At 45.6% G+C, this 72,089-nt stretch overlaps 2 protein-coding genes across 2 annotated transcripts; one reads left to right on the top strand and one right to left on the bottom strand.

Annotated features, from left to right (window-relative positions):
- Positions 1 to 11,677: 11,677 nt before the first annotated feature.
- trib3 (tribbles pseudokinase 3) lies at positions 11,678 to 22,168 on the top strand. The gene is made up of 4 exons (XM_068048622.1): positions 11,678 to 12,406; positions 15,704 to 16,000; positions 17,212 to 17,504; positions 19,705 to 22,168. The coding sequence occupies exons 2-4, from the start codon at positions 15,710 to 15,712 to the stop codon at positions 20,159 to 20,161; spliced, it is 1,041 nt and encodes a 346-aa protein (XP_067904723.1). The 5' UTR covers positions 11,678 to 12,406; positions 15,704 to 15,709; the 3' UTR covers positions 20,162 to 22,168.
- A 14,576-nt stretch (positions 22,169 to 36,744) lies between these two features.
- Positions 36,745 to 65,827, bottom strand: maf1a (MAF1 homolog, negative regulator of RNA polymerase III a; the record flags this gene model as incomplete). Its single annotated transcript, XM_068048582.1, has 8 exons — positions 36,745 to 38,244; positions 38,785 to 38,887; positions 39,751 to 39,785; positions 41,713 to 41,832; positions 45,260 to 45,381; positions 46,532 to 46,700; positions 55,263 to 55,391; positions 65,739 to 65,827. Coding segments are annotated over 8 exons (819 nt in total), but the record flags the coding sequence as incomplete, so codon positions are not given.
- Between the last annotated feature and the right edge of the window lie 6,262 nt (positions 65,828 to 72,089).

Below are 72,089 nucleotides of genomic sequence, written 5' to 3'. Positions count from 1 at the left end.
CAACCCAGTCCTGGCAACCTCCCTTTGACCGTTGACAAACCCCACACCAGAGACTTGAGCACAACAACTTAGGCTGATGTTCTCGTGAAGTGGTGTCTTTTGGATAAGATGTTAAACCAAGACCCCGTCTGCCCTCTCAGGTGGACGTAAAAGATTCCACAATCACTATTCGAAGAAGAGCAGGAGAGTTCTCCACAGCATATTTATCAATCGACCATAATCACTAAAGCAGATTATCTGGTCACTATCACACTGTTGTTTGTGGGAGCTTTCAGCGTAAGAACATAAGAACACAGGAAACAGGAGCAGGAGTAGGCCATTCGGCCCCTTGAGCCTGCTCACCCATTCAATGAAGATCGCGGCTGATCTTCTACCTCAACTCCATTTTCCTGCCCACTCCCCATATCCCTGGATTCCCTGAGAGATCGAAAATATGTCTGTCCTAGCCTTAAATATACTCAACAATGGAGAATCTACAGCCCTCTGGGGTAGAGAATTAGAGAATTCCAAAGATTCACGACCCTCTGAGTGAAGAAATTTCACCTCATGTCAGTCATAAATAATTGACTCCTTATCCTGAGGCTGTGCCCCCATATTCTCGCATATCCCTGCAATATTTTCTCCTTCAAGTATTTATCAGATTCCCTTTTGAAGGCTACGATTGAATCTGCATCCAACACCCTACCAGGCAGTGCATCCCAAATCCCAACTACTCATAGCATAAGGAAGTTCTTCCTCATGATGCCTCTGGTTATTTTGCCAATTACCCTCTATCTGTGTGCTCTGGTTATCGACCCTTCAGCCATTGAAAACAGTTTCTCTTTATTTACTCTATCTAAACCCTTCATGATTTTAAACACCTCTATCAAATCTCCTCTTAGCCTGCTGTGCTCGAAGGAGAACAACCACAGCTTCTCCTGTAACTGCAATTTGCCATGCGTGGAACCATTCTAGTAAATCTCTTCTCCACCCTCTCCAAAGCCTTTACATTCTTCCTAAAGTGTGGTGCCCAGTAGTGGAGACAATAAACCAGCTGGGCTGAACTAGTTTTATAAAGGTTTAGCATAACTTCCTGGCTTTTGAGCACTATGCCTCTATTTATGAAGCCCTTTTAGCTGCTTGGAGGTCATTTCATTTCTGAATCTGGGCATGATTTTTTTCCACACAGTGTAGACACTGGATGCTGCCATTCTCTGATGTGGTTAAACACAGTAACAGATGTTGAGATAGATTCGTTAAGAATTGAAGCATACTGGCCTTATGGACTGAGTTCTATTAGTTGGGGATAGAGGCCTAGCTCCCCTGGTGGTTACTGAGTCATAGGGGGCAATCAAAACCATTTACAATTGACCTCAGCACCTCTGGGTCGGGTAGAGGATCAATCAGCTGTCACTCACACGCCCGGTCACTCAGTCACGGGCCCCTTGCTTGTACAGTACATGTACCTAGATGCTCGGCAAAGGGCAACAGCAGGGCTAAGCCGTGACACCTTCCAGAGTTGAATATCTTGCCTGCGTGTGGGGAGCCTACATGAGAAAAAAGGATGAGATAGCAGATGCACCTCAAGCACTGTAGAACTGCTGCTTTTAGGGAAGGGAAGCTCAAAAGAAATTTGGAAGGGATATAAAAAGAAAGACTTGCATTTCGATAGCACCTTTCACAACCTCAGGTCGTCCCCAAAGTTCTTTACAACCAATAAGTACTTCTGAAGTGTAGTCACTGTTGTACTGTAGGGAAGGTGTGCCATGTGATTGACTCTGGGATAGAAACTTAATGCAAGGCTCTTGATTCAGATGCCCACAGCAAGGGTCTGCGAGTGGGACGAAGCCCCACCTCTCCAGTTTATAATTAGCGACCGACGCAGCTTCTAAATAAAGGCTTCAACCGCAGGGCCAAAGCCAGCATTTGCTTTTTTAAAAAATGCTAATAAATTAGCCACCGCATCATTCAAACATTGCCTTTTAAGTTCATTCCCTTCATGTTTGCCATGGCAACAGTGTTATTTATGATGGGAGCTTCCCAGGCTCCGCCTGTTTTGCCCTGGCCATTGTAGAGTATGTGCAATCTTTGTGCAATGTTGCAATGTTATCACTCAGCAGCTTTCAGTAAGCTAGAGATGGTGCAATAGCTCAGTGCCTATGCAAAGCCAGCCTGAAAACATTAATTTCTTGTTTGTTGGGCCCTCCCTCCACTCCACTGCACACTTTTCCCCGTCATTTCTTTTGTACTTTTGCAACTGTTTTGCAGATAAAAAGGACAGACTATTTCTTTCGCATTTCAGTATAAGACGTCACGGGGGAGGAATACATTGCAGAAAATCAGCAGGGTGGATAAAAGAAAAACCTGCATTTATATGGCGCCTTTCACATCCTCAATATGTTCCAAAGTGTTGTACAGCCTATGGTGTACTTTTCAAAGTGTAGTCACTGTTGTAATGCAGGAAAAACGGCTGCCAATTTGTGCACAGCAAGCTCCCACAGACAGCAATTTGATAATGATCAGATAATCTGTTTTAGTGATGTTGACTGAGGAATAAATATCATCCCCAGGACAGCGGGGTTAACTCCCCTGCTCTTCTTCGAAAAAGTGCTGCGGGATCTTTTATGCCCCAACCCCCATCCACCGAGAGAGCAAAAATGGGGCCTCAGTTTAACATCTCATCCAAAAGAAGGCACCGCCAGTAGTGTAGCACTCCCTCAGTACTTCACTGTACTGTCAGCCTGCATTTTGCATTCATTTCTAGAGTGGGACTTGAACCCACAACCACGTAACTCTGGTGCAAGAATACTACCCACTGAGCACAGCTGATTCCATAATGGCCCATGCCTGGAGTAAATATAGGAGAATCTGGGAAGGGAGAGGTGAGTCTGGAGTATGATCCCATGGGTACGAATCAGTAACACACACACACATACATACCCGCCTTCCCAAATCTACCAACATGTATCCCCGCCATGAGATGTCACTGCTAAAGAAGGAAATCCACCGGGTGGTTTGCTAATATGGTGACTCTTTGGGGGAGACACTTGAACAGGGTGCTGCTAATTCCTCTGCTCCCCCCAACAAACCCCACAGCCCACCCATCCCAAGCCTGATCCAGTTTCCTAGATGCACACCATCCAGAGGGACCCAGCCAATGCCAGCCAGGAAACTCCAGGGGTGGTGCATTGGGACAGCAACATGACATCTAATGAGGGTCTTAAAGGAGCAAAAGTCAACATGAAGGTCTCCAGCCTCCAGTAGGTATGTCTCTGGCCTGGACTTGAAAGGAGAGGAGGCAGCTACAAGGCAGCAACTACAGGACCTACCGTCACCTCCGCATGGAGGCCTTACCCCGGGATGCAGCAAGAGGGGTGGGGTGGGGAGTGAAATTCATCACTTCAATACTCCATTGTGCACTTTGAGGTGGGATTGCAGATGAAAGTTCCCCCTTTCCAAATTCATCAGTTCTGGATGTCAGTGCTACTCGTTTTATTGTCTTTATTAATGGAAGTCTGATAAGTAGATCAAAAAGTGGTTTATGCTGCTGTTCAATGCATTAACTGAGAGTATTATTTTTTGTATGATAAGAATATCAAAGGACATGAAGCAAAGGTGGGCAAATGGAGTTGAGGTACAGTATGGCCATGATGTAATCAAAGGTTTGAGGGGCTGAATGGCCTGCCCCTGCTCCTAATGTTTCCGGATATTGTGCGCCTATTCGTTTCTGTATTGTGCAACATTTCAGGCTTGTGATTATAGGCAGTTTATAAGCTGAGAGTCCACACGACCAGAGGAGATGTGAACAAGCCAGCAGCAGAAACAATTAACGCAAATAAAACTTTTAAACATACCCACTTCTATTCCCCTTTCTCCCAGCACTTTCAAAACTTTCCGGAGACATGTCTAAAACCAAAACTGCTGCAAGGAATAGAATGAAGAATCAACTGCTCCTCATCCTATAACATTCAGTCTGGCAAGGCCTCTATTTTAAAATCATAATCCTTGTTTTCAAATCCCTCCATGGCTTCACCCCTCCCTATCTCTGTAACCTCCTTCATCCCTACAACCCTCTGAGGTCACTGCGCTCCTCCAATTTCTGGCATGCACGTGCCCGAAGGCAGCGGTTCCTTCAGCTGCCAATGTCCTAAGCTCTGGAATTTCCTCCCTAAACCTCTTCGCCGTTACACATCCCCTCCTTTAAGACTCTCCTTAAAACTTACCTCTTTGTTGAAGCTTTCGATCACCTGTCCCTAATATCTCCTTATGTGGCTCGGTGTCAAATTTTGATAACACTCCAGTGAAGTGCTGTGAGACACTTTGCCGTGTAAAAAGGGCTATATAAATGCCAGTTGTTGTATTAAGTTCATCACCTCAGAACTGGAGAATTTTGTGCAATCGAGCTGATTGTGCAATCGTTCATTGAAAAGACGCAAATCACAGGCTCAAATTCCAAACAACTCCATTCCTGTACTCAGGCTGTTCATTTTTGTTTTTGAACTGTTGTTTCCCACTATTTCTTCCTTTCAGTACCCGTGCAGCTCCACACCCCTCAACACTCCCATTTTCTTCAGACTATCCCATTGTTGAAGCACATGAGATTCCCAAGCCACTGGTAAAATCAGCTGGTTCGCTAGATCTACAGATAGCCGTACACCTAACCCAAGTGTCAGCTTGAATTCCAACCTTTAATCACATTGCAGGTCGATGGGTCTGACGCAGATCTCCCCACAATAACTAACCTGTGACCAATGGATGGGTGTTTTTGAGACAGAGTGGAAACTAACAAATTTACAAGGAAGACTGAGGCCGTAAACTTCGCTCACCATATCTCCACTGCCCGTATCCTAGCTCGCACCAAGTCCCACTCATCCATCATACCTGTGCTCACTGACCTACATTGGCTCCCGGTCTAGCAACCCTTCGATTTAAAAATTTTCATCCTTGTGTTCAAATCCCACCTTGGCCTCTCCTCTCCTCCCTTTCTCTGTAACCTCCTCCATCCCTACAACTCTCCGAGATCTCGTCACTCCTCCAATTCTGGCACCTTGCACATCCTCAACTTTAAGGGGAGGCGGTGGCGTCGTGGTATTATCACTGGACTAGTAATCCAGAGACCCAGGGTATTAATCTGGAGACATGGGTTCGAATCCCACCACAGCAGAAGGTGGAATTTGAGTTTAATTAATAAATCTGGAGCTAAAAGTTAGTCTAATGATGGCCATGAAACCATTGTTGATTGTTGTAAAACCCATCTGGTTCACGAATGTCCTTCAGTGAAGGAAATCTGCTGTGCTTACCTGGTCTGGCCTACATGTGACTCCAGACCCACAGCAATGTGGTTAACTCTTACATGCCCTCTGAAATAGCCTAGCAAGCCACTCAGTTGTATCTAACCGCTACGAAGTCAATGGAAAGGAATGAAACCGGACGGACCACCCGGCATCGACCGAGGCACCAGAAACGACGACAGCAAACCCAGCCCTGTCGACCCTGCAAAGTCCTCCTTACTAACATCTGGGGGCTTGTGCCAAAGTTGGGAGAGCTGTCCCACAGACTAGTCAAGCAACAGCCTGACATAGTCATACTCACGGAATCATACCTTACAGACAATGTCCCAGACACTGCAATCACTATCCCTTGGTATGTCCTGTTCCACCGGCAGGACAGACCCAGCACAGGTAGCGGGACAGTGGCCTACAGTAGGGAGGGAGTTGCCCTGGGAGTCCTCAACATCGACTCTGGACCCCATGAAGTCTCATGGCATCAGGTCAAACATGGGCAAGGTAACCTCCTACTCTTTACCACCTACCGCCCTCCCTCAGCTGATGAATCAGTACTCCTCCATGTTGAACACCATTTGGAAGAAGCACTGAGGGTGGCAAAGGCACAAACTGTACTCTGGGTGAGGGACTTCAATGTCCATCACCAAGAGTGGCTCGGTGGCACCACTACTGACCGAGCTAGCCGAGTGCTAAAGGACATAGCTGCTAGACTGGGTCTGCGACAGGTGGTGGGGGAACCAGCACGAGGGAAAAACATACTTGACCTTGGCGTCACCAATCTGCCTGCCGCAGATGCTTCTGTCCATGACAGTATTGGTAGGAGTGACCACAGCACAGTCTTTGTGGAGACGAAGTCCCTCCTTCACATTGAGGATACCGTCCATCGTGTTGTGTGGCACTATCACCGTGCTGAATGGGATAGATTTCGAACGGATCTAGCAATGCAAAACTGGACATCCATGAGCCGCTGTGGGCCATCAGCAGCAACAGAATTGTACTCAACTACAATCTGTAACCTCATGGCCCGGCATATTCCCCACTCTACGATAACCATCAAGCCAGGAGACCAACCCTGGTTCAATGAAGGGTGCAGTAGGGCATGCAAGGAGCAGCACCAGGCATACCTCAAAATGAAGTGTCAACCTGGTGAAGCTACAACCCAGGACTACTTGCATGCCAAACTGCATAAGCAGCATGCAATAGACAGAGCTAAGCAATCCCATAACCAACGGATCAGATCTAAGCTCTGCAGTCCTGCCACATCCAGTCGTGAATGGTGGTGGACAATAAAACAACGAACTGGAGGAGGTGGCTCCACAAATATCCCCATCCTCAATAATGGGGGAGCCCAGCACATCAGTGCGAAAGATAAGGCAGAAGCATTTGCAACAATCTTCAGCCAGAAGTGCCGAGTTGATGATCCATCTCAGCCCCCTCTTGAAGTCCCCAGCATTACAGATGCCAGACATCAGCCAATTCGATTCACTCCGCGTGATATCAAGTAACGACTGAAGGCACTGGATACTGCAAAAGCTATGGGTCCTGACAATATTCCGGCAATAGTATTGAATACCTGTGCTCCAGAACTTGCCGCATCCCTAGCCAAGCTGTTCCAGTATAGCTACAACACTGGCATCTACCCGGCAATGTGGAAAATTGCCCAGGTATGTCCTGTACACAAAAAGCACGACAAATCCAACCCGGCCAATTACCGCCCCATCAATCTACTGTCAATTATCAGTAAAGTGATGGAAGGTGTCATCAACAGTGCCATCAAGCAGCACTTGCTTAGCAATAACCTGCTCTGTGATGCTCAGTTTGGGTTCCGCCAGGGCCACTCAGCTCCTGGCCTCATTACAGCCTTGGTTCAAACATGGACAAAAGAGCTGAACTCAAGAGGTGAGGTGAGGTGAGAGTGACTGCCCTTGACATCAAGGCAGCATTTGACCCAGTATGGCATCAAGGAGCCCTAGCAAAATTGGAGTCAATGGGATTCGGGGGAAAACTCTCCGCTGGTTGGAGTCATACCTAGTGCAAAGGAAGATGGCTGTGGTTGTTGGAGGTCAATCATCTGAGCTCCAGGACATCACTGCAGGAGTTCCTCAGGATATTGTCCTCGGCCCAACCATCTTCAGCTGCTTCATCAATGACCTTCCTTCAATCATAAGGTCAGAAGTGGGGATGTTCGCTGATGATTGTACAATGTTCAGCACCATTCGCAACTCCTCAGATACTGAAGCAGTCTGTGTAGAAATGCAGCAAGACCTGGACAATATCCAGACTTGGGCTGATAAGTGGCACGTAACATTTGCGCCACACAAGTGCCAGGCAATAAACATCTCCAACAAGAGAGAATCTAACCATCTCCCCATGACATTCAATGGCATTACCATCGATGAATCCCCCACTATCAACATCCTAGGGGCTACCATTGACCAGAAACTGAATTGGAGTAGTCATATAAATACCATGGCTACAAGAGCAGGTCTGAGGCTCGGAATCCTGCGGTGAGTAACTCACCTCCTGACTCCCCAAAGCCTGTCCACCATCTACAAGGCACAAGTCAGGAGTCTGATGGAATACTCTCCACTTGCCTGGATGGGTGCAGCTCCAACAACACTCAAGTAGCTCGACACCATCCAGAACAAAGCAGCCTGCTTGATTGGCACACCATCCACAAATATTCACTCCCTTCACCACCAATGCACAGTGGCAGCAGTGTGTACCATCTACAAGATGCACTGCAGCAATGCACCAAGGCTCCTTAGACAGCACCTTCCAAACCCGCGACCTCTACCACTTCGAAGGACAAGAGCAGCAGATGCATAGGAACATCACCACCTGCAAGTTCCCCTCCAAGTCACACACCATTCTGACTTGGAACTATATCGCCGTTCCTTCACTGTCACTGGGTCAAAATCCTGGAACTTTCTTCCTAACAGCACTGTGGGTGTACCTACCTCACATGGACTGCAGCGGTTCAAGAAGGCAGCTTCTCAAGGGCAATTAGGGATGGGCAATAAATGCTGGCATAGCCAGTGATGCCCACATCCCATGAATGAATAAAATAATTGCTACACCATTGACTGCTTTGCCTTTCGCTGCCGTGGCCCTAAGCTCTGGAATACCCTCTCTAAACATCTCTTCAACTCTCTCCTCCTTTAACACGCTCATTAGAAGCCTACCTTTTTGTAACCTAACCATAGCCCTAACCCTACCTTTTGTCACCTCTCCTATTATCACTTTATGTGGCACAGTGTCAACTTTTGTCTGATAACACTCCTTTGAAGCACCTTCGGATGTTTTACCACATTAAAGGCATCATATAAATGCAAGCTGTTGTTGCTCTTCGAGCCATAGTCATAGAGTCATTCACAGCTAGAAGGAGACCATTTGGCCCATCGAGTCCATACTGTCCCTCCACGGAGCATTCCAGTCAGTCCCACTCCCCTGCTCAATCCCCATAGCCCTGCAAGTCTATTACCTTCAAGTGGCCATCTAGTTTCCTTTTGAAATCAGTGATTGTCTCCGCTTCCACCACCCTTGTCGGCAAAGACTTCCAGGTCATTACCACCCACTGCATAAAAAAGTTCTTCCTCGTATTCCCCCTGCATCTCTTGCCCAAAGCCTTCAATCTGTGTTCCCAGTCCTTGCACCATCAGTTAATGGGAAGTTTTTTATTGTCTAATTTATCTTGTAACAGCTTCAAAATCTTTATTTTATAACTACCTAAACAGCCAGAAGTGATAGATGGGTCCTCAGTTTAATGGCTCATCCAAAAGATGGCACCTCCAACAGTGCAGCACTCCCTCAGTACAGCACTGGAATGTAAGCCTAGATTTTGTTCTAAAATCTCTGGAGTGTGACTGTGAATTCACAACCTTCTGAACCAGAGGTAAGAGGCTGATGTATTGCTACATTATGTCAGTACTGCACTGAAGTGTCAGCTGAGATGACATGGTCAAATCTTGGGGTGGGGGCTTGACATCATGACTGTCTGAATCAGAGGCAAAAACTGTGAGCAGCCGTTAGTATGGGGCAGGATGACAACCGAGCTGCTGTTGATGTGTTGGAGTCTGTGTAGGGTGGAGCTGGAGAAGTTGTTTAATAAATGACCAATTAATATACAGTCTTAAATTTCAGCAACATACATCTATTATGAGTTATGTTATTTGTCCATCTACTGTAGGGGGCAATTCTTATAGTGAATCATTAATTTATAATGCAGACTGATTAGATTGCAAACTGAAGATTTCTCAATAAATTGCAGATGTAATCATTAATCCAGCATACATGTAAACACATCAATAACATGGGGCACATGCGCTGTCTGTATTTACACTGTTCTCTTTACAAAGAAACGTGAGACACAAACAGAATGAAACTATTCTAGTGATGATCTGCGCTGGTGGGCCAGTGCCTGTGAGGTTCTGGGATAATGGATTTGAAGCCAATCCTGAGTGATGGGAACTTTAAAACAAATGCAACATAATGCGGGAAACCCGAAATGAAAAAAATGCTGGGAACTCTCAGCAGGTTAGGTAGTGCCTGTAGAGGGGTTAGCACTGCTGGCTGACATACACTTGCTCTCAGTTAAGCAATGCCTCGAACTTGAATTCCTCATCCTCGTTTTCAAATCCCTCCATGGCCTCGCCCCTCCCTATCTCTGCAATCTCTGCCAGCCCTACAACCTTGCGTGAACTCCAGGACAAAGCAGCATACACCCCCATCCACCACCTTGAACATTCACTCCCTCCACCACCAGTGCACAGTGGCAGCAGTGTGTATCATCGACAAGATGCATTGCAAAAACTCATCAAGGCGCCTTTCAAACCCGCAACCTCGACCATCTAGAAGGACAAGGGAGCAGACACATGGGAACACCATCACCTGCAAGTTCCTCTCCAAGCCATCCTGGCCTGGAACTATATCGCCATTCCTTCACCATCACTGGGTTCATAGAAGGGACAAAGCAGACCCGTCATCCTCTCTTCCAGAAAGAGCCAATAGCAAAGAGGCTCAAGTTGTGGAGCAGCTTCTTACACACTGTCCAGCCCCTAGATTGTAACCCTCACAGCTGCCGCCTTGCTGATTTTTAGTTTAGTTTAGTTTAGTTTAGAGATACAGCACTGAAACAGGCCGTTCGGCCCACCGAGTCTGTGCCGACCATCAACCACCCATTTATACTAATCCTACACGAATTCCATATTCCTACCACATCCCCACCTGTCCCTATATATTTCCCTACCATCTACCTATACTAGGGGCAATTTATAATGGCCAATTTACCTGCCAACCTGCAAGTCTTTGGCATGTGGGAGGAAACCGGAGCACCCAGTGGAAACCCACGCGGACACAGGGAGAACTTGCAAACTCCACACAGGCAGTACCCAGAATTGAACCCGGGTCGCTGGAGCTGTGAGGCTGCGATGCTAACCACTGCGCCACTGTGCCGCCCTGCGCCACACGAGTTGTCTAATGACCCATCAGCAGCCAATGAAACATGGCCTATCTGGCTGAGTCTCAATCGTCTCATGACTGGGTTTAGCTGCTGCAAAGCCCTTATGCAGAGGTGGGGATATAGTCAAACGAATTCTGTCGACTGTGACTGCCGACAGGCATCCCAAATGGTGAAACATCTCCTGCAATGCCCTCTACTACCAGAGCCGCACATCCTTAAAGCTCCGAAGGTCTTCAGCTCCCGAACCAGACCCTGCGTGGCACAGTGGCAAGGGAAGGTTTAGCAACATGACGATGGCTGGGTCAAAATCCTGGAACTCCCTTTCTAACAGCACTGTGGGTGTCCCTACACCACATGGACTGCAGCGGTTCAAGAAGACAGCTCACCACCAAGGGCAATTAGGGATGGGCAATAAATGCTAACATTGCCAGCGATCCTCACATCCCATGAACAAATAAAAAAAACTCTGCATTCCTCGAATTCTGGCCTCTGGAGCATCCCTAATTTTAATTGTTCCACCACTGGCGGCCTTGCCTTCAGCTGCCTGGGTCTTAAGCTCTGGAATTCCGTGCCTAAATCTCTCCACCTCTCTCTCCACCTTTAAGACACTTTTCATAATACAAGCTTTTGGTCATCTGCCCTAATATTTCCTTATTTGACTCAGTGACAAATTTTCTTTTATAATCTTCCTGTGAAGTGCCTTGGGCCGTTTTATTACATTTAAAGGTTTATATAAATGCAAGTTATTTGCAGGGCACAATCAATAATATCAATGCGAATGGGCTGGGGAATGGGTTTGTTGAGACTGTACGTTTGATTTGGTGAGCCTTGTGTATGGGACGAGTCTCCTAATAATATCTGGCCTGCCCGCCCACCTCCTGGTATCTGGTTGAACCTGTCTCTGAAACAAGGTGCTATTTTTCCCTTATGTTCTCTCGCCAATAGTTCTGTGTTGCATCGAGAAGAGGGAGGATGTTGCAATAGGCAGCCCAGTCATCGACAGCCAGCTCAGAGTGAGAGTGAAAGCGTAAAGCGGTGTAATAATTCAGCAGGATTACAGCAGAGTCACATCATACTCCTGTCTGCTCGCTGGACAGAGAGACACTCACTCACACAGAAAGGACCTCACCGAGATCTCAGCCTCTAAAACCAGGGAAAGCAGCAAAGAGAGAGAGAGAAACATTTCATCAGCCTCAAACTCTATGGGAGAGAGCTGGAGAAAGATACTGCTGAATACGCTTAGTTCGAGAGTTTAATGATTCTGGGTTACAAGGGTTCGAATTTTGTAAATAAGTTATTTTTCGAGGAATTACAAGTAATTATTTTTTCCCCACCTCTCTGAAAAGCACCTGGAACTTTATATTATAGATCACAACGTTGGCGGATGATGGGAGATAAGGCGCTTTGTTGCTAAGATCCGATTGTAGCCAGCGTTCGGTTTCAGGTCACTTTCGGGGCTCCTAAGAAACCACACGTGGGGAATTCTGAGCTGTTAACGGAGAGAAGGAAGGAAAGAAAGCGACATCAATATCTGCCGAGCCCGCGATCGTTAACCTTCCTGAAAGAGAACGGAAACGTCTCAGATCCTTGGAGATTCCTTTGTTGCTGGGAATTTCTAATCGAAACCACTCGGGTGAATTCCCCCCCCCCCCCACCCTTTTGTAACGAAACAAAACCTTAGGTAAGTTTTTTCATAATTAAAAAAGTGTTGTGAAACTCATAAGTTTAATGGTTATGATTCAACCGTGTTTTTTTTTATAATCGAGGTGTTTACTATTTTCTTTGTCTTGTTCGACTTTCCTCTCCCCACTTTTTTGGGTGTTGAGAAATTGTGGTGATTAAACTTACAAATACTTGACACAACTCTCCCCCCCCCCCTCCCCGAGTTTGTGTTTTAAAGTTTATGACAGAAAAGTAGCCCTTTGTCTAGAGTTTTAACGTCACAAACTTTTTCCTTCCTTTCTCTAACGGTTTTCATTTTTTGGAGTTCTGGATGAGCATTTGTTAACTTTTATATTCTATTCTATTTTATATTCGCGTGTGCTTTTAATCGGCCGCTTCGATGTTTTATTTGACTCAATTGTGGGTGTTTTTTTTTTCTTTGAGTTATTGCGTGTCCTGGGGCTCCCCTCCCTCCGGAGCGAAGTTGAGCGCTGTGTTCATGTAGAGTTCCGACGATACCTGAAATTTCTGTGCGTTACACTGCGCTCTTCAGAAACACAGCCCCCAGCCATATGGAGACTCATCACTGCCCCGCCACAACCCACCCTCCTATGTGTTCAGGGATGGTTGAGAATAGTTTAACGGAAATCAAGACTTTTGAGATGTTTCAGGATGATTGAAGTAAGGTAGCGAGAGAGAAACTATTTTCTCTGGTGGGGGTGTCCAGAACAAAGGGGACACAACCTTAAAATTAGAGCCAGGCCGTTCAAGGGTGATGTCAGGAAGCACTTCTTCACACAAAGGGTAGTGGAAATCTGGAACACTGTGCCCTAAAAAGCTGTTGACGCTGGGGATCAGTTGAAACTTTCAAGACACAATGTCATTAATTTCAGTTACAGGTCACAAGTTTTCACATATAGGTGGCCCCATGTAGATTAACAGGCAATGATGGAGGGGTGGAGAAATACCAGAGAAAACCCATTCTTCCCTTAGAACATAGGAACAGGAGGCCATTCAGCCCCTCAAGCCTGTTGGGCCATTCAATTAGATCATGACTGATTTGTATCTTCACTCCATCTACCCGCTTTGGTTTCATCACCCTCGATACCTTTGACCTAACCAAATTCTGGGTTTTCTCTAGCTTTGAGTTTTCAGTGCAGGCTTGGTGTGATCCTTAAACCAAGCTGCCCCCTCCTTTTACCTACATGCCCGTTTTCCTTTCCCACCCTCTTTGGGAATAAAACATCCCTCATAGGAGCATTATCAGACAGATGTTTGACACCGAGATATATAAGGAGATATTGGACAGGTGGCCAAAGGCTTGGTCACAGTTGAAGTTTAAGGAGTGACTTAAAGAAGCAGAGAGAGGTAGAGAGGTTAGTGCCGAGGCAACTGAAGGCATGGCCCCCCGTAGTGGAGCAATTAAAATCAGGATGCTCGAGGCCAGAATTGGAGGAGCCGAGAGATCTCGTGGAGTCTTGGGGTCAAGCAGGTTTCAGAGATAGGGAGGGTTAAGGGCATGGAGGACATCGGTCTAAACCCCTTTCCAGCTCACAGTTCATCTTGCAGGAAAAAACAAGTCACTGCCATTAGGTGTGTGACATGTTTCTGCGATAATGAAATAATTTCTTTTTCCATGCTCTGAATAGTGTTGAGCTTATTAAATATTAATGGAAGTGCTGTGCATAAGCACAAACAGTGATACAGTCAGTGCCATTCAAAGATGAGGTGTGTACTTGAGCTCCTAGCACTGGCAATCTGATTGGCAGGTCAGTGATTTGTTCCCTGACCTTGACTGTTTGATTCATCCTGAATGTGATTGATCCGTTGCCGCCTGTTTCATGAGGCTGCCGAGAGCCAGAGTTGCGTTTACCGGTTTGTACTACAGGGGGGTTGATGAAGCGGTGAATCTGGATGGATGTATGTGTGTTTGTTTTTTTGTGGGATTGGGGAAGAGCAGAGTTTGACCTGTGTGTGTGGTGTTGGTAGGGTTTGAAGAGGTGTCCCTTCAATGGAGGGGGTGGTTACTGGATGAAGTTCTGGAGTTGTGAGCATCACTCCTGATCAGTCTGTTACAGCGTATGCCTTCACTTTACCCCAGCACCATCTACTGTATTAATGTGGCATTTTCACTCCACACACCGTATTCAATGGCATCTAAACAGTACTCTGGTTAGTTTTGTGTCGTGGACCCATACCTGCTAGAATCTAGATTTTAGGCTCATTTCACAATGGGCCCTCTTGACTTAAGACTCCACACACTCCCTCACCTTAAGGGATGCAGAATTGCAATTTCCAAACCAGGTGATTGTGAACCTAACAATTGTGGAGGCTCCAGCTGTTCTCCAGTCTTTGTCTTTCACAACCCTTATCAACTAAAATGGTGGTGGTTACATGGGAACTCCCTTAAGTATATAAAATATTAATTTAAAAAGATACAAAATACAAGTTGAAATGTGATGCAGGGTGGAGTTGGGCTCGCTCTTCGATTAACTGTCAGGATTGGATGATTGTTACACAAACTAGGAATGTATTGCCTAGAATTTAGGTTATGGGGTGATTTGATCCATGTTTCACAAGATATTAAGGAGAAGTGATAGGGTAGTTACAAATTATTTCTGCTATTTGGGGAGTTTAGGACTAGGGGGCCTAGTCTAAAATTTAGAGCCAGGCTTTTCAGGAGTGAAATTGGGAAACACTTCTACACAAAGGATGGTAGAAGCTTGGAACTCTTCTCTACTAATGGCAATTGATGCTAGTTCGATTGCTAATTTTAAATCTGAGATTGGTAGATTTTTCTTAAGCAAAGGTATTAAGAGATGTGGGGAAAGACAGGTATATGGAGTTAGGTCACAAATCAGCCCTGATCTCATTGATGGTGGAACAGGCTTGAGATGATCAGAGGAGTTGATAGGGTAGACGGAGAGAAACTATTTCCTCTGCTGGGGAGAGTCCAAAACAAGGAGGCATAATCTTGGAATTAGGGCCAGGCCGTTCAGGGATGATGTCAGGAAGCACTTCTTCACATAAAGGGTTGTGGAAATCTGGAACTCTCGCCCCCAAAAAGCTGTTGAAGCTGGAGGGTCATTTGAAAATTCCATAACTGAAGATTGATAGATTTTTATTGTCAAGGGTATTAAGGTATATGGAACCAAGGTGGGTAGATGGGAGTTGTGATATAGGTCAGTCATGATCTAATTAAATAGCAGCACAGGCAGGAGGGCTGAATGGCCTCCTCCTGTTCCTGTGAAAGTAACTATCGGACCATTTTATATAAGAAGCCATTTTGTAAAGCCTGTCCATTTTCTTCCCCCAGATCCTTATGAGTGTGAACGCCCAGAGATCGTTGCCCTCGCTCCCCACCAGGCTGAAGAGGTTAGACTTCGATGATGCTGATGACCCCGACCTTCCCAAGTGTAAGCGGGCCCGTTTGAGCCAGCTCTCCATACCAGCCTTATCTCCGTGCCTCGGCTCACCGTCCCCCACACCCTCCTCCTCCAATGACGACAACAGTGTGTCCCGTATCGGACCTTATCTCCTGCTCAATCCCACAGAGGCGAATAATTGCTACAGAGCCATCCACACCCACACGGAACAGGAATACATTTGCAAGGTACGATTATTAATGTTAGCAGGAGGGGGCTGTTGCTCACTGGGTAGTTGACCCATGTTTTACACACTGTCCTGTGGAGCAGACAGGGACCCGGTTCCATTCCTGGCCTCAGGACCCCAGACCATGGAGGGGAAGGGGGATGGACAATGGCCTCAGGACCCCAGACCATGGAGGGGAAGGGGGATGGACAATGGCCTCAGGACCCCAGACATTAGGAGTGGATGAAAATTGGCCTCGGGGGGAGGGCCCAGGCCATACGAGGGGAGAGTTTTCAGGAGAGGACATGAAAGTCTCTGCACTAGGTGTTCACTTCTGCCTGTTGACTCCAGCTCAACCTTTCAGCACAGCTTCCAACTACAAACCACAGCTTAATTACTGATGCGAATATTTCTTGTAAATGGTCATTTCCTGTGACCTGTGGTGTAACAGATTAAACAAATCCTGCGCTGCCACTTGGCTTTTCATATCTTTTTTTTAAATTCTCCCCCTTTCAATAAATGTAGCTTTCCCACACAAGTTTACTTTCCTCTTGCTGCTTTCCCTCTCCAGTCACCCACTTCCAAATCTCTCCATCTGGGAGAACAGAGAGATTATTCTTCTCCAATCTCTCTGGTGTTCTCATGTGAACCTCTGGGAAGCGCATGAGAATGGGAACCAGCCTCTGCTCCCTTACCTTGTCTCCTTCCTTTACCTGGCAGTGAAAACCACAATTGTTTGTGTGTGTGTGTGTATTGGCACCATGGGGCTATGACCTCACCAAGCAGCGAGTTCAGGAGCTGATGCCAGGGGTTTTGCAAACTGTTTCCAAAAGAAACTGGATAGTCATTTACCTGCCTGGCTTTTTCTGTGTAACTTGTCAGTCTGTAGTTTTTCCCACTTTGGCTTGAAGCAGGATATAACCTAATCACATAGAGCAGACGGTGTGCATGTGCTAAAGCCTATTTTTAGGAACAGATGAGTGGGGTAGCATCATTGTCTTCAGTTGCCTGGGCCCTAAGCTGTATAATTCCCTCCCCAAACCTCTCTCCCTTTAAGACACTCCTTTAAAACTGACCTGTTTGACCAAGCTTTTGGTCACCTGTCCTGTTATCTCCTGACACGGCTCGGTGTCAGAGTTTTATCTGATTTATGTTACTGCAAAGAGCTTTGAGAATGTTAAGTGCAACTTGTTGCTGTGGTCTTCACCGGCTTTCCTCCTCTGTGTGTTGCAGGTGTTTGCGATGAAACGCTATAGCGAGGTGATTGCACCCTATGCCCGCCTGCTGCCTCACCCGCACGTGGGACAGATGGCCGAAGTGATTGCGGGAGACCGCAAGGCCTACGTGCTTTTCCAGCGCGGCCACGGCGACATGCACTCGTACGTGCGGACATGCAAGAGGCTCCGTGAGGAAGAGGCTGCCACCCTCTTCAGGCAGATGGCACAGGCAGTGGCACACTGTCACGACCACGGGATTGTACTCCGAGACCTCAAGCTGAGGAAATTCGTCTTTGCCAACAGAGAGAGGTGAGTTTTGAGAGTGGGGGAGCAGGCTCGGAACCATGTAAGAAACATCGCTGAACAAAACTTTGTGCTTCAGGTGTGGCGGGGGAGGGTGTGTGTGTGTGCGCCCTTTCAACTCTTAAGACCTCTACTTGCACCCAAGGTGGACGTAAAAGATCCCATGGGACTATTTTTGAAGGTGAGCAGAGGGGAGTTCTCCCTCGTGTCCCGGCCACTATGCATCCCTTGACCAATACCACTTTTTTAAAAAATGATCTTTTTATCTCACTGCTGTTTCTGGGATATTGAGGTGCGCAATTTTGATAGTCACTGTTGTAATGTAGGGAAATGTGGCAATCAGCCAATGAATAGTGCTTAATTGGCTGTAAAGTGCCTTGGGATGCTCCGAGGTTGGGTACGGCACTATATAAATTCAAGTCTTTTTATTTTGAGCTCGGACAAGTTAGGGTGGAGACCTTTTTCCTACTGATTAACAGCCTAGACCTCAAGCTGGCATCTTGGTGGGCCTATTGCCTCAGTGGAGGGACGACACAAAGGATCGAGGAGAGGGAGAGAGGCGGGGGGAGATGGAGAGAGGGTGAGCGAGCGAGCAGAAAGGGGTCAAAAGTAGAATAAAATTGCACAAAAAGAACGGAGTGATAAAGACTGCTTCATGAGCTTGTGTGTAACGGAATCTACTGATAGCGCTCAGTGTTGAGGGGTGATTCTGTGATGTGATGCTCCCAGCAGAAAGACTGTTGAAAATCTTGGGTCAGTGACCCATGATTGAGAATCGGGGTAAGTTCTGCAAAGATGCACTCCCTGTCAGTGCCCTCCCTCTTCTCGCAGTGCCACATCGCACAATCACCCGCTTTGGTGTATTGTGGCAATCTGAACCACTTCTTTTTCCTCCACATTCTCCACCCCCTTTAATTTGCTTTTGATTAAATCGTTCCAGAAGTTGTTGGCATTAAAGTTAGTAAACTTGCTGTTGGTTGAACATCTTGTTTTCACCCACAACCTTGAGCTGATGGATCTATATTAAAATTTATTTTTCGAAAACACGTTGATCAGCCAGATAGTTTTGAGTTGAAGTTGTCAGCATTGAAATGTAATGTAATTGGACTTCTTACTTCAGTCACTTTGTGAGTAGTGCAGTATAGCCGCAGAACTGTAATGAAATGTCTAACATCTTTACATTGCCACCGCATGTTCAATATCAAAAGAAAATACTGATTACTGGAACTCGCCTTGAACATCTGAAAATGCTCCCAGCTGAGGAATTATTTTTAAAGTGCAGTCACTGTTGTTAAGTAGGCAAACGCAGCAGTTAATTTGTGCACAGGAAGATCCACAAACACCAATGAAATAAACAACTTGTTTTCGTGGCACTGGTTGAGGGATAAATGTTGTCCTGGACACTGGAGAAGAACTCCCCTGCTGTTCTTCGAATAATGCCTTGGGATCTTTTACATCTACCTACGACAGTTGGGGCCTCGGTTTAATGTCTCATCTGAAAGATGGCACCTCCGACAGTGCAGCGCTCCCTCAGTACTGCACGGGCAGTGCCAGCCTAGATGTGCTCGAGTCTCTCGGGTAGGGCTTGAACCCAGAAATTTCTGATTCACGGGCAAGAGAATGTTACCCACTCAGCCAGGGCAAATCATTTGTTTCAGATGGAAAGTTAAAAGGAAACGGACCATTCATCCCAGCCAGCTCACATTGATGTTTACCTTCTAGACCAGAAAACTGTCTGATTCACATTTAGTCATCTTCTTCCCTCATCCATCTATCCAGTCTAATCTGAAATATTGACCTTGACTCTGCCTCAGTCAATAACTCTGGAAGTGAATTCCACAGCTTCTCAGTAAAGAGGTATCACTTGTTCTCTTAAATTTAACCTTGTATCTATGTACAAGGTCACAGGAGCAGCCTGCACAGCAGCACTGCTCTCTGAGGTGTATAGATCTTTTAAGAAGCATTCTGGCAATTATTGCAACTTTTAACATGCCTTTCTGTAATTTTCAATAAAATTTAAACAGGGTAATTTGCTTGCAACAAGAGAAAAGTAAGTACTGAAAAATATCACTGCCCTAATGCTTCAGTTATAAAAATCACTGTGTAGCTCAAATGGAGTTCTTTTTAAAAGGTTTTATTTTTTTTATAGAGGTCTAAACTAATGTTTAAAAGCACATCGTCTAAATAGTGTCTTTTTGTCTTTCAGAAACAAACTGAGGCTTGAAAATCTGGATGATGCCTGTGTCCTGAAGGGAGAGGACGATTCCTTGATGGATAAGCATGGCTGTCCTGCTTACGTGGGGCCAGAAATCCTTAACACCAAACAGTCGTATTCGGGGAAAGCTGCAGATGTCTGGAGCCTGGGAGTGGTCCTTTATACCATGCTGGTGGGACGCTACCCTTTCCAGGATACAGAGCCCGCTGCCCTCTTCAGCAAGATCCGGCGAGGTTTCTACACCGTCCCGGACAACATTTCCCCCAAAGCCAAGTGCCTTATCCGGTGCCTCCTGCGGCGGAACCCATCTGATAGATTAACAGCCAACGAAATCTTGGATCATCCCTGGTTCAGCTCCAATTTCAATGTACCATTCAATTGCAGCTCAGGACCATTAACCGACCAGTTGGTCCCAGATTGTTACAAAGAGGACACAGACCATTTGTAGGAATTTTTACAATTTACAAAAAAAATGTATTTTGAAAAGGTAAAGGTTAACGTTGTGTGCCTTATCTGTGAATTGGACAGTGTCTTTAAACTTCTGCATCCTTCCTCATTGAGGTGGTCTGAAGTGAAAGCCTGCGAGATTGGGGTGGCAGATTGTGCCCAGTAACCAGGGGTCTGGGGTTTCCTGACTGAAGATGGCACCTCATGCTTTAATGGTTTTGGGGGGGGGGGGGGGGGGCGGTTGGGAGGTGTATTCCTCATCAGTCAGTCAGTGTTTGCGATGTGACGTGATGGTGTGTCTTTGGACAGTGGGATGGTCAACCCAGTCTGGGGACTCCTACCCCCACCACAATCAGCCTTCCAAACCTCTCGGAAGTCCACTCTAGACTCTTCCCCATAGAGAATGGAAGAGAACCTCTAGTTGGCTTATTTGTAGCTGGAGGTTGTTGACAGCAATAACAGCAAAACCAGGATTACCTCGAAACTGAGAGACTATGATGGAGATTAGCTATCGTGAGGGAAGAGGCGTGGGAAGCAATGCCTGACTATATCTGCGGACGCCTGATCGATTCTTCCGCTATCTGCCCTATGATGGGATGTAATCATTATTCTGTACTGATAGCTGGTTGATTTTTATGGCCCCTTGCCCATGACTTACTCTTCCTTAAATCTGGGGACCAAAGGGCTTAATAATGTTGCCTTTTGACGGTGGGGGGTGAGAGAAAAAGTAATGTACTTGACAAGAATTTTGTGGTGATTTGCTCTAAATTGGGTAGTGCAGCTCATCCAATATTGCCTCTGTACAATAACTCTCTCATCTTCACCTAAATCTGTAGGAACACTAGAATTTGGTGGATTCTGCTACTTAAACCAAAAGCTCCTAGCCTAGCCCCATTGTACAAAACTGAAGGATTGTTTCTTTTCTTAATGGTGCTTTTGAGGAATGCATAAAGGTCAGCAACGCAGAGTCTGGTCTGAACTGTATCTTTCCTTATCACCTACTTCCTTTCACTCTCTCCCCCCCACCCCCCCACCCTCCCCCAAACCCTGGGAGAGTACTGATCTAGAACTGACTAATACAGTGTAAATTCAGGCTGTGCAGTGTGACAGCTTTCTCTTAACAAGAGATTGCTGTTCCAAGAAGCTGATGTGCACCTCTTGATACTTGATTACATTTAATGCCTCTTCAGTGTTTACAGACTGTGGAACAAATGGATTTCATGGTTCCTGATTGACTTGTAGCATGGGATAGCCTGATACTTGGCACTGAAAGGACTGGATTCAAACTCAACAGTTAAATACAATGTATATATTTTGTCCAAAAACTCAGTGCATGTTTTTGCCTGACAGTGTTAGACTGCATCCCCTTGGTGATCTAAAACCATTTAAAATAGCAGGGGGGGGAGGGATGGTGTGCTGTCCACATGCCCCTTGTACACGTGGACAACATAGGGGCCACGTCTGGATGGCACATGTCTGTCTCTTATGTGGAAGCAGTGAGACCACACAGTTGGTGCCTTGTGTGGCCTCTCTTTAGTCAAACGTGTCCTATGCTCTGCTAAACGCAAGACCAACCTTTCTCCAAGGGATCAATGCATTACTTCTATGTTTCCAAATAAAAGGTGGGCAATTCTTGTTGCGTTGATGCTTTGCCAGGATCTGCGGCTAATGATTCCGCCAGTAATGACTTACCGCAGCTAACATGCCAATTCAATAGCCCATCAGTTACTGTGCCTTTAGTATCTGTTAGCGAATCCTATTCCCCACTAACTCTGTACCGTAACGCGGCTAAAATCCACGAAAGTAAAGTTCTTTGTCTCTTCGGCAGGTGCTAGTTCTCTTGTGCTTTTGTACAGGATTGTACAGGACTGTATCTAAGATACTGAATGACAAGTTGATGTAAATATGTTTGATAACCCATGCAGCAGCACGAACACTACATTTGAGTTATTGCATGTATGTATTGATTGTATATTTGTCAATTTCAATTAAAAGCAATTGTATTTTTTGTTTAGTGTTAATTTTTGAATCACACAACTCCTATTTCACATTATTGCAGTGCTTGGTCATGTAATAAGTGAATGCTATATCATTTTTTTAAAAAGTCAAACAAGGCACACAACACCAACAGATAGATCTTTGAAATTCCGCAAGTTAAAATGGGAAGTGGAAAATTGCTGAGGTATGCCCGGTCTTCAGAGCAGTACAAATCCAATCCAGCCAATTAACGCTCCATCAGTCCACACTCAGTCATTAACGCAGTGATGGAAGGTGTCAGCGACAGTGTTATCAAGTGGCACTTACCAATAACCGATTCACCGATGCTCATTTTGACTTCCGCCAGGGCCACTCGCCTCTAGAACTCATTATAGTCTGGGTCCGCACATGGACTAAAGAGCTGAATTCCTGAGGTGAGAGTAACTGCCCTTGACATAATGGCAGCATTTGACTGAGTGAAGCTTCATGGAAGCCTAGTAAAATTGAAGTTAATATGGGGGAGGGGGGAGCTCTCCAGTGCTTAAGAGTTACAGCTAAGAAAAAGGAAGATGGTTGTGGTTGTTGGAGACCATTCCTCTTAGCCCCAGGATATCACTGTAGGAGCTCCTCAAGGTAGTGTCCGAGGCCCAACCATCTTCAGCTGCTTCACCAATGACCTTCCATCATAAAGTCAGAAGTGGGAATGTTTGCTGATGAGTGCACTGTTCAGTATGATTCACAATTCCCAATGAAAGGAGTCCGTGCTCACATTCAACAAGGCGTGGACGACATTCAGGCTGGAGCTGATAAGTGGCAAGTAACATTTGTGCCCCACAAGTGCCTAGCAAAGACCATCTCCAAGAGAGAGTATAACTGCCTCCCCTTGATATTCAATGGCATTACCATCACTGAAACCCCACTATCAACATACTGGGGCTCACTATTGACCAAAACTTAACTGAAGCAGCCACATAAATACTGTGGTTACAGTAGCAGGTCAGAGGCTGGAAATTCTACAGTGAGTAGCTCACCAGCTGACTCCCCAAAGCTGTTCCACCATCTACAAGGCACAAGTTAGGAGTGTGATGGGAAACTCTCCACTTGCCTGGTTGGGTGCAGCTCCAACAACACTCAAGAAGCTGCACACCATCCAGGACAAAGCAGCCCACTTGATTGGCACCCCATCCACCACCAGCGAATGTGTATCATCTACAAGATGAACTGTAGCAACTTGTCAATTCTCCTTCAACAACATCTTCCAAACCTGTGAACCTCTACCGCCTCTAATAAGGGCAGCACACTTGGGAACACCACCACCTGGAAGTTCCCCTCCAAGCCACACACCATACTGACTTGGAACTTGACTGTCATTCCTTCACTATCGTCGGGTCAAAGTCCTGCAACTTCCTCCCTAACAGCACTGTGGGTGTACCTACATCACACAGACTGCAGCAGTTCAAGAAGGCAGCTCACCACCACCTTCTCAAGGGAAATTACGGATTGGCAATAAATGCTGGCCTTGCCAGCAATGCCCACATCCAAAGACTGAATATTGGAAAGGGTGACAGTGAGTTGACAGCACGTCTTACATCTCTCCCAGTTTTGTATTTCTATTGCTGTCAACGGGAGAGATGTAAACACATGCTGCCGATTAGCTTTACATTATCGCACTCAAAGATCCACCACACCCTACCACCCCCAAGACTGATAATGATAGAACAGAAGATGCATGTGAGCAATCGTATCTGGTGCAGTTGACAAGTATTAAAATCAGGAGATTCAAACTTTCCCGACTCCAGGAAGCTTTGGTGTTTGACTGGGTGACTCCCTAAAATACAGGATCTGCTGATTTTAACTGCAAACGTGGGTCAAGGTGACCACCACTGGTATGCTGTGGCTCCCATGGTCTCATCTCCAACACCCTTCCTGCAGAAGTCCTTGAGTGTGGTATTTCCTCCCGGACTGGTGGACATCCAACCTGAAACTTCCTTTTTGAATCCCTCCAGTCTGATTTCTCCCCCTGCCCTGAAACATTGGTGCTTTGTGACACCCCTTAGTCTCTAAGAACGCAAGTCTGTGACACAATCTCCAACGGACATCAAAAAGGATTTTAAATAAACCATTTGCAAGAGATAAAGGGCTTACCTAACGGCCGGAATTTTACGGTTCCCCAACCAGTGGGCTGGTGGTGGGTGGGTGTGAAGATGAGTGGGAGGTGGTTGGGGGGGCCGTTCCTGACCCCCTCAAGCCCCGCTGCAATTTTACATGGGGCGATGGCAGCGAGAAACGGTCCGCCCTCCCCAAGTCAATCAAGGCCCTTAAGTGGCCAATTAACTGCCACTTAAGGGCCTCCTCACACCGCCGCGGGTATTTTACCCACCAAGAGTAGCGGCAAAGCCCCCAACAATACTGCCAGGTAAAACCTGGCGACCTTCTTGCGGGCTGGGGGGAGCCCTCCTGATCGGGCACCCTGTACCCCACGGAGCGCCGCCCCCGACTGCCTCCACCGCACAATACTGCCTCAAGGAGGTGGAACTCCTGCCCAAGACCAACTAAGGGCCTGGGGAGCGAAAAATCCGGTCTGGCTCCGCAGGCCCGGTGGAGGCAGGCCCGTTCCCAACTTTTCGGCCGCTGGGCGGGGCCTCCCACCCAATGTTAAATTCCGGCCAACAAGTCAGCTTCATTTGCATAAAGGCTTTATTACAGGGTTAAAAGACACCTTTCCAAATCTCTCAAAATGAACAGGAGTAGGCCATTCAGTCCCTTGAGTTTGTCCCACCATTCAAGCCCAATTCATTCGCCAAAACAGAACAGTACTCCAAATGGAGTGCCTAGAAGGACAAGGGGAGCAGAATCACGGGAACACCACCACCTGCAAGTGGTGGCACGACTGACACATTCCAAGGTCCAGGACCAAGTGCTGAGGGCGCACTAAAGCTTGGGGCAGCCACTACAAAGGCTCAATGGGGAAAGACCACTGTGTAAGGTCCTCCCACCAAAGTGAACTGAGGGGCGGAACTGAGGGGCTGGACCCATGGGAAACCCCTCGGGCTGTATTCACCAGATATGGGTTTGCTGTAAAATGTACATGGCATGTAAAATGGAATGGAAGGGTTGTGAGACAACTCTCTCCTGTATTGAAGAAAACTGATTTCCTTTGCACTTTTTGGACTGTCAACTTGGTGCTGTTTTGAACTGTTTTAGAGAGAGAGAGATACAGCACTGAAACAGGCCCTTCAGCCCACCGAGTCTGTGCCAACCAATAACCACCCATTAATACAATCCTACATTAATCCCATATTCCCTACCACCTACCTACACTAGGGGCAATTTTACAATGGCCAATTTACCTAGCAACCTACAAGTCTTTGGCTGTGGGAGGAAACCGGAGCACCTGGCGGAAACCCACGCAGTCACAGGGAGAACTTGCCAAATCTGCACAGGCAGCACCCAGAACTGAACCCAGGTCGCTAGAGCTGTGAGGCTGCGGTGCTAACCACTGCGCCACTATGAATTTTATAATGTATTGTTTTACAGATTTTTATGAATAAAGTATAAAGAAAAAAAAAACACCTGCAAGTTCCCCTTCAAGCCACACACCATCCTGACTTGGAACTATATTGCCATTCCTTCGCTGTTGCTGAGGCAAAATCCTGGAACTCCCTTCCTAACAGCACTGTGGGTGTACCGACAGCCCAAGGACTGCAGCGGTTCACGAAGGCAGCTCACCACCAACTTCTCAAGCGCAATTAGCCAGCAACGCCCCATGAATGAATAAAAAGAAGTGTTTGGCACATATCCCTGAGCAAGAGAAGGCAGAATGGGGGACAATATAACCTACTTGCTCGAGCATCCTATCTGTTGCTGATTGTCTTCCTACCTTCTTACTTACCTCTTTGACTATGCTTTTGGTCACCTGTCCTAATATCTCATGTGGCTCAACATAAGATTTTGTTTGATAATATCCCAGTGAAGTGCCTTGAGATGTTTTACTATGTTAAAGATGCTATATACCATGCAAACCCTTTAGAAAATCACAGCATCTTAAAGCACAGGAGGCGGCAATTGGTCCCACTGAGCCTCTGCCAGCTCTTTGTCTTCGCATAAACGGCGTCATGCTCTTAGCCTCCTTGCTATTTTTAGGAACTCACTGGATTTGCACATTAATTCCCCATCAAACTCACTGCAGAAAGTTAAATCTGGTAATTAAGAGCTTAAGTACCTTTATACTGACGTGCTAATTGTTATTGCAATGCCCATCAACCTTTCCCGCTCAGATTGGAAATAAGTTAGAGTCCAAACTCATTCTTGCATGCAGTCAATTGGTGTCGAGAGATTTTAATAATCTATAATTTTTTTTCTTACTTTTCCTGTCTTTTTCCCTCTCTCAATCTAATCTTGCTTTCCTTCTCTGTCGTTCCTCTGTTTCTTTCTTGATCCCCAAATCTCATGGGTTAATGTGACAGACTGTCGTTCACTCAGGTCCCAGATGCCCCATTGCCCTCACGGTACAATTAAAGCAAGTTATGGTGCAAAATCCGTGGCAAGCAATGGCGCAGTGATGTACTGCAATACCACCACCTGGTGGTTGAACGCAACTCAGATGTCAGGATTTATTACAGCAAAATTAGCATCACACAGAAATTAAAATTTTAAACACTTTCCTTCGCTCACTTTGCCACTTTTGTTCGTATTTTCTTTTGCCTATTTTTTCCCTCCTTTCTGCTTCTTCACGAGGTGAAGGTTTTAAAAGTTCGAGGTCAACCCACCGCCTCCCCACGTGCCCTGGTATTTATTGTTCACTTAAGCCTCAACAGTGACGGTCACTGACCTATTAAACTACAGCAGGCATCAAAAGCAAGCCCAATCCCGTTCTTATCCAATGTCTACACTCAGTAGGGAGGGTAATCAGGAGTGGGAAATTGAAATTATTTGCACAGTGCAACTGCTGCCCCAGCTTAATTAGTTAATAGCATCGGACCTGTGACCATTCAAGACACCATTTTTAAGGGCTGCGTTTGCTGACAACGCAATCACTAGGTGGTGCTGTATTCGCAAATGTAGCCTCCTGCACTGAAATGTCATTGTCTGCAATGTTTTTGGCAGCTACCAGTGGTAAAGATGGCGCTGCTCAATTTATCACAAAAACAAATGAAATCCAAATGCACACAGTGGTTGTGAATGCTGCCTCCATCCCAGCCACACCAGTACCCCACTCCCTCCTGTCATCGTGCTTCTCTTCATCGCTGCCTCCCACGCCCATCTGCTCTCCGCTTGCTCCATGCCTTGCCACCCCCCCCCCCCCCCCACCTTGGCCACTCGCCCCCCACCTAAGGGCTACTCGCTCCCAACCTCGCTGCTTCATCCCCTCTGCTCTGCCTCTGCTCCCCGCTCCGTCCTGCTAGCAGTCTTCCTCCCCTCTCCTGCTTTTCTTGTCACTGTCTCTCACCCCCACTTCCTCTGTGCGGGAAAGAAACGCGGCGCTCGCAGGAGGGAGCAGGGACCAGAAGCAGGAGGGAGCGAGGAAGCAGAGGCAGAGGAAGTGGCGAGGCCAGGAGCGAGTGGCCCACAGGTAGATGGGCGGGTGAAGCAGGGAGCGAGCGGCAGAGGGGGAAGAAGTGGCAAGGCAAGGAGCGACTGGCCTACAGGCAGATGGGGAGGGGAGGGGGGGTGGCGGGTGAAGCGGGGCGCGAGCAGTGGAGAGGGAAGAAGTGGCAAGGCTGGGAGCAACTGACTATAGGCAGATTTGTGGGGGGGGGGGGGGGGGGGTGGGCGTGAAGCGGGGAATGAGCAGCCGAGGGGGAGAAGTGGTGAGACGTGGAGCAAGCAGCCAGCAGACGTTGCAGTATGTGATGACGTTTCCGCGAATATGCGCCAGCTAATCCTGGCAAGCCGGGTGTTGATGGTAGGCTGTGCAACACCATACAGATAGCAAGGATCCGTTTTGCACATGTGCGAAGCTGGGAGCACTCTGATGACATCTGCGCTGGGCTGTGCTGTCAGGAGTCACTTTGACTTTTAAGGGAAAAACTGAATTAGGAAAGCAGAGTAAGCCAATGGATCCATCTCACGGACAGCATGATTGTGCCAGAGATAGCTCAACTACAGTGCACTTGTGGTTAAGTCATTAACCACAGAACTGCTCAGAGAATGGACAGCTGGCTGTGATTTAGCAGAGCAGATTTAAACAATATTAAACCACAACAGCAAACTCTGGTCAGCTTATGCCCACTGCCTTATTGATGCCATTATCTATGAACCTGTCCTGCCATTCTGGTTTTTGCATAGACCCAACAACTCTACATTTTATGTCAGCTTCATTCCTCTCACCCAACCAAGTACAGGGATGACACCACAACTTGAAATTATATAGCATCTTTAATTTAGTAAAAAGTCCCAAGGCACTTCACAGCTGCGTTAACAAACAAAATTTGACACCTGAGCCACATAAGAAAATATTAAGCAAGGTGACCAAAAGGTTGGTCAAAAAGGCAGGATGTAAGGAGTGTCTTAAAGGAGAAAGAGCTGGAGGGATTTAGGGAGGGTATTCCAGAGCTTAGGGCCTAGGCAATGATGGACCAATTAAAATAGAGGACACAGTGGGGCATGAGGCTACCGATATAGGGAGGGAAGAGGCCATGGAGGAATTTGAAAACAAGGATGAGAATGCTAAAAGTTAAGGGGTCACTGGATCAGGATCTGATATAGGTCAGCGATCACAAGGGTGATGGGTAAATGGGTCTTGTTGTGAGCAAGGACATGGGCAGCAGCGTTTTGGATAAGCTCAAGTTTATGGAGGGTGGATGATGGGAAGCCGCCCAGGAGAGCATTGGAATAAGTATAGAGGTAAAGCTGGCATGGATGAGGGTTTCAACAACAGATGAGTTGAGGCAGGGGTGGAGTCGGACGATGTTACAGAGGTGGAAATAGGCAGTCTTGGTGATAGCGCAGACATGTGGTCAGAAGCTCATCTCAGAGTTATATATGACACCAAGGTTCAGAATGATCTGGTCCTGCATCAGATAGTTGCCAGGAAGAATGGCTCGTGATCGATTGCCAACACTGCAGCTTTTATAACTGGGATTCCTTGTAGCAGAATTATATATATTATACAAAAGCAAAATACTGCAGATGCTGAAAACCTGAAATTCAAACAGAAAATGCTGGAAATATTCAGCAGGTCTGGCAGCATCTGTGGAGAGAGAAACAGAGTTAATGTTTCAGGTCTGTGACCTTTCATCAGAACTGATTTGTTCCAAAACGGCACTGCTCACGGAGTATTCACCAAATTGCTTAGTAAGTCATCACCCTGCATTCTATTTTTGTGCAAAGCGTTCACAGGCAGATAGGGTGTCTAATTAGGGAAAGTAACATTAACAGCAGTAACAAACATATTTATTTTTCATGCTAACGCGGAGCTCAGAGAATTGGTTTGCGGAATAAGATGACAGAGCAAGGTCTAGAAAATGTTCCTTAAAAAATGAGTTGAAGCAAACTGTAAAAGTAGACAATTTAGGGGGAAAAAAACTTTTCTTTTTGTGAGGGGAGTGGGGGGGGGGGGGGGGGGGGTGGTGAGTGGGGAGTGGAAAGTTAATGTTTCAGGTCTGTTACTTTTCATCAGAACCGATGAAAGGTAACAGACCTGAAATGTTAACTGTTTTTCTCTCTCCACAGATGCTGCCAAACCTGCTATAATATTTTAGAACAAAGTATTACATTTTACAGCCACAATTCAAGCACATTTTTAAAATCCTGATAATTACAGGCCAGTGGTACTCAGTTCTTTGAGGAGGTAACAGACATAGATGGAAGAAATGCAGTGAATGTAGTTAGGAAAGCCTTGGACAAGGCACCACATGGGGAATTATTACAGAAAACTGAGCCTGGAATTAGGGCAAGAATAGCAAAGTGGATTATGGGGTGATATGGTAGAAGTGTTTAAAATCAATTATGAGACAGGATTGATAGAAAAAAGGTATTTCCAGTAGGTGAGGGTCATAGAAACAAGATTAAATGCCAAAGACTTGGAACGGAGGGCAAGGGACACTTCTGTATACAGAGAGTTGTGAATCTGTGGAATTCACTTCCAGGATCAGTGATAGAGGCAGAAACTATGTCAACATCCAAGATTAGATTGGATAAATGAACAAAAATGGGAGATGAAGAGTTACAGGAACAGGGTGGATAAATGTGATACAATTTACATGTGTGAAGGGTTAAAAAAAACAATTTGGACTGGTTGGGCCAAATGGCCTATTTCAGTGTCATAATTTCAATATTTGACTCAAGAGTTGTACATTTTCTAACTAGGATTCAAGTACCAAACATGCATATTTTATAGTATTGAGTTCAACATTTTATAACTAAGGTCCCTATACTAGTTAGAGGCTTTATAATTAGGAATTGCGTTTCAGAGTTTTGCCTTTTGTAGTTAATAAGATAACTAAAGATTTGTGTACCAGAGTTGTATACCCCATAACCAGGGCACTGCCGAAAACGGCCATGTGCAAGGTGAGGAACTGGTTACCATCAGCTGTCTCCACTGTAGCTGCTTAAATATGTAGCATTTCTACACAAGTACAAACTGCAGCAGAGGAAGGTCACAGCCTTTCAATGCATCAATAAGTCAGATGAAGTTAGGTTGCTTAAATTGCTTTAAACTTATTATACCCCATTAATAAATGAGTCAGAGAAGCTCCATAAACATCATGCTTAACAATGACGAAGCCCAGTAGACTATGTTTATTCATTTCAAGGGATGTGGGCATCGCTGGCAAGGCCAGCATTGGTTGCCCATCCCCAATTGCTCGAGAAGGTGGTGGTGAGCTGCCTTCAACTGCTGCAGTCCATCTGGTGTGGGCACACCCATAGTGCTGTTAGGGAGGGTGTTCCAGGATATTGACCCAGCGATAGTGAAGGAACAGTGTTGTATTTCCAAGTTAGGATGGTGCGTGGCTTGGAAGTGAACTTGCAGATGGTGGTGTTCCCATGTGTCTGCTGCCCTTGTCCTTCTAGGTGGAAGAGGTTGTGGGTTTGAAAGGTGCTGTTGAAAGAGGCATGGTGAGTTGCTGCAGTGCATCTGGTATACGGTACACACTGCTGCCACTGTGAGTCAGTGGTGGAGGGAGTGAATATTTAAGGTGGTGGATGGGGTGCCTATCAAGCAGGCTGCTTTCTCCCGGATGGTGTCGAGCTTCCTGAGTGTTGGAGCCGCACTCAGTCAAGTTGGAGAGTATTCCATCATACTCCTGACTTGTCTTGTAGATGGTGGACAGGCTTTGGGGAGTCAAGGGGTGGGTTACTCGCCGCAGGATTCCCAGCATCTGACCTGCTCTTGTAGTCACAGCATTATATGGCTGGTCCAGTTCAGTTTCTGGTCAATGGTAACCCTCCAGGATGTTGCCAGTGGGGGATTCAGCAATGGTAATGCCATTAAATGTCAAGGGGAGATGGTTAGATTCTCTTTTGTTGGAGAAGGTCTTTGCCTGGCACTTGAGCGGCGCGAATGTTACTTGCCACTTATCAGCCCAAGCCTGAATGTTGTCCAGGTCTTGCTGCATTTCTACACGGACTGCACCAGTATCTGAGGAGTTGTGAATGGTGCTGAACATCGTATAATCAGCAGCAAATGTCCCCACTTCTGACCTTATGATGGAGGGAACGTTATTGATGAAACAGCCGAAGATGGTTGGGCCTAGGACACTACCCTGAGAAACTCCTACAGCAATGCCCTGGGTCTAAGATGATTGGCCTCTAACAACCACAACCATTATCCTTTGTGCTAGGTATGACTCAAACCAGTGGAGAGTTTTCCCCGATTCCCATTGACTTCAATATTGCTCGGGCTCCTTGATGCCACACTCGGTCAAATGCTGCTTCAAGGACAATCACTCTCACTCTTGAGTTCAGTCCTTCTATCCATGTTTGGACCAAGGCTGCAATGAAGAGCTGAGTAGCTCTGGCAGAACCCAAAGTGTACAAGACAAGGCTGCAACCATCTTTAGCCAGAAGTTCCAAGTGGATGATCCTTCACGGCCTCCTCCTGACCATCATAGATGCCAGTCTTCAGCCAATTCGATTCACTCTGTGTGACATCAAGAAATGGCACGGCAAAGATTACGGGCCCTGAAAACATCCTGGCTGTAGTGCTGAAGACTTGTATCCTAGAACTAGCCATGTCCCTAGCTAAGTTGTTCCAGCACAGCTGCCAACACTAGCATCCACCGAACAACATGGAAAATTGCCCAGGGTATTCTGTTCACAGAACAAATCCACCCCAAGTAATTATCACCCCATCAGTCTACTTCCAAACGTCAGGAAAGTGACAGAAGGAGTCAACAACAGTGCTATCAAGAGACACTTTCTCATCAATGCAATTTGACTTCCACCACGGCCACTCAGCCCCCGACTTTGTCCAACCAGGGGCACAAGAGCTGAATTCCAGAGCTGAGATGAGAGGAAAGCGATTGCCCTTGACATCAAGCCAGCACCCACCCAAGTGTGACACCAGGAAGGCCAAGTAGAAATGGGAATCAGGGGAAAAACTCTCCAATGTTTGCAAAGCAGTCCACTTGATCGGCATCGCACTAGCTTTAACATTCACTCCCTTCAGCACTAGGTATACCATGCTGCAGTCTGCACTGCAGCAACTCACAAAGGCTTCTTTGGCAGTACCACTCAAACCTGCAAGCTCCACCATCTAGAAGGGGAACAGATGCAAGAGAACACCACTACCTCCCAGTCACACACCACCTTCTCAAAGGCAACTAGGGTTAGGCAATAAATGATGGCCATGCCAGCAACACCAATATCCAAAAGAAAGATTTAAAAGGGAAGTTAATCTGACAACAAACCTTAGAGTTCAATTTGACAGAATGGAAATTCAAAACTATAGCAACATTAACAATGTTGTGTCCTTTAATGAGGTCTGATTAGTTTACTAACAAGTTAGAATAGGGAGGCTTCTATGTAAATTAAGGGAAACAAAACTGCTACCAAGTTAATTCAATCCAAAGATACAGATGGTATTCTGTTGTGAATGTGCTGTGCATACAAAGAATCATGATAGCCTTATAGAATTAGGAGCCAAAGTTCATGATCCAAACTACTTTCATGCACCAAGTTTATTTTATGGCTCACAAAAATTAACAGATTACAAGCAGGCTGCAATAAAACATAACATAGCTCATAGCACATTTTAATTCATTATGATGCTTTGTTGCATAGCATTGAATCAGTAATACAATACTGATTTAACACTGTTGTTGTGTTGAACTTTATAACCAGGAATTGGGTTTTATTTTCTTGCAAGGGTAAGGAGGAAGTATTTATCCAAGATGTTGCCTTCATTCTTTCAGTAATTCTTTTCTTGAACCTACTCACTTTTCTACATTTCTTCCCAGCTTCAAATTTCTTTAGAAGGCCACATCTTGGAGAGTGTGCTTTCTGTCATCTCTCCCAATACCTGCTTCGACACCTTAAGTGCTTTGTGAAGCTTTGCTATCTAACGGAAGAACTTTCATTTATATAGTGCCTTTTACAACCTCAGAATATCCCAAAATGCTTCACAGCCAATGAAGTACTTTTAAAGTCTGGTCACTATTGTAATGTAAAAGATTGTACATGATTGATAATGTATGATTACAAGCTGCCACAACCAAGAGAATCTGTGCAACCTTACTAAGACAAAGTGCCTCAAATTCAAAATTAAAGCTGGTTATATACACATATTCTACCTATTCAATTCATCCCAGTGCGATTGCTGTATGGACATTTTTTCAAGGCAGCAAGTGAAATTGCCCTGAACATAGCAGAAATCTAGATTTGTATCAATCTCAATGATCTTAATCCACCATTACTTGCTGATACCATGCTTATTTCAATACATTCAAAAAACGCACACTCGCCATATGCAAAACGTGCGGTGGGTCTGCACTACTCGAGACATTTGATGTGTTGAAGAAGTTTAATTATAAAAGGAAATTAACATAACTGCTGAGGTAACATTAGCAATCAAAATGACAACATTGGATCCTGCATCAGAGGAACAAACTTGCCAGGAAAGTTTTTTTTTATTCAAAAAAAATTCCTCTCCTTCTAAATGATCTGCCTCCCCGCCCACTCCCAATCGGGTTCAGCTTATACGATGCGCTAAAATGAAAGAAGCAAATGGGTAATCCAATTCATCATGCCAATGCTATTCTGAAGCCTTCTCTTCCTAGACAGTATTTCAAAACACAACTACTCTTCCCTCAGATTTTCTATAAAACAGTTAAACCCCTCTCAGCTTGCTCTTCCCCACAACTACATGGCTGATTCAGAAACTCATCTTCTGCAGGATTGTGGATCCCATATCCCCCCCAGTCAGTGGGGCCATATGCTGGTTTTGTAATCACACTTCACATCACACAGCACCACTTTAAATTGTGCAGACATCGACTTTAAAAGAAAACTGTCAGGAGTTAAACAACCAACTGTAAATAACTCAGAGATCCTTTATCAGGTGGAACTATACATGAACTATCCATAAGCATTCTGATTTCCATTTACAGTAATAGCACACGTGCAAAGACACAACACTTTTGCAGGAAACACTCAAGATGTTTGCATGCTTGCCAGTCTAGGTTATCCTTTTGAGGACCAAAGATACAAACATACCTCAAGCAAGAACATAAAAGGGCATTTCTGTTTTCTGCCAGAAAGAGCTATAATAAACTGTCTAGTAAAAGAATAGTCTTTTGGATCTCTGCAACCTCCTCCAGCCTTACAAACCTCCAAAGTTTCTGTGCTCCTCCAATTCTAGATTCTTGCATACCCCCAATTTCCTTTGCACCATCGTTAGCAGCCGTGCATTTGACTATCGAGGTCCTAAGCTCGGGAATTCGCTCCCTAAAATGGGCAGGTGAGAATCTTTCAATCCCACAAAGTAGTAAGGATACCATGTTTGATTTCCTCTAAAAGAACTACTGAAGAAAATCTTCAGCTTGTGTTTTAGATGCTAATACACAACAGACAATCAGAGAAGGAACCTTAGCATCACCCAAGCTAGAACTAAGAACAGGAATAGCCCTGTCGAGTTTGTTCCGTGTTCCGTTATTCAATTAAAATCCTAACTCTAACCTTCTCCAGCCCTACAAACTTCCAAGACCTCTGCGCTCCTCCAATTCTGGCCTCTTTTGTATCCTGATTTTCATCGCCCCCGCCATTAGCAGCTGCGCCTCTTTAGGACAAGAGGGAAGAAAATTGAGAAACAGCCCAAATTATTGGAAGACATGTTCCATTGCACATTGGAAGTGGCATAAAGCAAAGACATTGAACAAGAAATAAAATGCTGAGAAATCTAAATCTCATACAATTAATTAAATAAATAATAGAAATACGCCAGGTTCCTTGTGGAAAACAGTCCAATGAAGAACAAAGCACACAGTGGACTATGCTCTATTGTCCTTCTTTCACAGATGTACTGTTCCATTACAAAAAGCCAAAGCATTTGGATAACGACATTGTATTTCAACGGAACAAGTAGAAAAGACAATTAAATACATTGAGTGTAGGCATGAGGATTACCTTAATCACCAAATGAACCAGTGTGAGATCACTTGAAACCCCTGTGCCAGGCTGAAGTAATGGAACAAATAAATGCTAATTTGTGCTGTAGACCTGTGCCCACTTGGATTGGTGCTAGCCAAACTAATTCCACAAGGACCATTATGGTCATTGAAAGGAGAAAACTATCATCTGTCTAGTCTGAGATGGGCTTTGAATCGCCCAGAGATGTTCTCAGTGATTGAACAAAATCAGACAGACCAATCTTTCTGAAATAGGGTAAGATGGGGAAGGAGTCTAGTTTAAGAAAATAAATACTATCTCAATGTTGTTCAACCTTTTACCTGTACACATATATTAAACATGGAATGCTTGCTGCCCCCTGGAATTGTGCAGGCCCAGGGAGCAGAATCCTGCAGCAATTTAAAACAAGTTATCTGTACATTACAGCCTCTCTCCTATCTAAAAAAAGGGCAGTGTGCAATACATTTGCAAGATAGTACAAATGTAGACAGCATCTATGCTCTCAACAACCAGATCTATATTTGGTGCCAGAAAAAAATATTCGCTCAACGAGTGCTGTTCTAATTTAAAGTTAGTGAAGTCAGCACCAAATCAGGTTTTCTGTGTGTTTTCTGTGATTTGCAGGTATGGAAACATATTTTGCAGCACAGTGGGATTCCAGGAACTCTGTTGTTGTTTAATTCAACTACAGCTGTAGGAAGGATGGACAGAAATACTTTGGGATGTGTAGTTGCTGGCTACTTATGACTCTTTGTTTAAATCTGGCTTCTGGTTTGTAGCAATAAATGCCCACAGTCCTGCTCACAACACAGGAGTCTTTAGCATTACTGGAAAAACAGGCAATATCCCTTTGTTCAACATTATAATCTTAAGGAGCATTTTAGTTTTGCACACCCTCTGCCAACTAAGATAAGATGTAAATGCAGTCTTATAAAGATAAGCAGAAGTTGGAAACGTCTGTCTCAAGATGTGGAAAAACAAAGAATTTTCAGTCTAACTGGGCTCCAGCTTCAAGTGCATATGGCTTTGTACCTGTAAAGTAAAACAGACGCCCTTTACTTCGGATTGACTTCTCAATGACTACACAAGGGTGTTAACTGCAGAAGGGAGGTATAATCAACTGAATATTTGCCAATCATTTAAGAAACAGGAAATGCCAAAAAAAATTCAAGAAGCATATTTAAGGACCTTTAAAGTCAGTTTTTACTGCCAAGTTTAAAAACCCTGGTTTTTCTGAGACGTTTTTCAATGTTAACATTAAAAACCAGGAAAAAAACTGGGGTTGAGGGTGCAGGGGAAACTAAAGCCCAAAAAAAGTTAATTTGGGGAAAATCAGTTTTTATTTTCAACACAACTAAACCTTAAGAAAACAAGGCAGAGACTACTGCGTAGCTTAAGCCAAATGACAATTCAATTATTTACATAGTTCACCCACCACTTTTATGAAACTTAATGGTAGTTCCAAGAGTAATGCGATAAGTTTCTGTGATCACAAAATACGGTCCAGCTATTTTAGCAGCTAAAATACCGTTGCAATATGTATGAATGGATTGTGTGCTCTTAAATGTCAACTGCTAAAATTACTGTTTAAAGTAGACACCATTCCAGTGTTACAAAGAACAAGTATTATATTAAAGTGTGACAAATACAAATTAGTTGATGTTAAATTTTAATTTTGCAGTATGTGGTATGATATTACAAACAATCTCTGTAAGCAGTGTATCCATTTTGTTATTCTCAGTACTCTTCGATGTTTGTCCTGACATTACAGATGTGAAGCACACAAGTTTGGACCTGATTTTGGCTTAAGAGAAATATGAAGAGTTTGAAAAAAAACAAATTTGGTAGAATGGTTAAGAGAAATATGAAGGATTTCAAAAAATAGTTTGAGAGAAAAGTTGAGGACCAATCTCTAGTGTGTAACTGATTCACCACTCAAACAAAATATGGAAATTTATTGGCGAAAAAACTGTAAAAACTAATTTTAATGGGTCCTAAGTTTATTGATTAAACTTAGATACAGTTCTCACATGTAGCGGAACAATTCAAGTACAATATTCCATTTTCTTCAACCTTAACAAGGAAGAATTGACATTTCTGTCGCGTCTCTTATGAACTCAGGATGTCCCAAAGCACTTTACAGCCAATGAAGTACTTTTGAACTATTGTTGTTGTCAGTCCCTCGAAATGAGGATGAGGTCTGCCAGGCATTCATGATTTCTGTGCTCTCAGGTGACTCAACAGGCCAATCCTAGACAAACAGAACTTTGAGCATAGAGGACAGAGGTTGCCGAGGAAGGAAGGGTTCTCAAGTCAGGGTTCTGCTCTTTCTCTTTCCGCTTTCATTGCTTCTCCGCAGCAGACTTTATGCAGTCAGTTTCTGACTGTGTTGCAACTTGTTGGATGAGGAACTGCCGTGTGGTATGGTTTTTGACAAGTCCCCTTCCGTGCACCGATGTCAATTTGTCCCCTTTTCAATGAGGCCTTCAGAGTGTCCTTAACATGTTTTCCCTGTCTTCCTCGAGATCAGATGCCATCCTAAAGTTGTGAGAATAACTTTTGAAGTGCAGTCACTGTTGTAACGTAGGAAACGGAGCAGCCAATTTATGCACAGCAAGCTCCCACAAACAGCAACGTGATAATGACCAATAATCTCCTTTAGTGACACTGACTGAGTGATAAATTTTGGCCAGGACTCCAGGGTGAACTCCAAACAGTGCTGTGGAATCTTTTACTTCCACCTGAGGGGCAGATGGAGCCTCAGTTTAACATCTCATCCGAAAGAGAAAATACTCTCCTGGATTCAAACAACGTATTTTTCTACCAGTAATTACCTATTTCTGAGCGATGACATCACTGGAAAAGACTAATAAGAGTGGCTCCCATATCCTCACAGTCATAATTAATTCATGGCTAGAAATTATTGCCTTTAAAAGAAAATGAACTGCATTAACATAATCCCCAATATCCAAAGTGAAGACCTCTTTGATAACTCCAAGAGTTATAGTTGATAGTTCCAAATACCACTTTAAAGTTTATTCAAGGGTGGTAGGGAGGGGCACAGACAAATTATCTCACCTCATTTCATCCAGGTTCTCTTCTTCATCTACTAAATTATTCTCACCCTCCAGCTCCACGCCCAGTTCACTGCTGAGCCCTGAATCGCCAGGAACCCATTGCACTAGAAAATAATATTCACAATATTAATACAAGGTGTACAAATATGCCAAATATTTGTTCAGTAAAAATCTTAAGTCTTGAGCTGTTTACATTAAGATAGAAAGTTCTGGTTGCTCAATGTTATTTTACTGTCTCAAACAGTCCAATCATTGCTTCATTTATAAACTGCTAATGCAAAGAACTTTATTTTTAAAATTTCACTCAGTTATACGATCCTCCTACAAGTGTCTTGAGTCACAGTGTTGTTGGGCTATAGACATCAGGCTTGTGCCATGCTTCACTCAATGACAGTGGACACGGCCCAGCATTCACTGCGCTGTAAATGGAAGAACTAATGAACTTGCATTTATGTAGCACCTTTCACAACTTCAGAATATCCCAACAACACTTTACAGCCAATTAAGTACCTTTGAGTAATCACTGTTGTAATGTGGAAAACATGGCAGACAATTCACACAGAGCAAGCTTTCACAAACAGCAATGTAATATTGACCAGAAAATCTGTTTTAGTGATGTTGATGGAGGTGCGACTAATGGCCAGGACACCAGGGATAACTCTCCTGCTCTGCTCTGAAATAGTGCTATGAGATCTTTTACGTTTAACTGACAGCACAGACGGGGCCTCAATTTAAACGTCTCATCCAAATGATGGACTTCCTACAGTGCAGCGTTCCCTTTATAATTTCAGTAAGAGAACTGAGTGTCTGCAGCGTCGACCTAGATTTGAAGCCATGATCTTCTGACAGACCCCCCCACTGAGCCATGACTGACACTTTTTTTTTTAAATGCCAGGCAGAACTCTTTACAAACAGTTTCACATCACAGTACAAATTTCACTATTCAGGGTATACTTTTAGTTCTCACCATTAGGAAAGACGGAACTGCCTGGGCTCTTTTCTCTAGGAAAGAGGAGGTTGAGGGATGACCTAATAGAGCTCTTTAAAAATAATGTAGGGGTTAGATAGGGTAGGAGTAGGGAAGATGCATCCATTTGTGAAGGAGTTCAAAACTAGGGGCCATAAATATAAGGTAGTCACTAATAAATCCAAAAGGAAACGCAGGAGAAACTTCTTTAAACAGAGTGGTGAAAATGAACTCGCTTCCACAAGGAATAGTTGAGAATAGCATAGATGCATTTAAGGATACATAAGTACATGAGGGGGAAAGGATAGAAGGATATACAGATAAGGTTAGATGAAGGAGGGTGGAAGGAGGCTTGTGTCGAGCATAATCACTAGCAGAGACCAGCTGGGCCCAATAGCCTGTTTCTGTGCTGTAAATTCTATGTAACACAGAAACTGATTTATTGCCTAAGGGTAAGGTAAGGGACACATGAAACGTTTGGATTTTAAATAAGAGAACTGAGTTTCGGAGTTAAAACATTTTCACAATCCAGCATAAACTGATAGAATGAAATGAATTAATTTAATACAGACAAGTGTGAGGTGATGCATTTTGTCAGAAGGGATGGGGGAAGCAATATAGACTTAATAGCACAGTTCTAAAGAGCATGCAAGAATAGAGGGACCTGGGGAGTGAATGTGCGTCGATCTTTGAAGATGGCAGGACATATCGAGAGAGTGGCTAACAAAGCCTATGGGATCTTGGGCTTCATAAATAGAGATATTGAATACAAAAGCAGGAAACTTATGCTGAACCTTTATAAAGCTCCAATTAGGCCCCAACTGGAGTATTGCGTCCAGTTCTGGTCAGCACACTTCAGAAAGGATGTGAGGGTCCTTCAGAGGGTGCAGAGGAGATTTACCAGAACGGTTCCAGGAATGGAGGATTTTAGTTACAAGGTTAGGTTGGAAAAGCTGGGATTGGTCTCCCTGGAGTAGAGGAATTTGGAGGGGAGATTTGGTAGATGTGTACAAGATTATGACAAGATTAGATAAGTTAGACAAGGAAAAACTGTTCCTTATACCATCAGTTAATGGGACTAGGGGACACAGATTGAAGGTTTTAGGCAAGAGATGCAGGGGAATGTGAGGAAGAACTTTTTTTTTTGTAACGCAGCGAGTGGTAATGACCTGGAACCCGCTGCCCACGAGGGTGGTGGAAGTAGAGACAATGATTTCACAAGGAAATAAAATTGCATGGCTATGAAGATTGGGACTGACTGGATTGCTCTTCAGAGGGCCAGCATGGACTCGATGGGCCGAATGGCCTCCTGCTGTGTAGTACATGGCTATGACCAATAATTTTTGTGCTGTAAACCCAGCCCCTGGCGAGTGTGGATTCACAGCACGGCATGTATGGTTTCCCCATAAAACTGAAAGCGTCACCAAGGAACCATAACCAAGGCTCAACTGGGATCCTAACTGGGTGTGCAAAATCATGTAGCGTTTAGATAGTGTAAATAAAGAGAAACTGCTTTCAAATGTTAGAGGTACGAGGGCACAAGTTTTAAGGTAATTGGCAAAAGAACCAGAGACGACACCAGGAAAATCTTTCTTTCCACATGAGTGGTTGGGATTTGGAACACACTGCCTGATCGGGTACTGGATACAGATTCAATAGTAGCCTTCAAAAGGGAATTGGATAACTACTTGAAGGAGAATAAAAACTGTAGGGATATGGAGAAAGAATGGAGAGTGGGACTAATTGAATTGCTCTCCGAAAGAGCCGGCGCAGAATCGATGGGCCAAATGGCCTCTTTCTGTGGTGTTATAGTCTACACTTTGGAAATTCAGACTGATGTGGTAATCACCAGTCAAGACTAAAGGAGAAAAGTTTACACCACCTCAAGCCTCCCAAAGGAAGATATTGCACAGGTCCGCTGCAAACATGAAGTGGAAGTCAATGGCATCAAAGTATACTCACCTGACTGAATGACAAGTGAAGAACACAATTCTTTTTAGCCTTTGGTTGTAAAAGAAGTAGTTGAATGACCACAAGTTACCCTCCTTGCCATAGGGGTCTGAATCCAGATCTGGGTTATAGCTGTACCATAATACATGTTTATGACAGCTGGTTATTTACTTGCGTTACAAGTAATCAATCACATTATAAATGACACGAAGCCCCGATTATAGGCAACCGGTTGTACCAAAGGGGATGCTTATAAACTGTCTTCCTATAAGACTGTACATTACTTTAAGACAAACAGGACATGGGAATGTACAGGATGAAACAAAAACAGTGATTTACACACAAGTGCAGCCCGATGCAGGCCATATCACACAGACATTTCTACTTATATGGAGAATTTTACATTTCGACAGCCCAAAACTGTTGAGCTATAAAAAACAGATTTTTTTTTATTTCCAAAATATACTTTATTCATAAAAATCTGCAAAAATTACATTGCCAAACAGTTTTAAACAGTACCAAAAAATACAAACATTGCAAGGGAGATCAGTTTCCTTCTATACTATCATGAGTTTCTTCACAACCCTTCCATTTCACAATTGTCGTGCCAATTACAGTTTTACATTTACAGCAAATGAAAATATTAACGATACAGTTCGAGGGGTTTCCCATGGATCCAGCCCCTCAGTTCAGCTTGGTGGGGGGACCTTACACTGTGGTCTTTCCCCATTGAGCCTTTGCTGCGGCTGCCCCAAGCTTTAGTGCGTCCCTCAGCACATAGTCCTGGACCTTGGAATGTGCCAGTCTGCAACATTCGGTGGTGGACAACTCTTTGCGCTGGAAGACCAGCAAGTTTCAGGCAGACCAAAGGGCGTCTTTCACCGAATTGATAGTCCTCCAGCAGCAGTTGATGTTTGTCTCGGTGTGCGTCTCTGGGAACAGCCCGTAGAGCACAGACTCCTGTGTTACAGAGCTGCTTGGGATGAACCTCGACAAAAACCACTGCATCTCTTTCCACACCTGCTTTGCAAAGGCACATTCCAGGAGGAGGTGGCAGATTAGCCATTAATAATTTGTTACATTCTGCCTGCCAGTGATAGGATGGTGCAGTTTACTCACTCTCTCTTACCCCAGACCACATCTTACTGAAGAGTTACAATATCTCTCCATACCCTGACCTTTATTTAACCAAATGGGAAAGAGGCAGCTGTTACAACCAAGGTGCCCAACCACTTTTCCAATCCACTCTGGCTTGTAAAGCTCAGCTTTCTGAGCTTCCGACCAGCAAAACCTGTTAGCCTGCCAAAGGAATTGTGGGAAGAGACAGAGAAAGACAGAGTGGGAGAGCTGAGTGCAGATTTGAAATGCAAATATATATGTATATAAATATATAAAAAAAACAAGGACCTGTCTCAGCAACCTGTAATATGGAGGTTCCAGCTGAAGGAAGAGAGTGGTGCTGCACATAAACCCCGTGCCATCCTGCCAACGTAGCCAGTAGTGGCAGGATTCAAATATAATCGTCAGGTTTTTTTTCCCAGCAGACACTGTACAGTAAATCAGCACAGCTTATTTTTGCTCTGCAAATAGAGTTGCCTGATCAGATTTCTTTTTAAATGCCTGCTAAAATTCTTCACAAAAATTTTTTTATGCCATAGTTATGAGAGGAGTCTTACTTGGCAAATACATTATAAGAAGCAACAGTGATAATGACCCAAGTGGTGAAAAGATTGCAACTTCAGAGATGATTGCTTTTCATCAATGGCATTCACTTTACTTGTCTGTGGTTTTGTACTGAGTGTGAAAGCAATAAGGAAAATAACCCACTCTAGAGGAACAAACTGACCCAGGCTAACGAAGGCTTAGCCTTACTTTTTTTTAATCATTTCATGGGATGCAGGCATCACTGGTGGGGCAGCATTTGTTGCTCGTCCCTAATTACCCTTGAGAAGGTGATGGTGAGTTGCCTTCTTGAACCGCTGCAGTCCATCTGGTGCGGGTATACCCACAATGCCAACAGGGAGGGAATTCCAGGATTTTGATCCCGCGAAAGTGAAGGAACGGCGATATATTTCCAAGTCAGGATGGTGTGTGGCCTGGAGGAGAACTTGTAGGTAGTGATGTACCCATGCGTCTGCTGCCCTTGCCATTCTAGGTGGTAGAGGTTGTGGGTTTGGAAGGTGCTGTTGAAGAATGATTGATGAGTTGCTGCAGTGCATCTTGTATATGGTACACACTGCTGCCACTGCACATCGGTGGTGCAGGGAGTGACAACCAAGTGGGCTGCTTTGTCCTAGATGGTGTTGAGCTTCTTGAGTATTGTTGGAACTGCACTCATCCAGGCAAATGGAGAGCATTCCAACACACTCCTGACTTGTGTCTTGTAGATGGTGGACAGGTTTTGGGAAGTCAGCAGGTGGCTTACTTGCCACAAAATTCCCAGCCTCTGACCTGCTCTTGTTGCCAAAGTATGTATGTGGATGCTCCAGTTCAGTTTCTCAGCAAGGGTAACCCCCAAGCATGTTGATAGTGGGAGATTCAGCGATGGTAATGCTGTGGAATGTCAAGGGGAGATGGTCAGATTCTCTCCTACTGGAGATCATCATTGTCTGGCAATTGTGTTGCGCGAATGTTACTTGCCACCTATCAGCCCAAGCCTGAATGTTGTCCATTTCTTGCTGCATACGGACATGGTCTGCTTCAGAACCTGAGGAGTCGTGAATGGTGCTGAACATTGTGCAATCATCAGCAAACATCCCCACTTCTGACCTTATGATGGAGAGAAGGTCATTGATGAAGCAGCTGAAGATGGTTCGGCCTAGGACACTACCCTGAAGAACTCCTGCAGCAATGTCATGGGGCTGAGATGATTGGCCTCCAACAACCACAACTATCTTCCTTTGTGCTAGGTATGTCTCCAACCAGTGGAGAGATCCCCCCTCGATTCCCATTGACTTCAATTGGGCTAGGGTCCGATGCCATACTCAGTCAAAAGCTGCCTTGATGTGAAGGGCAATCACTCTCCTCTTGTTTGGACCAAGGCTGTAATGAGGTCTGGGGCCAAGTGGCCCTGATGGAACCCAATCAGTGAGCAGATTGTTGCTGTTTAAGCAATGCTTGATAGCACTGTCGCTACACCTTCCATCACTTTGCTGATGATAGAGAATAGAACAATGGGGCGGTAATTGGCTAAATAGGATTTGTCCTGCTTTTTGTGGACAGGACATACCTGGGAAATTTTTCACATTGTCGGGTAGACTATGCCAGGCCTCCTTCCCTCCTCCCCTAATAGTGATTACCCCCACAGGTGGTCACTGACCAGGAAACTCTCGGATCCCAACCATGCATATGGGAGGGTCACTAGTACCCTTTATTTGCAAGGCTGCCTTGCTATCACAGACAATCAGTGACAAAAAAAGAGAATCAAAAACATTATCCAGAAGAGTACTGTTAAGGTTCCCAATGTCCTGGCACCCTTGCATATAGTCAGGGGGCTTGTGCTGTGAAAAAAAAACCTGAAAAGGTGCCTCACCAAAAAGAGCCTGGGAACACTCCATACCTGTAGATTTCACATTCCGAAAGACAGATCTCATCATTAATAGCCTTCCATAGTTCAGGCTTCAACTGGTTAAATTCCTCCCCAGCAGCTGAGGGTAAACTGCCATTCACTGCATTTATAACCTGAGGATCCCAGACATCAAGAATTAGGTTAGCAACCATTCATTAAAAGGTGCAAAATATTCCCATTGAAAATAATAATTAAAAAAAACCACAAAAAAAGCATACTGAAGTCGACCACTATTTCTGTAATCTAAATGCCATATTATAATAAAAGTGAAAAGGGAATAATGGAGGAGTAAATTTTATACAGTATTATTCTCAAAGGCTTTCAGTCAGAGCATCATGGTAGGTTGTGTGAAATTTTCATACATCACTTACTTTAACAATAAAAGGAAATCCAACTGCACAAGATAGATTTTTCCCCTGTTTCAAACTTTGGATGTGTGTGCACAGCATGTTGAGCTGCTCAACACTGAGGCGAGGTACTTACGGGTTACAGGTCTCTGTAACAGGACAAATGTGAGGTGAATTAAGAGGAGAACACAAGAAGTGTATTAGTAGATCAAAGTATGTTGGCTTATGGACAATTTTTCTCCTACAGCAAACTGGTATGATAAATAAACTTTGAAACAGAGAAGGCAAGGGGGAAGTTTAACTGAGTTGTATAAAATTATGAGGGGCCTAGATACAATGGATAGGAAGGGCCTATTTCCGTTAGCAGGGGGGTAAACAACCAAGGGGCATTGATTTAAAGTAATTGGTGGATGGATTAGAGGGGAGTTGAGGAATAATTTTTTCACTCAGAGGGTTGGGGGTCTGGAGCTCACTGCCTGTAAGGGTAGTAGAGACTGAAACCCTCATCACATTTAAAAAACACTTGGATATGCATTTGAGGCGCTGTAACCTACATGTCTGCGGATCAAGAGCTAGAAGGTGGATTGAATTGAAAAGCTATTTTTTGGCCAGCATGGATGAACGGCCTCCTTTTGGGTTGTTAATCTTTCTATGTTTCTAACAATACTGCTAAAAATACACTCTAAAAATTGAGCAATAAGCAAACTATATATGTTTTTTTTTACAGTAAAACTTTGTTTGTATCATAACCAGGTTTTTAAATAGCTATTTAGACTCAACTTAAAAAGTTGAATAGATGCCCAACACATTCCTGCTGCACTACAGCCAACAAAACTTAAGTAGGTGATATAAATCATCTTTGAACCTAGCTAAAATTAAGCCAACGTTGCTGCAATCCACTTCAGCCTCTACCTACCCAGTGGAGGCTAGGCTCCTTGCTGAAGTCATAGCTCTTTGCTCTGCTGAAGTCATAGTCTGGGCAGAAGGATGCATTGAGCATGACGATTAAGTAAAACAAGGTCTTGCGACTGCAGTTGTCGCACAGCGGGCCCTCGCTTTCATCGCCACTCGGACTCCGACTTAACCTGGAAGATAAATCAGAGGATTGAACGTGTCAACCTGTTCATCATCTTATTCCGTATCAACTTTACTGGAAACTTTCAAAAGCAAAGACAGGGAAGTTGATCTTCATTAAAAGCCAAATCCTTCAATTAATTGTACTGTGATCTAAAGAGAATCCAATTATAGGCTACACAAGTACTTCAACATAGGAAGTTAGGGACGGACAGGGCATGTGCCCGCTCCCACAGCAAGTTCCTAATGTAAATTGCGCTGCAGGAGAAGTACTGAGCAGAGGCCATTGTCTCCTCAGAGGGAAGAATGCCTGGAAGATGATCTCCATGGCACATAGTATAGTCAAGAAAGAATAAAAAGAGCTTATTGATAAACAAATAAATAGTATTTCAATACAGTATAATGGTTGTATAATATGTCTACTTTTTTTGTTTGTTCTTGGCGTGCAGGTGACATTGGCACGACAGCATTTGTTGCCTATCCCTGGTAGCCCTGAAGGTATAAAGACCATTAGTAGGGGACTGGGTCACTTGTAGTCCAGACCAGGTAGGGGGACAGATCATTTCATAGAAAGGTAGTGAACTGTGGGAAAACATTTAGGAGTTCAATGACAGATTTTGTTCTTCCAAAGTCAGGTTGTATTTGGACCTTGCATTGGGAACTGTATGATACTAGGGTAAAATGTAATGCTGGCAATTTTGATTAAGAATATCATACAAATATATTGGCATAAAATTAACAAAGTGACTCCTGACAACGCAGCCCAGTGCCGATGTCATCAGAGCGCTCTGCCAGTATGGTGCTGCGTATGCACAGCCTACGGCAGCACCCGGCTTGATAGGACTAATTCGCACATGCGAGCGAAAATGTCATTCATTGCTCATCACTCCCGGCCTCGCCACTTCTCCCCACTTGGCTGCTTCACCCACCCCACCACCTGTGGACCCTCGCTCGCAGCCTCACCGATTCCTCCCCTCTGCTCTGCTCCCTCCGTCTTCCTCCTGCGATCGCTGCCTTTCTTCCCCGCACGGGGGAAGCGGGAAAGAGAGAGAGTGACAAGATAGGCAGGGGAGGGAGGGAGACTGCGAGTGGGATGGAGAAGCCGAGGGGGAAAAAATGGAGAGGCCACGGATTCTGTTGAACTTCACAGACAATCATGCTGAACACAAGCTCCCAGGATTTATCTGTTCCAACTTCCAAAATGTTAGAAATATTGTTAAAATGCTCACTGGTTTAAAATTCGGGTTTGTGTCCAGAAATAATCGTCAATAAAATTCATTAAACAACCCGTTGCAGGGACCAGAAGCAGGAGGGAACAGAGGCAGAGCAGAGGGGAGGAAGCAGCAAGGTGGCAATCGCCTTTTGGTTTCATTTGTTTTAGTTTTTGTGATAAATTGAGCAGCGCCATCTTTGCTACTGGCAGCTGCCAAAAATCGTCGCAGACAGTGAAGTTTCAGTGCATGAGGCTGCATTTGTGCATGTGCAAGTATTCCGCCACCTAGTGGTTGCATTGTCAGCAAAGGCAGCCTAAAATTAAACTGTATAAGCTTGAGAGATGTTTCCTATACCAATGTACTAAATAAGCCTGAACAAAGATATATAAAGATATATATCAACATATAAATGGAAAATGTCACCAAAAAATATTGTCTGGAACAACTTCCAACCTAAAGGAAATCTCCCCCAATTTATAATGCCCTCGTGGGCAGCCAGTTCTAGGTCATTATCACTTGCTGCTTAAAAAAGTTCTTCCTCATATTCCCCTGCATCTCTTGCCCAAAATCTTAAATCTGTGTCCCCTAGTCCTTGTACCATCAATTAATGGGAAGGGTTTTTCCTCGTCTAACTTATCTAAGCCTGTCATAATCTTGTACATCTCTATTAAATCTCTCCTCAATCTCCTTTGCTCTAGAAAACAACCCCAGCTTTTCCAACCTGACCTTGTAACTAAAATCCCCCATCCCTGGAGTCATTCTGGTAAATCTCCTCTACACCCTCTCAAGGACCCTCTCATCCTTCCTGAAGTGTGGTGACCAGAACTGGATGCAATACTCCAGTTTATGCCGAACCAGAGCTTTATAAAGATTCAGCATAACTTCCCTGCTTTTGTACTCAATGCCTCTATTTAAGAAGTCCAAGAGCCCATATGTTTTGCTAATCACTCTCTCAATATGTCCTGCCAAAGATCGATGCACATGCACCCCCAGGTCCCTCTGTTCCTGCACACTCTTTAGAACTGTGCCATTAATTATATACTGCTTCTCCCTATTCCTTTTGTCAAAATGCATCACCTCACATTTGTCTGTAAATTCCATCTGCCACTTGTCTGCACATTCTGCTGGTTGTCCTATTGAAGGTAGTGCATACCATCCTCACCACATGCCACAGCCCCAAGTTTGGTGTCATTGGCAAATTTTGAAATCCTACTTTGTATTCCATGATCCAAGTCATTTATATAAAGCAAAAACAGTGATCTCAGCACTGACCCTTTGGGAATACCACTGTCTACCATCCTTCAGTCTGAAAAACAACCATTTACTACGACTTGCTGTTTTCTGTCCTTAAGCCAATTTTTATCCAATACCACTGATCCTCCAATTCCATGAGCCTCAATTTTGTTAATCAGCCTTTTATATGGTATTTTATCAAATACTTCCTTAAAATCCATATAGACAACATCCACCACATTCCCTTCATCAACCTTTTCTGTTACTTCATTAAAAAAATCAATTAGATTAGTCAGGCATGGTCTGCCTTTTACAAATCTGTGCTGGCTACCCTTAATTAACTCAAACCTCTCTAAGTGCCTGTCGATTTTTTTCCGTGATTATAGTTTCTAAAACCCTACCCACCAGTGATGTTAAACTAACTGGCTTGTGGTTCCTAGGAATGTCCTTATAACCCGTTCTTGAATAATGGTGTCACATTTGCCATTCTGCAACCATCTGCCACCTCCCCCCATATCTAGGGAAAATTGGAAGATGATTACAAGCCCTTCTGCTATCTTCAGCAACGTGGGATGCAAGCCATCAAAAGCAAGTGGCTTATCTAAACTAAGCACAGCTAGCCAGGCAAGTAGTTTCAGGAAGTGGATGCTAACTGCAATTGTTAAAAATTCCTCACTGTAATTTGTGTAACTTTGCAGTGCACAAAACGGTTGTCACTTTGATCTGGTAGGTGGAACCTGGCACATGCAGAGGTACGTGGGGCACGCAGAGGACTGGAGCACGTAACTTGATGCACCTGTGGCTGCCAACAATTGGTGTGTCGCGGTCCCCACACAGAGAGACAGAGTGTGAAAAAGAGAGTGCGAGAGAGAGAGATAGAGAGAGAGATAGAGAGACAGAGTGAGAGAGAGAGACAGTGAGAGAGTGAGTGAGAGAGTGTGTGAGAGAGCGTGTGAGAGAGTGTGCGAGAGAGTGTGCGAGAGTGAGTGAGTGAGTGAGTGGAGAGAGAGTGAGAGAGTGAGTGAGAGAGTGAGAGAGTGAGTGAGTGAGTGAGAGAGTGAGAGAGTGAGAGAGTGAGTGAGAGAGTGAGAGAGTGAGAGAGCAAGAGTGAGAATGAAAGAGTGAGTGATAGAGAGAGCTCGAGAGAGCGTGCACATGGGGAAGAGAGCGCGCGCGCGGAAGAGAGAGCGCGTGGGAGAGAGAGAGCGCGCGGGAGAGAGAGCGTGGGAGAGAGAGAGAGCGCGGGAGAGAGAGAGAGCGCGGGAGAGAGAGAGAGCGCGGGAGAGAGAGAGAGCGCGGGAGAGAGAGCACGAGAGCGCGTGCGCGCAAGAGAGAGAGAGAGGGAGAGAAGAGAGAGAGGGAGAGAAGAGAGAGAGGGAGAGAAGAGAGAGCGCGAGAGAGAGCGAGAGCGCGAGAGAGAGCGAGAGCGCGAGAGAGAGAGCAAGAGCGCGAGCGTGATAGAGCGAGAGTGCGAGAGAGCGCGAGTGAGAGAGCGAGAGCGCGAGAGAGAGAGCGAGAGCGCGAGAGCGAGAGCGCGAGAGAGAGAGCGAGAGCGCGAGAGAGAGAGCGAGAGCGCGAGAGAGACAGAGCGCGAGAGAGAGACAGAGCGCGAGAGAGAGACAGAACGCGAGAGTGAGAGGAGAGCGAGAGAGCACGAGAGACAGAGAGAACAAGAGAGCGCGAGAGCGAGCATGAGAGTGAGAGAGAGAGAGCGAGAGAGTGAGAGAGATAGAGCGAGAGACTGAGAGAGATAGAGCGAGAGAGTGACTGAGAGAGTGCGATAGAGTGAGGGAGAAGTGGTGCAGATTCTCCTTAACATTTATGAAGGTCAGTTTTTATTTTAAAGCTTGGGCAGAGATCCATGAGATGTGCCAGGATTCATTCTTTCCTCTCACCTCCCTCTGGAGCCATTAATGTATGGTAGCTGGGAGTAGAGCATGTGCGAGCATTACCTCAAATCACTTCAGTAACAACTGCTGGCTCAGTCAGCAGCCCACACTGGCCGCAATCAGCAGTTGGGACTGACCCAGGAAAGTACGCCCCCACCTCCTGCGTTAAGGAGTGAAGTTCCCTCCTCGGGAGCCAGTCCCGCACAACCCGAGCAGCCTCTCGGAAATGCCCTCTGTGCCATTCCAAACGTCGCGGAGGTGTTTCCTGTACGGGCTGCTCCTGCACACTCTCCACTTCCTCGCCCTCGTCAGCCGGTCGGACACGCCTGGCGGTCCATGTTGCCATCTGGCCGCGAGGGGAAACCCCGGTGGAGGTCTCCCTATGCGGGAGCCCGTCCCCTTTACATCAGGGACCTGGGGTGGAGGGTTCTGCACAGGGCAGTCCCGTGCAATAGACTTTTAAGCAGGTTCACAGACTCCCAGGCCGTCTGTAATTTCCGCGGCCTGAACGAGTCTATGTTCCATGTATATATGGAGTGTGTGAGGTTGCAGCTCCTGTTTGCATATTTAAAGGGGCTGCTCCTCAAGTGTTGGCTGCACTTCAGCCCCATGTTCCTGATCTTTGGGCACCTGGTGCGGAGGGGCATGGGCTGGGAGGAGGATCTCCTCGTCAGTCTGCTCCTGAGCCTGGCCAAGATGACAATTCACAGGTCCAGGCCGCCCTGACTGCCTGCCCCTCTTCCGCAGTTACGCCCGCGCCGGGTGTCCTTGGAGAAAGAGCATGCAGCATCCGCCGGTACGCTTGAGGCCTTCCATGACCAGTGGGCACCACAGGGGCTGGAGTGCATCATCGATGCTGAAAATGGCATTTTAATTTGAGTTTTTGGTTTATTTATCTGTTTTTAATAAAGTTATTTTAAAATGCATATAAAGGGCGCTTGGGGAATAAAGGCCCCCTCAACAGAAATATATAAAAGGGGCCTGGGGTATAATGGCCACCGTAAAACAAAAAAAAGCAGGGTTAGAAAAAAATGGAGTGAAGCTGAGATTCTGTTCCATTTTGTGAATCAGCGCTGCCTTGTGTTTAGTTCAGGCATAACCAATCCTATTGCATTTTAATTAGATGATACAGCTGTTTGTGGGAGGGAGGTCAGGGTCAATATGGACATGTCATGGGATGGGATGTAATGAAGGGGCAGCATGGAAGGGATGGAATAGCATGCAATAAGGATGGCATGGGAAGAGTGGATGAGATAGACGACGGAACTGGTTAAGTATACTAATTTGACCACTAATGTTTTGCAGGTCTCTGTTAGTTTCTCATAATACTCAGTCTGAAAGGGAAACCAGAATGGAAACCTTCCCAATGAGTGCCCAAATCTATTAGCTTGCCTCTGCCAATGGAAGGAATTGTGCGCTAATTTGCAATGTATACAAGCATTTTGAGCCGTTCACTGCTATTTCTGATCGTATCTGTTTTGCCAATAATATTGCAATACAACATTGTTACAAGATTGCTTCTATTTCTTTGGTAAAATATGTTAAGGACTTATATTTGAATTCTGGACACTGATTCATCTGAAACCTTGAAGAGGCTGAATTTGGTGTTTTTTTTTTTAAAGATACCAGAAGGTTCCTTGGCTGGGCTAGTAAACAAGTCTTACTGGAAGGTACCTTTCTGTGGATAATCACCCAACAGGGGTTGTTTTTGACTTAGGGAGATGTTTACAAAGAAGTGACAGGCCAAGATTTATAGATGTCAGGAGACTTGACTTCTGGAAGGTTTTAGTTTCAGTTTGAACTGTTACAACAGACAGTTGCGTCTTGCCTGCCAGAAGAACAGCTCAGCTCTCTCAAAAACACATCCTGCAACTAGTGTGTCAGATTCCTGTTTCCTCCTGTATTTGAAGAAACCCTGCATGTTTGAAGGAATCTTGCATATCAACTGTGTGGGAACTGAAACCTTATTGCTGCATTCCTGCTGTAAGACCTATTTGGAGCCTCTGTAGTTGCATCTCTTGGAAAGCCGACCCAAACATCGCTTGGAAAGATCTGTTCTAGGAAGATCCCATACGCATTTGGGACACTAAACCAAAACAAAGGCCATCTTTCCATACCTTCTTTTCAGCCAAGTGTTTTTTTTTCCCCTTCTGTTTCCTTTGTAACAGCTATAAACAAAAATCTGTGTTATTTTTCCCAGTTAAACAGTGTGCACTGTGTGTTTGTGTGAGGGGCTAGGATAAATAAGGGCCTTTGACATTTCAATTTGTGTGTTGGCTTTACTTCATTATTGTTTAAGACTTGGTTCATAATAAACTGATAACTTTGTTCTTTATTAAAGAAACCTGATTGGTGTGCTTTATTCTGGGATAAAAATAGAGTCTATGATTGGCTGTATCGGTAAGTGGGAAAAAATTTAAATCTATGTGTGACTTGTGCAGAAGTGGGACTAGATTAAACAGTGCACTCCTCACGCCTTGGTCAAAACAACATTCTGTCCCCACCCACCCTATCTGATCTATGGCTCCTGAAAAGCAAATGTGTGGAGATTTCCTTAACCACTCAGTAATACCAGTCCAAGGTACTTCAACTTTTCAGATAATACCATTATGACCCAAGTCTGTTCGCTAGTAAATTCTACAAATGGAACCTTTTCTACAATTTCTGTTGCTGAGTTCACCCTCACACAGATGACCTATCCCCATTAAGGCCACACCGGTTTAAAAATAGATTTTTTTTTGTTAATTTTATGCCCACAATGATGAGGGGTATTAGTGCTGGGGAATGGAACATTTTCCATTCCAGACACCTAGCATCATTGTCACGTAGTCCCAAGTTGGGTACAGTGCAGTTATGCGCAGATCAAAGTTTTCTCTTCCAACAAGGTGTCTCTGGTGAGCAGTCCCGACAGAATCACTGTGGTTTTGCCCATAGCAATCATCTTGTTGGCCTCTCCGAGTAAGAATGTCAAGTTACTGCCCATCATTAGTGAACCAGGGAAAGTATGCCAACGGGGAACTAGAACAAGACTTCATTTCAAGTAGGAGCCTTACGCCCAGAAAAAGACTTCAACCCTGGACTAGTCCTACAGGTGGAAGTCAGTACCTAAACCACTATCATCTAATCTCCCTCATGACCATTAAGTTTTATTCACTGGACTGAATCAAAGCAACAGGAAAAAAGTCAAGGAAATAGGTTTTCAGAATTGTTACAACCGCGGTGGAAGCAACGCACTGTCAACTCAGTCCCGTCATTCCACAGGTTGCAGCTTATTATTTAAAGCTTTCTACCCAACCGGAAAACAGCCAAATCAAACGCTCTAGTAACCCCCGGAATAAAACAGACCAAACCAGGTATCTTTAAACAACAACAAATTAACCAGTTATTTAAAAAAAACTAAATCCTAAACACTATTTACATAAACCTATGTCTGAAGACCTTATAAATTCTTATTTTAATCTAACTCTCCCATTCGCACACATACACTCAAAAATAATAGTAGTTAACCAGTTTTTTAAAATGGTGATTTTAAAATTAGTTGCTTAAGAATAAATAAATCTTTGTAGGTTACATTCCTGATGGATGAGGTATTCTAATGTGGAAATAGCCAAAGGCCACTTGAAGCCTTCACATGGATTTGATGCAGTAGTCTGTCCTTAATAGGTATTCAAACACTTTGGCTGCATCAAACATCAACAGTTCCTTCAGCAATACAAACGGTTTCTTGAAAAAAGGCTTTTCTTCTTTAGGCAACTAACTCGGCCCGTAACTCCCTGTAGAATCTTTGCTGAGAGAAATGACACAGCTTTCTTTTCTTCAGTAACACGCCCTGCTGGAAAGTGTCTCACAACTAACTGGTTTTAGCTGGATTTTGCCAGTTTTACACACAGTCAAATCGAAACACTGAACCATGTGACCTCTCTCTCTCCTGCTGTCACCTCAGGTAACAAGTGCAGCTGCTGGCACACCATGCCTTAGAAATTTCAGAACTTCCTCTCCCTTAAAGGTGTACTGTTTTTAACAGAGTCTTAAAGGCACACACTGTTTTAATCCGGGCAAGAAATAAATACAAGTCCGTAACAGAATGTTACAAATCGTTTATAACAGCATCAGCTGGGATAAGGAAAGACTTAAGCGAAATGAAGTTTCTTTATGGTCAAGTCCCTTTTCCGATTTACCCCCCTTAAACAAAATGATAAATCCAGATGCTGGATCCAAATGATAAACCAAAACTTACTTGTTAGGGCTGATGCCAGTAGTTTGAGGTGGTGAAAGGGCCTCCAGGATGTGTGGATTTCCCCCCTGACAGAAATGTTTAAACACCTGTTTGTCTTCACCAGCCATCTTGCACGAATAACTCTCAATCCTGAAATTTGATACACAGGGTTTAGTCAGATTATAACACTTGGGTAGCATTATGCTTTAGGTGTCAGCTTGCCTTTGCTCAGTGGGTAGCATCTTACTTCAGAGACTTGAGCTTGTAATCCAGACCAACGCTTCAGTGCAGTACTGAGACAGAGCTACCCTGTCAGAGGTGCCATCTTTTGGATGAGACATTAAGGCTAGACCCTGACTGCTTATTTACATAGACACAAAAAAATTGTCACAAAATCCCAACTCGCCCCTTCACTGGCAAGTCTGTTAGTATTAAAAACATTCAATAGTGAGCATTAATAGGGCATTGGAGAGAGTACAGAAAAGATTCATGAGAATGGTTCCACAGTTGAGGAATTTCAGTTAGGAAGATAGATTGAAGAAGTTAGGATTGTTTTCCTTGAAGAGAAGGCTGAGAGGTGATTTGATAGAGGGATTCAAAATCATGAGGGATCTGGACAGAGTAGATAGAGAGAAACTGTTCCCACTCATGAAAGGATTGAGAACGAGAGGGCAGAGATTTAAAGTATTTGGGAAGAGAAGCAAAAGTGAGGAAAAACTTTTTCACGCAGCGAGTGGTTAAGGTCTGGAATGGGCTGCCTGAGAACATGGTGGAGGCAGATTCAATTGAAACATTCAAAAGGGAATTAGACAGTTATATGAAAAGAATGAATGAGCAGGGTTACGGGGAGAAGGCAGGGAACGGAACTGAGGGAGTTGCTCTTTCAGAGAGCCAGTGGCGACATGATGGGCCGAATGGCCTCCTTCTGCACTGTAACGATTCTGTGAATAGCAATACAAACACCAGGCTGTACTTGGTGTTGTTTCTTCCATGCATATTGGGCTACAGAAAGTGTTCACTGAACACAGACATTTCCTTTGTTTGATTGAAAGCAGCACTCTGTGTTGCAGGGAACTGCTTAGACTCCCTTCAAGCTGACAAAACAAAATCACAAAGCAGTCACATCTCATAAGACAAATAGACTGCCAACACATGAAGCATAGCCATGGTGTGGTATAGAAGAGTGGTTCCTGATGTGGAACTGCGCCCAGCAGGAGTTAACAACTTCAGCAGAGGAAGAGGAGAATTACTGGGACTAGAGGAAAAGTGAAGTAACTGCTTCCCAGAAGTTGGACTTGATATCTATGTAAGCACATGATCCAGGCTGACACTCCAGTGTAATACTGAGGGACTGCTGCACTGTTGGAAGTACCGTTTTTCTCGGATGAGATGTTAAACTGATGCTTGTCTGCTATCTCAAGTGACTGGCACTATTACGAAGAGGAGCAGGGGGGAGTTCTCCCCTGTGACCTAGAAAATATTTATCCCTCATCCAGCATCACTAAAACAGATTATCTGGTAATTTATCTCTTTGCTGTTTGTGAGAATTTTCTGTGGGAAAGTTGGCTGCTGTGTTTCCCTACAAGAGTGGCTGTACTTCAAAAATGCTTAATTGATTGTAAAGTGCTTTGGGACGTCCCAAAATTGCGTAAATGCAAGCTCTTGATTTCTAAATCTCCAAGAACAATGATTCAAGGCAGTATGAAGATATAATAAAAGTAACTTTATCTCATGCTTATCGTCAGTTCTGCATCATTTCTAGTATTAGCTGGGAGTTAGTTTCGCTCTAGATGCAGTATTAATCTTCTCATGTGGCAAAAAAAGGACTTTTGTTTCCCACAGATAGATACAGATGAGGAAGGGCACTCAGTGTAGCTCAGTTCAACATCCAAAACCACCTTAAAAGACCCTGTTTATTGCAACTGTTTTTAAAATGTTTCCATGGTTTCCAACTCCCCGATTCAACTCGGAAGTCCACTTATATGTGTTCAGTTGTTTTTAAGATAGTTAAAGGCAAACTTAGGCCAATATGGGGAACAACTTCTGTGTTACCTCATGTGTTTCAACATTCTATTTGCCTTGTGAAAAATTAGGAACAGTAGAGGTTCCGATATCAATATCTGAGATACTTAGCTGAGTAATTCCGAACTACCCTAACATATCTTCTCTAACGTGTAACCACTGCTTCCTACCCAACAACCAATTTCTTATCTATTTCCAGCGCTTAACTTCAATCCCAACTGCTTTAAGGCTTTGATGCAGAACTTGTTTTTTTGAAGACACAGTACACCATTCATCAGGCCTTTGGGAAAAATTCAATTACTCCAGTTTTTGGTTGTGACGCTCACGATTCCAGAATACCCCACGTCTGGTCCCTTCATGCAGCGCAGCACTGAACACATGCTGGCTGCCTGCACCTTCAGTGCCCAGCTGTGTGCACAGCTAGCACACATTACAGCGAGCCTGCATGGCTTAAAGGCATCCTACCCCTCTTAAAGGGGAGCTGCATTCATTATATAAGTTGCCACTGACTGTTTTATCAAGGAATTGCCTATAAGAAGCACGTCAAATGGAGCGACAGTCATGAGAGAGGGCTCCCAGGTTTTCGAAGGCATTAGGTGATGGAAAGGAGAAGAGAAGCAATGTTTCTGCAGGGGCCACGAGGCCCTCAAGGTATATAGCCTACCAAGGGAATTGGAGCCAGGGAGGTCAATTCCTGGAGTCTGGCCCCGAGCCCCTAGCAGCATTGCCGGAAGAACATCAATGACCTCACACGACTGGTCAAGGTCAGTGAATACATCTTCAAAGGACAGCTCCTACTCACCGCACCACCAACCTCTCACGCTGCTCAAGGCACTATACTCCATCGCTCACCCATCAGCAAACTCTAGCAATCTGGACTCAGGCCTAACATTCAGATTCTCTACCTCACAATGCTGCCAGCCTCACATCCAACTCTCGCTGCTATGCTATGTCTCCAGCTATTCAGCCATGGCAGGCACATCACCCAAACATACTGCAACACAGTAACTGACGTTCTTCCTGCTCTCTTGCATGATAAGGTGGCCCGTAACAGGAGGGAGCAAAGCAGAACTGGAAGGGGAACAAGCAGGCCTGCATCACTTGAGCTCTCTGGACGAGATGGTGCGCCACATCATTTGGTGACGGCTGTGACAGAGTCCGTTGCACCCAGCGTCACCGAGAACATTCAGGATAATGATATGTTCCTGCCTTATGCACCTTCTCAAATCCCACTCACCCTCATCCTGCTATTTGGCATTAAGTGCAAGCTGCAGATAGTTTGACCATTGATCTTTTGCTTTCCAACCCACCCCTCCTTCCCTCACCCCAACCCTCCCCTTCTGCATTTCAACTCTCAGGTACCCAAGAGCTGCTGTAGCCTCATGAGGAAGGGTGAGAACTATACGAGACCTCTGATGAAGAAGCACCATCACTTGATTTGACACTCACAGTCACCAGCTCAGATACTGGCACTGTTGGCCCCCACATGCAGCAAGACGTGGACAACATTCAGGCTTGGACTCATAAGTGGCAAGTAACGATCGTTCCACACAAGAGAGAATCCAATCATCTTCCCTTGACATTCAAAGGCAGCCCACTTGATCGACACCCCATTGACCATCTTAGAAACATTCACTCCCTCCACAAGCGCACAGTGGCAGCAGTGTGTACCATCTACAAAATACACTGTAACAACTCAACAAACCTCCTTTGACAGCATCTTCCAAACCCACAACCTCTATCACCTAGAACAAGGACAAGGGCAGCAGACACGTGGGACCACCACCACCTCCAAACCACACACCATCTAGACTTGGAGATATATTGTCATTCCTTCACTGTCGCTGGGTCAAAATCCTGGAACGCCCTCCCTAAAAGCGCTGTCGGTATACTGACTCCACACAGACTAGCGATTCAAGGCAATGGCTCACCACCACGTGCTCAAGGGCAATTAGGGATGGGCAATAAATGCTGGCATTCCAAGAACAAATAAAAAAACTGCACCTACCTCAGAGGGTAGTACAGAGTCAGGATCTGCACGTGGTGAGTTACTGGGCATGGGCCAGGGGAAAACGTGTTTGTGCGCAAGCTCCCTGGAGGGCAAGGTCACAGACAGGTTCTGCTGCAGGGGACTCAGATGAGGACTCTGATGGGATGGCATGCAGAAATCTGATGTGGATGCACACCAAGATGCATCGGCAGGCCTGCAGACAACCTAATATCAAGAAGCACGGAGCAATCCAGTTCCAACTTGGCACAAGGCTTCACAGAGAGCTTGGAGCTCATCCTGTTCAGCATGCAAGTAGTGGCCAACACTTGCAGACCCACCTGTGACGCAGCATCTGGTGGCCGATGTTTCAACTGCCACTGCAACACAGGTAGAAGCCACCCAATGCCTCAGTGCTGCAGTGAAAGCTCAGACGAAGATCAGGTGATTCATGCTTGCTGCCATGCAGGCTTAGACTTCTGTCTTCATGGCTGCAGATCTGAGTCTGCGTGCCGCTTTGAGCACTGACAGCAGTCCAGCAATATACCCTGCAACAGATTAACTACGACTGCTGGGGCACCAGCTTGAGGGAGTGCCAGTGGCTCCATGGTACACGATCCACTGTCCTCCTAGTATGACACCATTCATGCTTCCATCTCTGCCAGCATCCATGCTGTTGCCTCTCAGTCAGCCAACCCAGTCTGCTGGCACCCATGCTGAGGTGGTGCAGTCAGAAGCTGGGCCCCCAAGCCTCTGATCTGCTCAAGGGTGTCCTGCAAAGCCATTTGTAGTCTCCTCCGTTGAAAGTTAGCAGCCTTCCACCAGCCATGCTGCAGCCACTGGGGTAGCACTGCGCAGGAGCACAAGGCCAGGCAAAGGCACCTGCAAGTCAGGCACTAAGCAGATGCACGTGGGTGATTAGTTCAGTCTTGTATGTATTATTGGATGTGCTGTTGGTTAAAGTTGTTATGGAATGGCTTTTTGTTGGTGGGTTTTATTTCAGAATTTTGGCCAAGAGGACGCTATGATGGTACACGACAGATGGTTTGAAAGGTGGGAATTGTGGAGCAATGGTGATGATGGGATGAATCATAGGGGAACCAGAGTGTCAGTAGTCATTCATGGGTAGCCAGTTTGGACCCAAGGGGTCTCAGACACCTCTTCCCCCTCGAGGTGGCCTGCGAATGCCTAGCGGCACAGGTTGTGCCCTCATGATAGCGAGGCTGTGGAGGACGCAGCAGACCACCACAAATTTGGACACCAGCTCTAGTGACTACTTGAGGGATTACCACCCCACCACTACCACCGACCCGCACCACCGCCGCCCCCCCCCATCCGCACCCCCACCCCCAGCTCTCCAGACAGCATACCAATGGTTCACTCCGCGATGCTCCTTGCAGCTCTCGTCACAGGTACAGGATCCTCGTGTGGTGGATGGGAATCATAAACCAGGCACACAGTGGGTATCCAGAGGCAGCCAGCTTCTGGTTCATCGCGGTGGCACAAAAAAGATGGGTACAGCAGACTGCCTCAGGATGAAGGCATCATGGCTACTGCCAGGATAGCAGGTATTCATTGACAATGTTCTGTGCATGGTTGCACACCAACTGCACATTAATGGATTGGTAGCCCTTGCGGTTCCAATACATTTCCCAATTTACATGTGGGGCCCACAGAGCCAGGTGCATGCAGTCAATGCCATCTCACATTATTGGGAATCCTACCCAGGCAAAGCCATGTGCCTGCTCCCCTTGCTTTGTTCTGGTGAGAGAGAAAACGATGAAGTCCACTTTCCTGCTGTACAGGGCCTCTGTTACCACCCTGATTCAGCAATGGATGGCAAACTGTGAAATGTTGGCAATAACACCTGCTCTCGCATGCATAGAAATGGGGGGCGACAGTGACTTTGACGTCGATTGGGAGTGGCGTCTTTGCCTTGTTGTGACCTCGTGATAGCGAGGTTGTGGAGGATGCAGCAGACCACCACGAACTTGGACACCAGCTCCAGTGACTACTTGAGGGATTACCACCCCACCACTTGTGGCTGCAGCTCCTGTTGAAGGAGGTGGCGCAGTTCAGCAACCACCTTGCAGAATCAGAGGCACCTCAGACAAAGCACTGGCTGAGGTAAAGTTAGAAGTGCTCCCCAAGACCTTTAGTAGGTAGGGCCTTTTGTTGAGAGCTCTCCTCCTTCTCTGTTTGCAAACAGCTTCCGCTCTCTGCTGCCTGTGCTCCAAGTCCCTGTTGAGTTGTAGCCCAAGAGGGACTTCAATTATAGCCCCCATAACTCTAGCAGGCTTTCTGTTGATAACTCCTCTGATCTTCATCTCAGGATGAAGCAACACTTGATTCGAAATCCACTTTCACCAAAACTCCTCCAAGAACAGAACACAAGCGTCAGAACACCAGAGGTAAGACAAAGGAACCTCACCTGCAGGTCGGATGCCTGGCCCTTTAAATAACCAGAGTGTCTCCTGACAATGCAGGGCAAGCACAGAGCGATCGCTGACGTCATCAGTGCGCCCCAACATTTGCCACCTTGCCAGTATGGGTTTGCGCATAAATGTGTCAACGTTACCACGTAATGACGTCAGATGTAAAGACTTCTAGTGTTGCTTCACCACTCAGTGTCGCCATCGCCACCTCCATCCTCTCTAGCAGTACACCGCTCCCCACCCCTCCCCCACAATCAGCACCTCAATTGTTGCTTCTGTTCCCTCGCCTTCCCACCGTACTCTCCCGCACCCGCTTGCTTGCTGCTCCATCCCACCGCTCCCAACTTTTCGCTGCTCCATCCCACTGCTCGCTTCCCGCCTTGCCGCTGGTGCTCCGCTGTTTCCCCCACCACCCCCCACACCGTTTCTCCAGGGGATGAAGAGGGGAGGGAACAGCGAGACAGAGCAGTGCGCAGTCTGAAGCGGTGGGATGGAGCGGTGCGCAGTCTGAAACAATGGGACGGAGCGGCGAGCAGTCTGAAGCGGCGGGACGGAGCGGCACGCAGTCTGAAACAATGGGACGGAGTGGCGAGCAGTCTGAAGTGGCGGGACGGAGCGGCGCGCAGTCTGAAACAATGGGACGGAGCGACTAGCAGTCTGAAGCAGCGGGACGGAGCGGCGAGTAGTCTGAAACAATGGGACGGAGCGACTAGCAGTCTGAAGTGGCGGGACGGAGCGGCGAGCAGTCTGAAGCGGCGGGACGGAGCGACGAGCAGTCTGAAGCGGCGGGACGGAGCGGCGAGCAGTCTGAAACAATGGGACGGAGCGGCTCGCAGTCCGAAACAATGGGACGGAGCAGCTCGCAGTCTGAAACCATGGGACGGAGCGGCTCGCAGTCTGAAACAATGGGACGGAGCGGCTCGCAGTCCGAAACAATGGGACGGAGCGATGAGCAGTCTGAAGCGGCGGGACGGAGCAGCTCGCAGTCTGAAACAATGGGACGGAGCGGCGAGCAGTCTGAAGCGGCGAGAAGTCTTAAATGGCGGGACGGAGCGGCGAGCAGTCTGATGCGGTGGGACGGAGCGGTGCGCAGTCTGAAACAATGGGGCGGAGCGACAAGCAGTCTGAAACAATGGGACGGAGCGACGAGCAGTCTGAAACAATGGGACGGAGCGGCGAGCAGTCTGAAACAATGGGACGGAGCGACGAGCAGTCTGAAGCGGCGGGACGGAGCGACGAGCAGTCTGAAACAATGGGACGGAGCGACGAGCAGTCTGAAACAATGGGACGGAGCGACGAGCAGTCTGAAGCGGCGGGACGGAGCGACGAGCAGTCTGAAACAATGGGACGGAGCGACGAGCAGTCTGAAACAATGGGACGGAGCGGCGAGCAGTCTGAAACAATGGGACGGAGCGACGAGCAGTCTGAAGCGGCGGGACGGAGCGACGAGCAGTCTGAAACAATGGGACGGAGCGACGAGCAGTCTGAAACAATGGGACGGAGCGACGAGCAGTCTGAAACAATGGGACGGAGCGGCGAGCAGTCTGAAACAATGGGACGGAGCGACGAGCAGTCTGATGCGGCGGGACGGAGCGACGAGCAGTCTGAAACAATGGGACGGAGCGACGAGCAGTCTGAAGCGGCGAGAAGTCTTAAATGGCGGGACGGAGCGGCGAGCAGTCTGATGCGGTGGGACGGAGCGGTGCGCAGTCTGAAGAGGCGGGACGGAGCAGCGAGCAGTCTGGCGTGGGAGGGAGCAGGGAACAGAAGTGGCGATCACAGGAGGGAGCGGGGTACTGTTGGGGTGTGTGTTTGCAGCGATCACTGCCATTAAGGGGTGAGGGGGTTTGGGTTCAGTTCTTTTCTGTGTTAAATTGAGCAGCGCCATCTTTATTACTGGCAGCTGCCTGAGACGTCACAGGCAATGATGTTTCCGTCAATAAGGCTGTATTTGCACATGTGCCAGTACTTCGCCACCAAGTGGTGGCATTGTCAGCAAACGCAGCCTTAAGCAACATTAGTGGTAGGTCCCTCATGCAGATGAACACACGTTCAGTTGGGAATAATTACGAGAGGGCAGTAACTGGACTTCCACAGTCCAAATTGGGAGAACATGCAAAGCAGCCTTAAGAGACTGCTTGGCCTCATGACCTGCCTACGCTGTATGCTTCTGGTGCACCTAGGGCACGCCTGTTCTAGCACCCTTACAAGCATGGTGCACCTGCCATTTTCAGCTACCCTAGCTTCCTTAACACCAGCTCCAGCAGGGCTAGAGCCAAATTCCACAGCCGAGCTCTGTATAATGAAATAGCAACCTCATTCTTTATAAACTAGGCTTACAATTTCATGACACATTGAAGATATCTTACCCCATTGACATTTCAAGTAAAATTATTAAAAGACCAAAAGAAAAATCACATTCATCACACAAAGAACTGCATATTCTATCATTCTGTGATACATTACAACCAACATGCTAACAAGCCAGTTAAGCACAGCTCCACCATAGCAGCTAAATACCACAACTGTACTCCAAAATACCCATTCGCGATATCATTGAAAAGCTGCAAAATTCTTTTCAGGGAATCGTAGAATGATAGAGCACAGAAGGAGGCCATTTAGCACACTGTGCCTGCTCTTTTGTACAGCTATCCAATTAATCCCACTCTCCTACTCTTTCCCCATAGCCCTGTATTTACCCAATTCCCTTTTGGAAGTTTGTACTGAATCTTCTTCCACCACCTTTTCAGGGTCAGCATTCAATTTCTAGATATTAAAGATATCAAGGGATATGGGGATAGTGTCAAAAAATGGCGTTGAAGTAGATCAGCCATGATCTGGTTGAATGGCAGAACAGGCTCGAGGGGCTACTGCTGCTCCTATTTCCTATGTTACTATGATCACAATCTAATTCCTTCAAAGTAATTGTCAAAATCAGACAGCCAGAGCAGACTATGTTCCCTCCTTCCTTCAGCCCTCCTCCCCAATAAATGAGATTCAAGTACCCAATAAGAGGAAACAGAAAGAGTGAGCCAATTTGTTCTCTTATTCCTGTTCAGCTTGGTTTGGTTGGTAGAGCCCCCTGAGTCAAAAGGTCAATAGTTCAAAACCCAAACCAGAGACTATTCTACTCTGACACTTCAGTGCTGTACTGATGGAGTGTTGCAGTGTCGGAGGTGCCGTCTTTTGGATAAGACATTAACCCGAGGTCCTGACTGACTGCTGAGGTGAATGCCAGAGAAAGCCATGGCACTATTTCCCAGTGTTCTGATCGGTTACCACCATCAGCTACGGTGCAGGTCTCTCTAGCTTTACCAATCCAGTCCATCAAGCCCAAATTAAATTTAGATCCAGATTGACATGGCCCCTCTGCTGATCCAGGAGCAAGTGCTCCACAATTCCCCAGAGCCGAACTCCCCTCCGCCCAGAACCCAGATCCTATCCCCCTACCTCAAATCCAAGACTTATTCCACAACCTGCAATGCCAAACCCAGATCCTACCTGTAACCCCAAATCTAGACCCTAACCCGCTCCCCCAGCCCAGGTGCTGTGACCCCCCCCCCCATCCCCTCCCTCTCTCCCAAGAGTACTGTGTCCCCCATCCTCCTGCCCTAGGTGCTGTGCCCCCTCTTCTACTCCCCCCCGTCGCTGGAAGTTGTGCTCCCTTTCCCCCAAGGGTGCTGTGTCCTCCCTCACATACACCACCAACCACCCCGTGTTGTGCCAACGTCCCCAGTGTTGTGGTGCTGTTCCACCCACCCCTCGATGTTGTGCCACCCCCTGCCCCCCCGTGTTGTCACCCACACCCCCCAGTGTTGTGCCACCCCACCCTGCCATGTTGTGCCACCCTGTTCTCATTGTGCCACCCACACCCCCATTGTGCCATGTCACCCCGCCCCCCCCCACTGTGCCCCCCATTGCACCACCCCCCCTTTGTGCCACCCCACCACCCATTGTGCCACCCCAGCCCCCCCTTTGTGCCACCCCACCACCCATTGTGCCACCCCCTCCCCATTGCACCAACCCCCCTTTGTGCCACCCCACCCCCTTCACCTGCCGATGATGCCGCAATCTCCTGTCTCGATGGTGAGCTGCGAATTAATCACCTCAGAGCTCGAGCTCGGCAGTAGCTTCGTGATGTTTTTTTATTTTTTTCACTCTCCCCACTTTTTTTTCAAATGAAAGTTAAAGCTGAGGAGCGCCCGCCCGCCCGCACGCACATCTCGGGCCTCCGCGGGAGCGGCACACTGCGCTTGCGCGCCAGCTTCCGCATCACTGCGCCTGCACCGCAGGCGCACAGCATCATGGGTGTTGTAGTCTTTCCCAGCCAGAGACTCATCTGTGCTGAACACCCAACTGCAAGTTGCATTTATTTATACAGTGCCTTGAACGTAGCAGGACTAGGCTCACTCTATTGAAAATTGTCGAATTAGCAAAAAAAGCAAGAATTTGCATTTATACATCGCCTTTCACCACCTCAGGATGTCCCATAGCTCTTTACAATTAATGAATTACTCTTTGAAGTGTAGTCACTGTTGAAAACTTTTTTTCTATTTAGAGATACAGCACTGAAACAGGCCCTTTGGCCCACCATCAACCATCAACCACCCACCATCAACCACCCATTTATACGAATCCTACATTAATCCCATTACCCTCTCACATCCCCACCTTCCCTCAATTCCTCTACCACCTACCATTCTAGGGGCGATTTATAATGGCCAATTTACCTATCAACCTGCAAGTCTTTGGCTGTGGGAGGAAACCGGAGCACCCGGCAAAAACCCACACGATCACAGGGAGAACTTGCAAACTCCGCACAGGCAGTACCCAGAACTGAACCCAGGTCCCTGGAGCTGTGAGGCTGCGGTGCTAACCACTGCACCGTTCATGGCTGAATGTTATGTACTCCTCCAGATGTGTTGATAAGGTTTGGCGCCTGATTTCTTCTGAATCAAATGACCTCAGTGGAATAGCAGGATAGCTCCTACAATATTTTTCAACACCTTCGATACTGAGGGAAAAGTTAAGTAAAGTTGCTCCTGATCACTTTCTACCACCCCCAGTGGAAAGCAGATGTGTGTGGATGTTGCATGAGGGCACATACAATATCATCTTGCATTTATATCATACATTTAACATACAAACATCCCGAGGTGCTTCACAGACAGGCATATGGAAGACAGATGTCAGGGCTGGAAAGGAGAAATTAGAAGGGGTGACCAAAAGTCTGGTTAAAGAGGCGGGTTCTGAGGAAGCATGCAAAGGAGGACAGAGGACATGGGGAGAAGGGTTTCGGTAATACAAAAAGAAAATACTGGAAATACTCGGCAGGTCAGGCAGCAGCTTTGGAGAGAGAAACAGATAGATCACGTTTTTGTCAGAAGTGCAAAATGTTACTTTAAGCAAGTATAGAGGCAGGGAAAGTGAGAGGGGTGGATAGGTCAGGAAGGCAGGAGCCATTAAATGACAGAAGGGATGATGGTGCAAAGCAAAAGGAGTGGTAATGGGACAAGTAAAGGAAGAAAAGATGAGTCTACGGGAGGTGTCAATGGAAACAGCAAACTTATTACCAGTTCTGATGAAAGGTCACAGATCTGAAACATTAATTCTGTTTCTCTGTCCACAGATGCTGGCAGGGCTGCTGAGCATTTCAAGCGTTTTTTGTTTTTACTTCATTACCAGCACCTGTTGTCTGAAAAGAATGGAAGCAGTGGTTGTACTCTGAAGTTGTTTAACTCTATTGTGAGTCTGGAAAGATGTTCGGTGCCTAAGTAGGCAGTTCCTGATAGTAGGGGCTGAATTATCACCTCGGTGGCGGGAAACAGGAGCGGGGATTGTTTCCGGGTCCCAAATGCAACCCTCACCAGCACACAGCCTGGCTCTGGGAGGAAACAGTCAGCTGATGGAATTTTGACCCATAATTGGCATGGAGACAGGTTCCTTGTCCATTAAGGGCAATGGGTGGGCTCTTTGAGGCTGGAGGGCTAATCAGATACCTTCCAGCTTCAGAGGAGCACCCAGCTGCAGTAAAAAGTAAGTAACTGAGAAGACACTTCAACAAGAAAGTCCTCTCTCAGGCATTTTTATAAACTTTAATTTAAAAATACAAAACGCAGCCAGCCACCACTGTTGAGTGGTTGGGGGGGGGGGGGGTGGGGGACCTCCACAGAGTGGCCTTTCAATGCACCCCCACCCAGGCAGGGAGGACCTGTAGGCCTGCCTGAAGCACTGGCACCCCAGCCTGCTGCTGGGTGCCGACCTCCAAGTCGTAAGCCTACCCCCGCCCCCATCTCATCGGGAAATTGGAGGCCAACTGGAAAAATTGTAAAATGCTCGTTAAGAGACTTGTTAAGCAGAGGTTAAGGAGGCCAAATAGGAATTTCCTTAATCTCTGCTTAACAAGGCTCACCTCATGGGAGCTGGCAGCCTTAGGGCCAAAATGGCCATTGTCAGGAATGGGTTTGGGAACCTAGCATTCAGGCTGACCTTATAATTTCTGGGCCCCTTCCACCTCCATTCCCGACCTCAGCGGGGCCTGAAAATTCAGCCCTAGGAGTCAGGTAGCCAGAGGTTGTGCAACTCATATTGGTGCTAAAACTGGATACAGTTTCTCCTCATTTACTCCTATTGAAGCCTTTCATGATTTTGAATACCTCGATCAAATCTCCTCTTAACCTTAATATAAAAGCAATATTATCCTACATACAAATGAACATACGAATTAGGAGCAGGCCACTCGGCCCTTCGAGCCTGCTCCGCCATTCAATAAGTTCATGGCTGAACTCATCACTCCACATTTCCACCTAACCCCAATAACCTTCCACCCACTTGCTTACCAAGAATCTATCTACCTCTGCCTTAAAAATATTCAAAGACTCTGCTTCCACCGCCTTTTGAGGAAGAGAATTCCAAAGACTCACGACCCTCTGAGAGAAAACATTTCTCATCTCTGTCTTAAATGGGCGACCCGTTATTTTTAAACAGTGACCACTAGTTTGAGATTCTCCCACAAGGGGAAACATCCTTTTCACATCCACCCTGTCAAGACCCCTCAAGATCTTATATGTTTCACTCAAGTCACTTCTTACTCTTCTAAATTCCAGCAGATACAAGCCTAGCCTGTCCAATCTTTCCTCATAAGACAGCCCACTCATTCCAGGTATTAGTCTAGTAAACCTTCTCTCTACTGCCTCCAACGCATTTACATCCTTCCTTAAATAAGGAGACCAATACTGTACACAGTACTCCAGATGTGGTCTCACCAATGCCCTGTATAGCTGAAGCATAACCTCCCTACTTTTGTATTCAATTCCCCTCGCAATAAACTATAACATTCTATTAGCTTTCCAAACTACGTGCTGTACCTGCATGCTAACCTTTTGTGATTCCTGCACTAGGACACCCAGATCCCTCTGCATCTCAGAGCTCTGTAATCTCTCACCATTTAGATAATATACTTCTTTTTTATTCTTCCTGCCAAGGTGGATTCTTTCCCACATTATATTCCATTTGCCAGGTCTTTGCCCATTCAATTAACCTATCCCTTTGCAGCCCTCTTAGGTCCTCTTCACAAGTTACTTTCCTTACCTATTTTTGTGTCAGCATCACTTTTAGCAACCAAACCTTCGGTCCCTTCATCTAAGTCATTTATATCAATTGTAAAAAGTTGAGGCCCTAGCACAGACTAAGGCATTAACTATCTCACTAGCCACTTCTGTTAACACCCTAGGATGAAGTCCATCAGGACCCGGGGACTTGTTAGCCTGTAGCTCCAACAATCTGTTCAGTATCACTTCCCCGGTGATTGTAATGTTCTTGAGTTCCTCCCTCCCTTCCATTTACTGACTTACAATAATACTGGGATGTTACTTGTATCCTCAATAGTGAAGACCGATGAAAAATATCTGTTCAATTCATTTGCCATCTCCTTATTGTCCATTATTAATTCCCCAGATTCACTTTCTATATGACCAAAGCTCACTTTGTTAACTCTTCTTTTTTAAATATCTATAGAAACTCTTACTATCTGTCTTTATATTTCTAGCTGGCTTTCTCTCGTACTCTAATTTTACCTTCCTTATCAATCTTTTAGTCATTCTTTGCTGTTTTTTATATTCTGTCCAATCTTCTGACCCGCCTCCCATCTTTGTGCAATTATAGGCTTTTTCTTTAAGTTTGATACTATCTTTAACTGCTTTAGTTAACCACGGATGGCAGGTCCCACCCTTGGAATTTTTCTTTCTCGTTGAAATGTATCTATTCTGTGTATTCTGAAATATCCCATTAAATGTCTGCCACTGCATCTCTATTGACCTATCCCTTAACCTAATTTGCCAGTTCACTTTAGCTCGCTCTGCTTTCATGCCCTCATAATTGCCCTTAATTAAGTTTAAAATACTAGTCTTAGACCCACTCTTCTCTCCCTCAAACTGAATGTAAAATTCAATCATATTATGATCGCTGCTACCTAGGGGCGCCTTATCAATAAGGTCATTAATTAATCCTATCTCGTTACACAATACCAGGTCTAGTATAGCCTGCTCTCTGGTTGGCTCCAGCACGTATTGTTCCAAGAAATTATCCCGAAAACATTCTATGTACTCCTCATCTAGGCTACCTCTGCCCATCTGATTTTTCCAGTATGTATGTAAGTTAAAATCCCCCATAATTATCGCTGTATCTTTCTGACAAGCTGCCATTATTTCTTCCTTTATACCCCATCCTACAGTGTGGTTAATGTTAGGTGGCCTGTACACAGCTCCCACAAATGACTTCTTGCCTTTATGATTTCTCATCTCTACCCAAACTGCTTCTACATCCTGGTCTCCTGAGCTTAGGTCATCCCTCTCTATTGCACTAATACCATCATTAATTAACATAGCTACCCCTCCACCTTTTCCGAGCTTCCTGTCCTTCCTAAATGCCATGTACCCTTCAATATTCAGGTCCCAATCTAAGTTGTTCTGCAGCCATGTCTCTGTATTGGCTATCAGATTGTACTTATTTATTTCTACTTGTACTCTCAGTTCATCTGTTTTGTTTTGAATGCTACATGCATTCAGATACAGATCCTATAGTTTTGTCCTTTTCTTATTTTTGTAACCTCCAGCCTTATCTGTTGATTTACTCTTAGATTTGTACACTCTGTCTCTTCCTGTCTCAGTCTGTTTATCATTTCCCATATTAATGCCTTTCTCTCTTGCCTTGTCTTTATTCCTTGATATACCATATCTTCCCAAATTTGATCCCTTGCCCCCACTATTCAGTTTAAAACCCTCTCTACTTCCCTAGTTATGTGGCTCGCTAGAACACCAGCCCCAGCACGGTTCAGGTGTAGACTGTTCCATAGGTAGAGCCATCATGTTCCCCAGAACTGCTGCCAGTGCCCCATGAACTGGAACCCACTTCTACCACACCAGTCTTTTAGCCCCGCATTAATTTCTCTAATCTTAATTGCCCTATGCTAGTTTTCAGGTGGCTCAGGTAATAATCCAGAGATTATTCCCTTTGATGTTCTGCTTCTTAATTTGGTGCCTAGTTCCTCATATTGACTATGCAGAATCTCTTTCCTTGTCCTGCTTAAGTCGTTGGTATCTACATGGACCACAACGACTGTATCCTCCCCCTCCCACAGTAAGTTCCTCTCCAGCCCTGAGCAGATGTAAATGTGAATCTCAATTGACATGTTGCTTCACAGCTTTGCCAGTTCTGATGAAAGGTCACTGACCTGAAACGTTAACTCTGCTTCTCTCTCCACAGATGCTGCCAGATCTGCTGAATATTTCCAGCATTTTTTGTTTTTATTTCAGATTTCCAGCATCTGCAGTATTTTGCTTTTATTTTAGGTTTCAAAGTGAACTCTGTTTTACAACAATCGAACATAAATGCATGCTATCCTCTAATCGCTATCTTTTCTTGTGTGTATGTCTGTGTGAGTGAATGAGGTTGCGAACATTTTCAGGTATTGTTTTTATAAATAGTTATCTTTTTAAATCTATGAGAAAATCTGCCGTTTGTCCATTTATGTGACCCTTAAAACAATCAGGGACTAAAACACTATTTATTAGATAAAGTATCTGTGGTCAGTTGAGAAATGAAAAGTGGAAATCACCCACACCATTTCCCACCTGTCCGTTACATTCCTAATGAGGAAACATTAGGGGCAATTTTAACCTGACTTGCTGGGTGAGAATTCAAACAGTTGGGTAGAGTGCTGGTTTTACACACCGCCCAATATTACACTCTGTTGCCTTCAATGAAAAGTCAAATCAGTCAGGATGTAAAACCATCATTGCACCCAATCCAGTTAATTTGTGATTTAAACTTTAGTGGCGATTCATTAATATTCTAGTACACTCGCATAGTTAGGGCCCTTCCAAATTCACAGTCAAATTTTACAAA

Source organism: Heterodontus francisci, chromosome 16 (genome assembly GCF_036365525.1).
Source record: "Heterodontus francisci isolate sHetFra1 chromosome 16, sHetFra1.hap1, whole genome shotgun sequence".
Lineage (NCBI taxonomy): Eukaryota > Metazoa > Chordata > Chondrichthyes > Heterodontiformes > Heterodontidae > Heterodontus > Heterodontus francisci.
The sequence above is the reverse complement of the archived record's forward strand: the minus strand, read 5'-3'. Positions and strand labels throughout refer to the sequence as shown.

Coding starts and splice junctions, on each gene's coding strand:
- trib3 (XM_068048622.1), top strand. CDS start 15,710: ATGAGTGTGAACGCCCAGAGATCGTTGCCCTCGCTCCCCACCAGGCTG. Junction 16,001..17,211: donor AACAGGAATACATTTGCAAG/GTACGATTATTA, acceptor TGTGTGTTGCAG/GTGTTTGCGATGAAACGCTA. Junction 17,505..19,704: donor GTCTTTGCCAACAGAGAGAG/GTGAGTTTTGAG, acceptor TTTGTCTTTCAG/AAACAAACTGAGGCTTGAAA.